The sequence below is a fragment of the Mirounga leonina genome, unplaced genomic scaffold (genome assembly GCF_011800145.1).
Source record: "Mirounga leonina isolate KUSES-001 unplaced genomic scaffold, KU_Mleo_1.0 Mir_94, whole genome shotgun sequence".
NCBI classification, from domain to species: Eukaryota; Metazoa; Chordata; class Mammalia; order Carnivora; family Phocidae; genus Mirounga; species Mirounga leonina.
The window spans coordinates 12,828,247-12,893,632 of NW_023270855.1; the positions used below are offsets into that span (position 1 = coordinate 12,828,247).

A 65,386-nucleotide genomic window follows, 5' to 3' on the forward strand; every position below is an offset into this window, starting at 1 on the left:
ACCTTTTCTCTGTGGGTGACACGGTCTCCCCTCTGAGTTTGTCTATCTGTGTCCTAATCTCCTCTTCTTATAAGACCATCAGTCATTTTGGATGACAGCCCACCCATATGACTTCATTTTACCTTAATCACCTCTTTATTTTTATTATTATTATTTTTTAATCACCTCTTTAAAGGCTCTATCTCCATAACACAGTCACATTCTGAGTTACTAGGGCTTGGGACTTCACCATATGAATTCAGGGGCTGGGGGTGGGTGGACACAATTCAGCGCATAAGAGATGGTAACATCTTTTCTTTTCACAATAACAATAATAATGCAAAGATTACATATGTAAGGTGCCTGGCACTCAGTCATTCCAGTAAAAGGTGATTATTAATACTGTTGGGTTGTTTGATCCTCTACAGGTTCATAAAGTCCCCAAGGCCAGGCACTATGTTCTTGTGCTTCTTTGTGACCTCTGCAGTCCAACACTGTATCATACATGGCCCTCAAAAAATACAGTGCAGTGGTTAAGAGCATGGGCTTATTTTATTTTATTTTATTTTATTTTATTTTATTTTATTTTATTTATTTATTAGAGAGAGAGAGCGCATGAGCAGAGTGAGGGGCAGAAGGAGAAGCAGGCTCTCCGCTGAGCAGGGAGCCCGATGTGGGACTCGATCCCTGCACTCCAGGATCATGACCGGAGCTGAAGGCAGATGCTTAACAGACTGAGTCACCCAGGTGTCCCTAGAGCATTAGTTTCTTCTGCCTGCTGCAACCAATTACTACAAGTTTAGTGGCTTAAACAACATGAATTCATTACCTTTCAGTTGTGGAGGTCGGAAGTCCAAAATCAGTCTTACAAATCAAGGTGTCTGCAGGGCTGTGTTCCTTCTGGGGGCTCTAAGGGAGAATCCGTTTTCTTACTTGGAAAGGCCACCTGCATTCCTTGGTTCATGACACCTTTCCATCTTTAAATCCAGCAACTGCATCACCCCGGGCCTCTGCTCTTGTCATTACATCACCTTCTCTGACTCTGCCGTCTCCCTCCTGTCACATATAAGGACCCTGGTGACTACAGTGGGATTACCCAGGATAAACTTCCATTTCAATGCCAGCTGATTAGCAACCTTAATTCCATCTGCAGCCTTAACACCCTTTTGTCATATAACTTAACATATTCACAGGTTCTAAGGAGTAGGATGTGGACAAAGTTGGGGGGGGTCATTCTTTTGCCTACTGTATTATCCCTCAGAATTGTTGTGAAGGCCAAATGAAATAATATATGTAAAGTGTTTAGGACCATGTTTGGCACAGTGAGTAATCAATAAACGATGTTCTTTACTTCTTAAGACCTCATTCTGTGAAATTACTCATTGAAGGTCATTGTCATTTCGGAACATATGGGCTGGTGTAAATGAGTTACTTTGAAATTTAGGCAGAATTTGTTTTGGTGTAGTGATGTCTGGGATCACAGCATCTTCAAGCAAAAAAAATAAATAAATAAAAGGCTATAAATCATCAAAGCCAACTCTCTAATTTTACCAAAGAGCTCACTGAGGCCTGAAGATATCTCTAAGTGGCAGAATAAGGACTACAAACTAGATTTTGGGTAAGACACAAAAGCTTAATGTGCAATCAGGAAGCAATATTTTAATAGTTATTTTTACTACTTTTCTCTTCCTAATCCAAAAACACTAGAATCTGGATGGCAGTCTAGATCTGTTAGCAGAATCATAATTTCTTGCATTTATATGGCATTGCTCTCCTAGTGAAGTAAAAAAAACCTTCCATAGAACTAAAAATAGACTCTAGGAATAGGGGCCTGGTTGTTCATGGATAGTGACCATTTGTTTTTTGGCCTGTTGGGCAGTATTTCCTTTGGGTTCCACTCTCCAACCCATTCCATGGTAAACACTCCATCCATTGTCTCTAGCCTCTTCTCAAGGATGGCCACATGACCCAGGCTTGACCAGTCAGAGGCTTCCCTGGGATTTTTGCAAGAGCCATTGGAAAAGACAGCTTTCAGAGCACAACCTTGGGGTCACGAGCAGTTGTCTCATTTATTACATAAAAAAAGAGAAGCATACGGGCATCTGGGTGGCTCAGTCAGTTAAGCGTCCGACTCTTGATTTCGGCTCAGGTCATGATCTCAGGGTCCTGGGATGGAGCCCCTCATCTGGCTCCCAGCTCAGTGGGGAGTCTGCTTGTCTCTCTCCCTTTGCCACTTCTCCCACTCGTTCTCCCTCTCTCTGTCAAATAAATAAATAAAATCTTTTTTTTTAAAGATTTTATTTACTTATTTATTTGATAGAGAAAGAGACTGTGAGAGAGGGAACACAAGCAAGGGGAGTGGGAGAGGGAGAAGCAGGCTTCCCGCCGAGCAGGGAGCCCGATGTGTGGCTCAATCCCAGGACCCAGGATCATGACCTGAGCCGAAGGCAGACACTTAACGACTAAGCCACCCAGGTGTCCCATAAATAAATAAAATCTTTTAAAAAAAAAGAGAAGCATAATGAGATCATCTCATTGGCTCAAAAAGCCAAACACCTAGAGACACTTATTCATAAGAGCCAAAATAAATCTTTTTCTTTTTTTGCTTAAACAAATTTCATCTGAATATCTGCAACATGTATCTAAAAGAGTCCTCACTTTTTAATTTTTTTTTTAAGAAAAAAAAAAGAGTTGGGGCACCTGCGTGGCTCAGTCGTTGAGCGTCTGCCTTCGGCTCAGGTCATGATCCCAGGGTCCTGGGATCGAGCACCGCATCAGGCTCCCTGCTCCGCGGGAAGCCTGCTTCTCCCTCTCCCTCTCCCTCTCCCACTCCCCCTGCTTGTGTTCCCTCTCTCGCTATATCTCACTGTCAAATAAATAAAATCTTAAAAAAAAAAAAAAAAGAGTGGGGAGCAGAGGGGTAGAGGGTGAGGAAGAGGAAATCTTAAACAGGTTCCATGCCCAGCACAAAGCCCGATGGGCGGGGCTCCATCTCACACCCCTGAGATCATGACCTGAGCTGAAATCAAGAGTAGGCTGCTTAACTGACTGAGCCATCTAGGTGCTCCTTTAAATTTTTAATTGAAGTATAGTTGACAGGTAATATTATATTAGTTTCAGGTGTACAACATAGTGATTTGACAATTACATATTACAAAATGCTCACTACAAGAAGGGTATTTACCATCTGTCACCATACAAATTATCACATTATTATTGACTATCTTACCTATACTGCACTTATTTATCTCGTCACTGGAAGTTTGTATTTCTTAACCCCCTTCACCTATTTTGCCTATCCCCCACCCCCTCTCTCACTACTACAGCTGTTATCAATGTAAAGCCTTATTTTTTAATTTAGTCTTTAATGGAAAAGATTTAAAAATTGGAAAGTTTCAGTTCTTAGTAAGTGATTTATGAAACAATACCAAAAGAATTTAGGGAACCATTTGTTTTTAAAACTTAAAGTGTGGGGGCACCTGGGTGGCTCAGCCCTTAAGCGTCTGCCTTCAGCTCAGGTCATGATCCCAGGGTCCTGGGATCGAGCCCCGCATTGGGCTTCCTGCTCAGCAGAAGACTGCTTCTCCCTATCCCACTCCCCCTGCTTGTGTTCCCTCTCTCGCTGTCTGTCTCTCTGTCAAATAAATAAATAAATAAATAAAATCTTAAAAAAAACCCAAAACCCCACCAAGGGGCCCTGCCTTTAAAAAAACACAAAAAGGCGCCTGGGTGGCTCAGTCGTTAAGCGTCTGCCTTCGGCTCAGGTCATGGTCCTGGGGTCCTGGGATCGAGTCCCACATCGGGCTCCCTGCTCGGCGGGAAGCCTGCCTCTTCCTCTCCCACTCCCCCTGCTTGTGTTCCTGCTCTAGCTCTCTCTCTGTCAAATAAATAAATAAAATCTTTAAAAAAAAAAAAACCAAGTGTGGTAATCCTTGGGAAATTAAAGAGCTATGCTTTGATGTGACTAAAGTCTCCTAAATTATATAAGCTGGGAATATGAGTGTGCATTCAGTTATTTTAAAAATATTTACTGTGCACTTAGTATATGCCACGTACTTCTAGGACCAGGGAAACAATCAAGTTTCATTCTCCTTCTTTTTACAAGAGTAATTTATGTTCACTGTAGTAACTTAGAAAATACAGACACAAAGAAAATAAACAAAAATTATGTGTAATTCAATCATTCAGAGAGTTACTATTTTGGTGTATACTGACCCAGACTTTTTTCTCTGCACAGGTAATAATAACTATTATTGACTGAGTGCCTCATCCATGCTAAGCATTAGGCTCAGCACTTTCTGTGGGTCATTATTTTCTTTATCCTCATGTTAATTCAATGGAGCAGTGACTTTCATTATCCTGATTTTATAGTTTGAGAAACTGAGACATGACAAAGTTAAGGAACTTGTCCTGGATCATACAACTAGTACATGGCGGTGCTTTGTTGAGTGAGACAGTCTTTTATTATTTGAATATAAAAAAGAAGATCAAAGTCTTCTGTGTCTTGCTTTCTTTGCTCAAAAACATATCTCAAAGATATTGCCATGTGATAAACCTCACTTCATTTTTAAACACTGCAGTGTATTCTAAAACAGGCGAGCTTCAAGTCACTCAACCAAATGGTAATGTGGACATTAGGCTGGTTCTAATTTTTCCACAACTGTGGTGCCCATAGTCCAGGATAATCCTGGTGGTTTCCACAAGCGTCATTTACCAACTAGAAATACATAGCACTTCATAATCTGCCACTCACTGTCCCTACACCATGAGCTCTATCTTCTAGCCACCCTGATCTGCTCACCCTTTCCTGATAAGGCATGACCTTTCACATGGCTGCATCTTTAAACAAAGTGCTTCTTCTATTCTGCCAGGGATTCCCAATCCTCACATGTCACCTGTCCCATTTCCTGATTCCCAGCCTGGTGCTTTATCACCTGGGCTAGCCTCCTGGGACACCTACAAGATAAATAGAGAAAGGCCGTGCCGCTACCGTGCCTAGGGCATTATATTCTCATCATTCTCAGATGTGTTTCTGGGGTGCAAGGCATTTCTTATTCATCTTGGAAACCCCAATGCCTACCAGTATGCCTGGCACACAGGTCAGCAATTGTTTGCTGAATTAACAGAAACTGAATTAGGATGGAACTAGAGGGTATTATGCTAAGCGAAATAAGTCAATCAGGGAAAAACAATTATGATCTCACTCATATGTGGAATTTAAGAAACAAAACAGAGGAACATAGGGGAAGACAGGAAAAAAATAGAACAAAACGAAATCGGAGAGGGAGACAAACCATAAGAGACTCTTAATCATAGGAAACAAACTGAGGGTTGCTGGAGGGGAGAGGGGTTGGGGGATGGGGTAACTGGGGGATGAGGGGATGGGGTAATTGGATGACGGACATTAAGGAGGGCATGTGATGTAATGAGCACTGGGTATTATGTAAGACTGATGAGTGACTGACCACTACCTCTGAAACCAATAATACATTATGTTAATTAATTGAATTTAAATTTTTAAAAAAGGGAACTGAATTATTAACAATAGCAACCACAGCAGTGGTGATAGCTACTTTCTATCGAGCATTTACTCTGCTCTAGACACTATGGTTAATTGCCTTATGTGTGTTGCTTTAGTTAACACACATCTATATAAAGCAGTATGCTTTTTGTCTCCTTTCCTGGATGAAGAAACTGAATCTTTGAGAGGTCAATTAACTTCCCCAAGATCACCCAACTAATAAATAAAAGAACTAGGATTTAAGTGCAGTCCAAGTGCAAAGCCCATGCCCTTGATCATCATACTCGAAGCTTCCTGCAACACTATGACCTGTATCCGTTCTTTAAGCAAATATTGACTGAGCACCTGCCATAAGCTGGCCCTGGACACAGATCAAGACACACACAGTCCTTGTCTTCCAGCAACTGACAATCTAATGAGTCAAATCGAATGTGAGTTAGCAACAGAATCACCTGGAGTGCATGTTGAAAGTGCGGATTTCGGGCGCCTGGGTGGCTCAGTTGGTTAAGCAACTGCCTTCGGCGCAGGTCATGATCCCGGAGTCCTGGGATCGAGTCCCGCATCGGGCTCCCTGCTCGGCCGGGAGCCTGCTTCTCCCTCTGACCCTCCCCCCTCTCATGTGCTTTCTGTCTCTCTCATTCTCTCTGTCTCAAATAAATAAATAAATAAATAATCTTAAAAAAAAAAAAAAAGAAAGTGCGGATTTCCCAGCTCTGGCGATTCTGATTCAAGCCCTCTGGGGTAGAGCCCAGGAATCTGTATTCACTTAAGGTCCCAGGCAGGACTGACTTTCAGCCAGTAGGCACTGGCATGGCCCCACTGGATGTTCAAATATTGATATTATTTCTGAACCAGTTGGTAAACATTCATTGCTCCCAGATGCCCTGAGTGTAGGTGACCAACTGTCCCGGGTTTGCCTGGGAATGTTCCAGTTCCAGCAATGAAAGTCCGACATCTGGGGGAAAGCAGAACAGTTGTTTACCACATCTGAGTGTCCCCTGCCCCTCCAGTTAACCCTGATCTTTCCCAGATCTGCCATGGTTCAGAGATTACGGGGTTAAAGCCCCGCATAGGATGGGCCTCTCTGATCATAAGAGCTGTCAGTTCTGAGTGGAGGTCCTTGCCTTTTCTGGTGTTAAATATTTTGAGTATCACCTCTGGCCCAAGTGGTTCTGATGCAGGTGGCCCGCAGACCACTCTATGAGAAATATTAGTCCAGTTGCCTGATGACAGAGTGGGCATTGAGAAGATCTTTTTAAATGTCATGCTAGAAACATTTATATGATGCTTAGTATGGGCAGGAACCCTAAGAACTCACACTAATTAACTCCTTTAATCCTCCCTACGATACTAAGGAGATACTGTTACTATCCCCATTGTACAGATGCAGTAACTGAGGCCCAAGATCACATAGCTACGGAGGGGGCAGAAGAGGATTTGAATGCAGCTTGGCTCCGGAGTCTGTCCAGCAAGCAAGCCAAGACACATGCTCCCATATGGCAGACCTAGGCTCTAGGTTACAGCCAAAGCCTCGGAAGACTCTGTCCCTCAGCAACACGGCTAGAGCTGCTATCTTGCTCTGAGCCCCCAGGGTCTAGATCTGAGCCAGTGAGACGGGGCAAAGGCTCAGGGCCGAAGGCAGCGTGGAATTCTTCCTGCTGATAATTGCTGCTGGAGGAGCTGTTTTCAGTCCTCACAGAGGCTCTCCTCACATGGCAGCAAACTCTGAATATCAACCATATTTAGGAGCGAGGGCTTGAAGCATATGTCAGAGCCGGAGAGAGGAACCAAGTGACAGCCTTCTTCTGGGAAGGAGTGTGAGTTTTTTACAGGCAAGGCTGCTTTTTTCAGTGAACTTCTCCTCTTCATTTTGGAGTCCACCTGTTACCAGACCAGATGGCCCCCCGCTAGCCTTTTCTTTTACAGGCTTTGAATAAAATGCAACACCCTCTGAGATTCTACCAAATTCCACCCACTGACACTAGGTCCCTCTTTACCCAGGTGCTCTTAAAGTCATAAAATTGGACACCTACACAAGATGACATTCACGGCTGGGAAGAGGAGGCCCAAGTGGGTGCTCAGACTTTCATTGAGCCCTTCGATAACCACTTCATTGGGCGCCCCCGGCGCGCCGAGCAGCAGGCTGGGCTTGCGGGTATGGGGGAGCTGGGCAGCGACGGCCTCTGCCCCTCGTGGAGCTTGCAGTCCAGGGGCCACTGGAATGGGCTCGCTCATTTTCACGGAGAGAGGTGCTCTGAAGGAAAAGGAAGTGTGGCTCGAGGGTGTTTGCCAGAGGAGTGTGACCCTTTGGCCATCGGGAAGGCCTTCACCTAGAGGTAATGCAGGAAAGCTGCGACCAGAAGGAAAAAAGGAGGTGCTGACTCAGAATGGGGGGAGGTAACAGATATTCCGAACACAAGGGTCTGTGTCTGCAAAAAAAGCCTGAAAGCTGGGACAAGGGTGCAAAGCAGCTACAGAGGACGGCGGGCGTGCTGGGACTCGCTGGCCTTCCTGAGACACGTGGCCATTCTCCTGCGGGGACAGCAGCATTCCGAACAGCACAATGGCCCGGTGAGATCTGCATTTTAAAGAGATTCTTTTGACCTATGGCTCATCTGTAGCAGAGGCGGGGCTGGGCCTTGAATTCAAGTCTCTCCGTCTCCCTGCCCAGTATTCTTTCTCACCGCCGCAGATGGTGAGCCCTGGTCTTAGCACGTGTGTCTGAGGAAACTCGTTCCAAGTATGTCCAAACCCTTGACAAACATCTGCATCTTCTGCGTTGTCAGAGTGAAGGAGAGCTCGAAATCCAGGCCCACACCGATGGCCTGAGCAAAACCCCAGCTCCCTCACTTCTAAGCTGTGTAGTCTTGGGAAAGTTAATTAACTCTTTAGGCCTCAGTGTGTGGTCTGTAAAATGAAAATAAAAATCCAGTTCAGATCACCGTAATGACCATTTAAAACGATGATGCATGCAATGTGTTTGACCTAAAATCAATACTCCGTAAATAGGAACTCTTCTAATTGGGGCTCCCTTCTCTGAGGGAGAGTCAACAATTTTCCCCAAAGTTTTCTGTACATGTTCTCTTACGGTCTTCCAAGATGAAAGGCACCACTATGTTTTGTTTTCTCAGAGAGCCTTCTTCAGTCCGGTAAAGCTCATCCCTGCCCTGGCTCGGGGGAGTACCCCAGGCCTGGCCAACCACAGTGCTCCAGCCCCATCAAGGGCTGGGTTATTGATTCACAGAGGGCCAATGATAATCATGGCCTGGGATCCATATACAGATGCTGTGAGCACGACGTCCCTTTCTCAGTTGAGGAAGCTGGCAGCCATGTTAACCAGAGGCCAACACACCCAAGGAGAAATTAGAAAAGCAGATCCGAGAGTCAGATGAACAGAAAGGGAGTTTGGGCAGCACGGAGTTTCTGGGTCTAGGCCCTGAGGTCATGGTTATCACAGCTCTTTTTTTTTTTTTTTTTTAATCAATTCTGTGAACTACCTCAACAGCCCTGCAAGTTTCTCAAGTCACTAAATCCCCATCTTGCTTTAGTGAAGTTGAGAGGAATTTTGACACTTGCAACCAAAAGAGTTCTGACAAGTTGTCTATTTGCCAGGGTCACAGGCAATTCTGAATCATCAACTTAGATGTGTTTTAAAGAGACCTCAAAGATCATCCAGGACAGCAGCTTGAAAAAAAAATAATAACTCTGGTTTGCAGTAGCAAAATCTTCTCTTCAATCTTCAGGAACCCAAATATATAAAACTGATGAAAGAGGAAGTGCTCATGTAGCTGCAAGAATGTGGGGGACCCTCAGCCCTGCTTACCATCTCCTGATTCTGTCCACCTCCCCTGAATCCAGCTGAAAACAATCATCTGGTTCAACTTCCTACATCAGGAGTCACCTTGACCACATCTTTGACACCTGGTCCTCAAGCCTCCACTGAACATGTCCACAGCAGGCAGCTGAAAGAGCCTCAAGGCGGTCCACTTCCTTTTGCAGACTTCTCTAATAGCAACATAGTTCCTCATCTGCCTGCTGGTAACACTCATCCGTGGGTCTGAGTTCTTCGGGGTGAAACAGGCTAATTAAATACACCTTTTCTATGGCAGCCCTTCCTGAAAGACAATTTTCATGTCCCACTTAGTTCCCGGCTTATGCAGCCTTATTCCTTCTGACTGTTCCTCATGGGACCTCATGTCCAGCTGGTAAGATGCCTAAAATAGGCTGACTGCTGTACAAGGTGTGATTTAAGGAGGGACAGAGAGACAGAAGGCTTAGAGAAAGTGTATATTGAAACACACACACACACACAGGTTTATGGCACCCCATTACTTGCCGGGTGGGGCATTCTCCTTGTGTCAGGCACTGCACGGGGCTGTACACACCTTCTCCTTCTCCTTCAGCCCTCACCGCACATCCATGAATTTGGGGAGGACTTTTATCTTAAAAGATGAGGCCCAGAGGAATTAAAGTACCTGGCTCAAGTTCAAGAGCTACTATTTGGTAAGACTGGGATTTGAACTCAGGTCTTACCTGACTCCAAAGCTGTGAGTTTTAGGTGTATTTCTATTAGAAGACATGGCTCTCTTTGCTGTTGGCCATCCAGCCCAGGAAGATGATAGAATGGAGCACTGAAAGGATAGCATAATGCAGATAAATTTTTGCAGGCTTTATTTATATCACTGTGGTCGGGACACAAGGCAGACTCCTTTACAGGTAAGCTTTAGAGGAAATTCTCTTTTTTAATTTGTGTTTTTAATTGAAGCATAACTGACATACAATATCCTGTTAGTTTTGGGTGTGCATCATAATGATTTGATATTTTTATATATAATGAAATGATCCCCATGATAAGTCTAGCCACCATCTGTCACCATATAAAGTTATCACAATATTATGGACTCTATTCCCCATGCTGTACATTATATCCCAGTGACTTGTTTATTTTATAACTAGAATTTTGTATCTTTTAATCCCCTCCACCTATTTCTCCTGTTCTGCAACACCCCTCCCCTCTGGTAAGCAACAGTTTGTTCTCTTTATCTAGGAGTCTCTTTCTGTTGTGTTTTGTTTGCTCATTTGTTTTGTTTTTTAGATTCCACATATGAATGAAATCATACAGTATTTGTCTTTTGGAGACACTTCTGTTTAAACATAACATAGTTATTGCATGTTAGAGATGATTTAATCTGTTATTTGAGCAAGCAATCAAAGAAGATGTGGGGCTCTGGGGTTGGAAGGATAAGGCATGACTGTCTGCGTGACTAAATTGATTGCAGTTAACCCAGCTTCCCTTTTTTTCTCGCCCATAGAGAACTTTTAAGTTCTTTTGCATCACGAACCCCACTTTGGATGCCAGCAGGCTAGAGGAAGAGAATCTGGGGAGCAGAGAGGTGAAGGAACTGGCTTTGCCCACCCTGGAGCTCATGGTTTTACCAGGAAGGGAACTCGGTCTCTGCTCCCTGCTTTCCAGCTTCAAGGTCACATCGGCATTCCATGGCTGTGTCTGACGTTCTCTTAAAATGTGCCTTAGGGACACCTGGCTGGCTCAGTGCCTGGTAGAGCACAGGACTCTTGATCTCGGGGTCATGAGTTCAAGCCCCACATTGGGCGTGGAGATTACTTAAGTTCAAGCCCCACATTGGGTGTAGAGATTACTAAAAATCAACCAATCAATCAATCTTAAAAAATCAAAGCTCAAAAGTTAAAAAAACAAAAACAAACCCCCAATTAAAAAAAAGGACCAGGTGTGAACCCTAACAGTAATAGTAGAACTACTACTCCTGAGGACTTTATTGAGCAATTACTGGGCACAGGCCCACACATCCTCTCACTTAACACTCAACACGCCTACCAAGATTGTACTGCTAAGATCCAATTTTAACAGTCATGGTCATTGAGGTTGGGGGAAACTGGGTAACATATTGAGGTCTCTGCCCAAGCTTGTCCATTTGTTAAAGGCATGGCTGATGTTTGAATTCTGATATTTGACCTAGAGCCAGCTATCTTGATATATGAAGTGAAAAAAGCCAGTTTCAAAACAGGAGAGGACCTTATTCAGCAATGAAAAGGAACAAAGCGTGTTAATGCAACGGCAGGGATGAGTCTCACAATAATCATGTGAGTGAAAGAAGCTAGATACAAATGTACACAGTGTATGGTTCCCTTGACTTGATACATTGAATTGATGAAATTCTAGAAAACGCAGACGGATAGATAGTAACAGAAAGCAAATCAGCAGTGGCTAGTAGCTGGAAGGGGCAGGAGAGAGATTATCAAGGCATAAGTAACCACTCTCTTGATTGCATTGTGGTGATGGTTTCGCAGGTGTATAGAAATGTCAAAACTGTGGGGCGCCTGGCTGGCTCAGTCAGTGGAGTGTGCGATTCTTGCTCTCGGGGTGTTAAGTTTGAGTCCCACACTGGGTGTAGAAATTACTTAAAAACAAAATCTTAGGGGATGCCTGGTGGCTCAGTCGGTTAAGCGTCTGCCTTCGGCTCAGATCATGATCTCAGGGTCCTGGGATCGAGCCCCGCATCGGGCTCCCTGTTCAGCGGGAAGCCTGCATCTCCCTCTCCCTCTGCCCCTTACCCTGATCATGTGCTCTCTCTCTCTCTCAAATAATAAATAAAATCTTTTAAAAAATACTGTATTAGGCATGATTCTGGTATAGTTTTTAAGGGAAAAAATGAAAACATACATATGTATATAGATATATTTATATATGACTTCACATGACTCACGAGGCCCTGTGTGATCTGATGGTCCCTGACTGCCTCCCCAGCATCATTGCTCACTATTGGCCCCTGAGCCCTCCATGTTGGGCACAGAGTCTGACCTTCCTTCCCTCCATCACCCCAAGCACTTGCTCACCTCCTGGCTTTCTTGCTTGTTTTGATTCCCTTTGCCTGGGACACTGTCTCTACTCCTCGCCTTTCCTTGGTTTACTCCTTGATTCTTTAGGCCTCAGCTAGAATGTCCTCTCCTCCCTCAGGCCAAAGCACTTGCCTTTGCCACCTGGTATCACAATAATTGAATTCTATTCTCTGTAGTTACCTTGTAATTTTCCTGAAGGCAAGAGACTGTCTTTGGTTTGTGGAGGTATTCTTAATAGTAGCACCACGCCTGGCACATGGTAGGTATTCACTAGATATGTGATTGAATGAATGACCAAAATGGTATTTTAAAGTCCTAGAGAATAAGAACGTTTATTTACTAACATAGTAGTACTTAAAAGCACATAAGATTGGGGCACCTGGGTGGCTCAGTCATTAAGCGTCTGCCTTCGGCTCGGGTCATGGTCCCAGGGTCCTGGGATCGAGCCCCTCGTCGGGCTCCCTGCTACAGGGGAAGCCTGCTTCTCCCTCTCCCACTCCCCCTGCTTGTGTTCCCTCTCTTGCTGTGTCTCTCGCTGTCAAAATAATAAATAAAATATACTTTTTAAAAAGTACATATGATTGATATTCTCTGATATGCAGGCCAGCATAACACTAGGAATGCATGTCAAGACAGCCTGTCGCAGAGGTTACGAATATCGTATTCAGAGTCAGTCAGACCTGGTTCCTGCAAAGTAACTTTGGGCAAGTTAGTTTCTCTCTCTGAACCTCTGTGTTCTTCTCCGTATAATGGGCAGAGAGATATTCTGCCAGTGTTAGGAAGTTTCACTCAGACCATGCATGGGAAGTGCTTAGTGCAGTGGAGCCCCACACTGTAGGTGCTCAGAGACTGTTAATATTCACTAGCATTGTCACTCAGACCAACTGAGAATCATCTGTCAACCAACACCTCACATTTCTTCTAGTTCTCTTCTACCAAACATTTCTCGTATAGTATCTTAGCTGCCCCTACGGGAACCTTCTTGGGAGGTGACATGCATGTTATTATTACTCATTTTAAGGGGAAGCTGAAACCCAGAGAAGCTAAATGACTTTACCTAAATTACAGATAAGACAAACAGTGGCACCAGGGGTCTGTCGCTTAGCAGTTCAGCACCCCACAGAGGCTACCTGCTGGGTCTTGCCTGCTCCTTAGACATAAAAGTGACTTAAGGCCCCTATCTACTTCTGGAGGCAAGCCCAAGTTTTTCTGGTAGTTCCTGGGACGCCATGTTCTGTCAGCCACCAGGCCGAATTCTGTTCCTACTATTTTATCTCAGTTGCATCTCACCTCAGGCGGCTGATAACCTCTGTCTGCTCAGCTCCAACAGCCCTGCTTCCCTAGGTCCTCCCCGCAACCCCTCCAAAAACTCCCTCACCTAACAGAGGTACATCCCCACCACCACCCCCGCTCCCGTCCCTGCATACACACCATCTCCCCCCACCCCTTTCTTCCTCACACTTGCTTCTCCTCTGGTCCCCAAGACTGCCCTCCCTCTGAGCTGCTCCTTTCCCACAGAAATACTGAAATCTCCCCATCTGATTAGGCAAGACACTTGACCATCACACACACACACACACACACACACACACCACAGATATCATCTGCCTTGAAGCTCAGCGCTCAGCTGAAGAAATGAAGAAAGAACCACCTAACCTGGCTCCCACTTCATTTGCCCCAGAGTTTGGAAGATTTGCTTTGCTTGGCTCAGCACAAAAACCTGTTCGATGGGGTATTCAACTTTATTTTTTTTCCTGATATTTAAAAAGGGACACATTTCACCTAAAACCCTGATTTCGGGCTTCTTTCAAAAACCTGGGGAAGACGTGACAACACAGACCCCCCCCCCCCCCCCAGTCAAACGCGGCAGCAGCAAGCTGCCCCCTCTGCCAGGCGAGACTGTTACTCTTCACCAGAATCCACCAGAATCCTGGGTTTGTGTGACTCAAAGTCTGGCCTCTGGAAGCATTTGAGTTGTAATCCCTTCCCTGGCGATATAACCCAACTGGCAGAAGTTTTACGTCAGTCCTCTTCCTTCCCTTCTGTAAGTGGAAAGACCCAGTATAGAGATATTCATTTTTCCACTGATGTAAATTATACTACCACCCCAAATTAGATAGCAGAAACAGTTACATGCAGTTTGGTTTTAAATACATTTTCCACCCCAATGCAAAAATGTTATACAGCATATTTAGATTCTTTCCCCCTCTCACAGTAAAGGTTTTTTTTTTTTTTTCATGACAACTAAAATTCCCATTATTCAACTGTCTACCATGTGCTTTGAGATTTGGGGACGATTCTAGCTGATTCCAGAATTGTAGCTGAAGATGCATAATTTCTATCTTATGAGTAGCTTGCAGCAACATAGCCCCTTGCATACTTGATTTCATGCTCATTAATTGAATTGCTCTTTAGTTTACCGTTCAAAGCTCAACGCATATTTTCAAAGGTAGCTCCAATTCCTGACTGAGTCCTGACTCCATTTTTACTCCCTCTCCCAATTTGCAAATTAGCGGACCCTCAATTTCTTCCAGTGGTCCTCACCCTGGAGCAGAGACGAACTGGTCCTAACTGTGTAAACGTCCTCACTGCTGACATTGAATAGCCATCTGATTTGTTTTCACTTGAGGAGTGCCCCGCAAACACCATCTGAAAGGGCAAACACTAACGCAGCAGTTCTCAAAGCAGGGTCCCTGGGAACCGGTTGGAAATGCGGGCGGACCCTCAGCTCCAGCCCAGACCTACTGAATCCAAATTTGAATTTTAACGAGACCCCCTGGTGATTCATAAATGAATAAATAAATAATAAACAAGGTCATTTCTTCACTGAAGAGGACAGTGAAGGAAATAAAAGAGTGGGGGATGTGACAATGACTAGGAAGAGGCCACTTTCTGCAGAGCATCTGTTCTCAAAGTTTGTGGTCTCAGGAGCTATTTACACTCTTCAAGATTGTGGAGGACCCTAATGAGCTTACTTTCATGGAAGCTCTCTCTCTCTGCCCTTCTAGAAGTTAAGACAAAGAAATGTTTTAAATATTGTCAATTCATTGAAAAATAGTAAATATTACATACTAACATACGTTTTGTGAGAGTAGCTATACTTTCTAAAACAAAAAGAATTAATGAGCAGAATGGCACATTTTTGCGAATCTTTTTTAAATGTTGCCTTAACAGAAGACAGCTGGATTCTCCTATCTGCTTCTGCAGTCTGTTGCTGTACCACGTGCCTTGTGGTCTCTGGAAAACTCTACTGCACGCTTGGGAGAGAAACAGTGACCATGGCAAATATCCTCTTACTATTGTCGTGAGACTGGTTTTGGCTTTGCATACCCCTGGAAGGGTCGCAGTCCCCAGGCCGCTAGGACTGGTGCGGTGAGGCCAGGGTGGACAAAGGCCTCATAGGGGAGTGGTATGTAAAACACGTTCTCAACAATGAGTCCCCTCACTTGAAACAACAGAGTTTGTGCAGAGAGGATGTCAACGTGACTCCTGGTTCCCAACTTGGTCCTAGTTGCGGGACGATGGATAGGTCCCTTGCCCTCTCTCAGCCTCAGTTTCCTGGTCTGTTTTTTTTTGTTTGTTTGTTTGTTTTTAATATTTTATTTATTTATTTGAGAGAGAGAGAGCATGAGAGGGGGAGGGTCAGAGGGAGAAGCAGACTCCCTGCCGAGCAGGGAGCCCGATGCGGGACTCGATCCCGGGACTCCAGGATCATGACCTGAGCCGAAGGCAGTTGCTTAACCAACTGAGCCACCCAGGCACCCTTCCTGGTCTGTTTTACGAGGAGGAGCGTAATCTCTAATATTCCAGCCCCATCCCCGCTCCCCACCCCCACCCCAAGTGTGTGGGAGGTCCCAGCGGGAACTTCAGAGTAACTCTCTCGTTCGCCCAGCAGAGGGCGATGGAGACCAGCCCTGGCTGGGCACCTTGCACTTCCCCGGCCCTTCACCACCTCCCCACCCAGACATAAGATCCCCTCGTGATCGGGGCGGTTTCCTTGGCACCAGCTGGCACCAGGTATCTCAGGCAACCCAGGGCATCTCCCGGTAGCGGCTGGGAGCCAGAGAGCCGTCCATATTGACCCGCACGTGGGCAGGCTGGGCTGCTCTGGTTCTCCAAGGAAGTCTGCGAAGAACAGAGGGGAAGAACTGGTTTAGGCAAAGACACGTTCCCACCCCCACCCCCACCCGCACTGGACCTTTCGGTGAGGAACCACCCAGGAGCTGTTGACTCCTCGCAGGGAAAACCGGGCGGGGTGGCCGGAAGGGAACAAGACAGAGAGCTGCGCCAGCTCTCCCGGGGGGCTGCCTGCCTGCAGGCGCGGGGCCGTGCTTGCATCAGCGCTGCCAGGGCTGGGGCAGCGGCTGCCAGCGACGTCAGCCGCCTTCCCAGAAGAATTCCACTGCCTGCGGCCAGGGGCCCGGGCGTGTGGGGGCGGGGGCTTTTGGTTTCGGAGGATGACACCACTCGCAAGCTGCGTCTCCGGTTCGCACTCGGTTGTCATGGAGACGGCAGCATCCTGGCAGCCTTGGTGAGGCCAACCTGCCCGAGAAGTGACCCGGACCTACTCGGGAAACCACGGGCTCTACGGTGCTGGCCCAGGGAGATGGGGCCGCAGGTCCTGGCTTCTCCCCTGGGGACGCCCTGCTGGGCCACCTTCCTTATTATGCAGGATTATCAAGACTCAAAGCACTCTCACCCAACCAGCTAAGAAACCCCCGCAGCCCCCGCCAAATCCAAACACAAAGAACAGCCCTAAGACAGGACGTGCCTGGCAAAACAGACTTTTCAATACTCTGAATTCTTGTTGGTTTTTTGTTTTGTTTTGTTTTGTTTTGTTTTATCTTTTTGGAGCCGTTTCTTATGATTCTCTTTAGAATAGTCACTGGTTTCATCCACCTTCGGTGCAGTGTTTGTTTTAAGTCACTTGGACAAGCTTAATATGGGAGCACCTAGCATGTGCATTGAATTGACGCATTTTTTTTTACTGCACGGAGAGAAGGCATTTAGCCTTTAATTATGTGTTAGTAATGATTGAGAAGATCAGGGCAAAAATAATCTTAAAGAAGGAATAAGAAATCTATAATACTAATTTAAATGCAGCTAACATTGATTGACTGCCCACCCAATGTCAGGCACTGGGCTAAATCCTCTACAGTCATTTTACCACATTTGATATTCACGATTCTCTGGGGTGGGTTCCATTGTTTTGATCCACACTTTGCAGACAAAGAAACTGAGGCACAAAGAGGTAAAGTAACTTGTTCATGTCCTACAGCTAGCAGTTTAATACTTAGTAATTAATAGAATCATATCCTGGTCCCTAGTAGGCATTCAATACAATTGCACTCTGCTTTGGAAAGTACAGAAAGAGGGCAGTGCACACAAACATCCCAAGAAAACCTCATTCATTTGTGCTGTTTCCATCTAAGATTTATTATAATATGAAAGCAGGCTAGGGTAGGGTTCCTTTTTTCTCCACGGGGTGGGAAAAAAAAGTCGCTAAGCAAATATTATAAACAAGGTGAGAATATTTTTATAGGACATTTTGGAGTTTAGAAAGCACTTTGCTACCCAGGACCTAACTTCATCTCCGCAACACTCCTGAGTAGTAAGAACTGGTTTATCTTAGCCCCGATTTACAGGCAAATTTTTCTTTCCACAGAAGGCCTTTTAACCACTTTTTAAAAAAGTGGTCTTTAAGGACACAAACCTAAACCACACACAATAGCCCAAAAGTAGAAGCAACCCAAATGTCCATCAACTGATGAATGAATAAATAAAATATGGTATATACACACAAGGGAATATTAGCCTTAAAGAAAAAAAGCCCAAATTCTGACACATGCTACAACACAGATACCTTGAAGACATTATGCTAAGTGAAATAAACCAGTCACAAAAGGACACATTTTGTAGGATTCCACTTTTATGAGGCACCTAGCATAGACAGATTTATAGAGACAGAAAGTAAAATAAATAGAAGTTATCAGAGGCTGGGGGGGGTGGGGGGAGGAGGAGGGAATGGGATTATTGTTTAATGCCTTTACAGTTTCTGTTTGGGAGGGTATGCTAATTCTAGAAATGGATGGTGGTGATAGTTGCCCGACATTGTGAAGGTACTGAAGGCCACCCACTTGTATACTTAAAGATGGTTACGATGATAAATTTTGTTATGTATGACTTTGCCACGATGAAAAAAAAAATGTAAAGGAAACCAACCGCCTCAGTGCTCTCCATTCTTATTCTACTTCGTTTCTTAAGAGGAGATCCTCCTGCTTTCACAGGAGCAGGTTTAACCTAAGACCCATTTCTTGACTTTGCAGGGTTTGCTGCCTCCACTTGAAAGTAAGAAAACGTCACACCTTTAAAAATAGCTCACAATCATGCCTTTTCGATAAATACAGGAGCCTGGTATTCCCCTCAGGTATTCCAGATGAGCAAGATCTGGCAGGGAGGGGGGAGGATTGGGGGTGAGTCACTGGTTTGGCAGGTGAGGTCATCATGGGGTGACCGTCTGCATCGAACAGGCTCCCCACCTCCCACATCTCCCATCTTCTCCCCTCAGGGGCAGCTAAGTCAACAGCCAGCTTAGCTGCAGGTCTAGCTGCTCTGCTGTGATGTTCAGTGGGAAACATTCCTCTTTATGACTCCGTGACTCAACACCCCAGCAGATGGTTCATGAAGGCTCTGGTTACCAAAGCCAGCTCTGAGGTCGAGACCCGGGACTGCCAAGTCATGGTCTATAAGCAAAAGAGGCGAGACATACATCCTTGGGAAGAGAGAGGAGGGAGCTTGTTCTCAGTTGGAATGCTAAATATCTAAGAAATGATGGAATCGTTCTACTTATCTTGATTATCCTGATTAAGACAACCTGAGAGAGTGGCACAGGGAAGAGGACAGTAAATATTTGCTAAATGATTCTTACTTTGGAGGAGTTCAACTACAAGGACAATCCCAATCTACTAGTAAAACATATATATTTTTAGGTTTTACCAACTCTGGTTTTCTCAAAGAGGCACCGGAATTAGAGCTTGATATATTTTTATGGAGTGGACACAGGCTTCATGTGGACAGTCTTGGTATCAATACAAAGAACCATGATGTTTATTATGCAGGTAATTAGGTTATTAATAAGTAGTAATGTGAAGGGACTTTCTTGGACATGTTTGTACACTCATCTAGCAACCATTAGCAGAGCTACCATGCATATAAAATGAAAGAGAGTGAGAAAGAGAAAGTTTTTGATTTATTTGTTTTGCCTTTTTCCTCTTTGGTCTCTATGTTGTTGAGTCAGTCTGATATGGTTTAAGGTACATGAGCCTTAGCATAAGACAAGTCTTGTATTAAGCAGGGATACTAGGTTGCAAGGGACATAAAATGCATTCAAATTAGCTAGAGGGGGAAGAATCCAAATGATGACTTCAGACACAGCTGTATCCAGGTGCCCAAATGATAATGTTAGGGATCTGTTGATCTAGACCTCTGAACTCTGCCTTCATAGGCCCACAAGTTGGCCAAAAATCTTCCAGTAGCTCTGGGCTTACATCTACAGGCCTAAGACCTCATTAGAAAAAAATCTTCCTTCCCAACAAAATTATCTCACAGATTAAGAACCTCACAGACTGAGAAAGAGATAGATGCTGTTTCCATAATAAAAGGTAATGGTTGCTGGGCAGGCAAAAACAATAGGTTTATACTCCCCTGTCATATATGTATACCTGTGGGAGAGAGGGTTTACAATTTAGGTGCCACTTTCCTAGTTTGTCAGTGAGTCAGTCTGGTGGGGTGAAATGTTTGTGCACTGGACTCAACAGTCCCGAGTTGAGGGCACCTGGGTGGCTCAGTTGGTTGAGCGACTGCCTTCGGCTCGGGTCATGATCCTGGAGTCCCGGGATCAAGTCCCACATCGGGCTCCCTGCTCAGCAGGGAGTCTACTTCTCCCTTTGACCCTCCCCCCTCTCATGTGCTCTCTCTCTCTCATTCTCTCTCTCAAATAAATAAATAAAATCTTTAAAAAAAAAAACAAAAAACAGTCCCGAGTTGAAACTCTGGTTTTTCACTAGCTCTCTGGCCTCCAACAATTCACTTAAAAGTAATCAGGCTAATAATAACTACCATGTTTTGAACATGAGACAGTTGCTAGGCATTATGTGTATTATCTTGTGTACTTGACAGCTCTGAAAGGTAGTTATTATTGTCCCATTTTACAGATGAGGAAGCTGAGGTCCAGAGGGAGTAAGTGACCCACCCAAGGTCAGTAAGCTAGTAAGGGTCACTCCAGCCCAAGGCAGTCTGACTCAAAGTGGGCTCTCGGGGTTTCCCTCTCCTTGCCTGCAAAATGGGTATGAGATGGAGGAGGAGAAAGGGGTAGAGGAAGATGAAGAGGAAAGGGAGAAACAACAGTAAAATGCCCATAACAATATTAAGTATGCAGTAGATGTAGTTCTCTTTGTTTCTTCCACTCTCGTTTTCCCTTGCTTCCTTTCTCTTTCTTTTTTTGGTTACTTCATATGGTCCTGATTTTTTCCTTCTTTCCTCCCTCCCTTCTTCCCTCCTTCTCCCTCTTCCCTCCCCTCCCTCCTGCTCTCCCTCCTCCCGTCCTTCTCCCCTTTCCCCTCCACCTTTTTTCTTTCTCTAGCCCCCCCCCCTTTTTTTTAAAGATTTTTATTTATTTATTTGTCAGAGAGAGCGCACAAGCATGGGGAGCGGCAGGCAGAGGGAGAAGCAGGCTCCCCACTGAGCAAGGAGCTGGATGTGGGATCAGGACCAGAGCCGAAGGCAGATGCCTAACTGACTGAGCCACCCAGGTGTCCCTCTCTAGCCTCTTTTTAAAGTCCTGGCCTGGTGCAGGGTGCTATTTATGAATCACAATGGAGGCAGGATAAACACTGGGGCTCTATTCGTTGTTTACAGCACTCATCCTCACAAATATGGCACCCCTAGAGGAACCCACAGCCATGAACCCCAGGGCAGCACTCTGGCTTGCCCAAGATCAAGTTGTAGTTCACCGGGAAGGGGAAAACCAAGGGGGGTGGCACTCCTTCAATACCCACCTCATGCCTCCATGCTGGCTGATCTCTGCTTGAAAACTGCTAATTTGTTTAATCTGAACTCCACTCTGACTGAGGTCGGGCACTTGCAGGAACACCCTCTCTCATTGGTTTTGGCTTCAGCCTTTGCCTGACCTCTCGAGTCCGCCCAGAGGCCCCATGAAAGAGAAAGGAAGTGAGCACCAAGCGAAGACTGCCTTGGGGCTTTGAGATAAGCACCTTTCATTTGGACATGTTGTAACTGGAAATCAAGAGGAGTTGACATTCAGCAGAGAGAGCTGGGTTATACCCAGACCTTGGGCTGCTGGGGGTGGGGGCTGGCTCTCCCAGGTAGATGCCAGGGTGACCCCTAGAATATGGCCTTCCTGAGGAAGGATGGGTGGTAGCTGGGGCAGGGGACTTGGAAAACAGTAAGCCTCTAGCTCCTTAATAACCATTTTATAGAGTTCCTGCCTTGGGGACAGGAAGTTCACACAGGTCGCAGAGTTTCCCCCCAACACCCTCAAAATCTCCACCACTCCCAGACTCCCCCATGACAGCTCACGGAGTGTGTGTGAGTGTATAAGTCGTTCTGTACGTGCTCACAAGCCCTGTTTGGAGTGAGGGCCTTCCCCCATGCCCAAGCCCCTTAGGTCCCTCCACATGGGTTCCCCAACTAGGCGGGCCCTGAAGTGGGGTTCAGGGTCTCCCCTCTTGGGGCACCAGCACTAGCAGCAGAAATTGCCTCCTATTCACCCCTCTCCAACCTAGGGGGAAGGCCCTTGGGCAGGGGAGCCGTGGGCTGAGGAAAGGCGTCTGGTGCGGCTCCCACTTAGTGCCACCTCAACCCAGAGACAGAGCATTTGTAATCCCCACTTTATAGATGAGGAAACTGAGACCCCCAGGTTAGCTAATAGGAACATGCAGTGTCTGCTAACCGAATTAGTTTATTTCATGGACTTCAGTCCCCCCCGCCAAGATAGATGCCCGACACTGGGCACTATGATTTCCTCACCAGTGCTTCTCATACTTTAATGTACACACACATGACCTGGGGAGCTCATTAAAATGCAGATTCTGATTCAGCAGGTTCTGGGAGGGGCCTGAGATCCTGCATTTCCGACAGGACAGGTGACACCACTGCTGTTGCTCTGGGACCACACTCCAAGTAGCAAGGCTCTGTCCTCAGCTGCCTTTCCGATGAGCCTGGGAGAGAGTACACTGAAGCTCAGCACTCAAGCAGTAGCGATGGGAGGTCTAGCACTGCGCTCTCGGAATTGAGATGTGCCCTGAGGGGGCGCCTGGGGGGGCTCAGTCGTTAAGCATCTGCCTTCGGCTCAGGTCATGATCCCAGGGTCCTGGGATCGAGTCCCGCATCGGGCTCCCTGCTCAGCAGGAAGCCTGCTTCTCCCTCCCCCACTCCCCCTGCTTGTGTTCCTTCTCTCGCTGTCTCTCTGTCAAATAAATAAATAAATAAATGAAATCTTAAAAAAAAAAAAGAGTTCTGGTCTAGAGCAGGGTTTGTCAATCAGGCAGGGGCGATGTTTCCCCCCAGGGAATATTTGACACTGGAGACATTTTTGGTTGTCATATCTAAGGGTGTTGCTGCTTGCATCTAATGGGCAGAGGCCAGAGATGCTAAGTATCCTACAATGCATAGGACAGCCCCTCACAACCAAGAATCATCCAGCCTAAAATGGCAATAGAGTCAACATTGCAAAATTCTGGTCTAGAGTCATCTCCACTGTCTCTGAAATTATTTATTTTATTACTCATCTAGTCATCGTTTTGGTCCCCTCTCCTAGAATATGAGTCCCATGAGACCGGCGGTGCCGCCTGCCCCTGGGTCCTAGAACAGTGCCTGCTGTGAGTTACGCATGGCCTTCTGGAATATACATGGAGGATCTCCCTGGCCACCTGAGCCAACCAGGTGGTCTGAATCCATCCATGCAAATTAGCCCAGGCTCCCCAGCCACCAGATGTCAGAGTGCAGTAAGACTGCTCTGCCCTGCAGTCAAGCTGGGACAAGACAGATTGGAAACGTCTCGGCTGGATTGCCCTCCCAGTTGCACACGAATCAATCTACCAGCGGCAGGCATTAACCCAGGGAGCAGAGATAGGCACTGTCTCCGAAGGGCCGTCTGTCTTCTGCCCGCCTGCCCAGCCACACCCTGGCAGGACTCTCACAGATCAAGCTGCTTCGGTGTCCAGGGACTTTATTTACCACCCAGGGCCGGCTCCAGCCCATCTGATCCGCCGCCTTTCCTTAGTTGCTGGGGCCTGATGAAGCCCAGGCCCAGGCTTTCTACGGAGGAGTCATCTTCTCGTGAAGGTTCTCCCTTCACAAGAGGCCGGTGGGTGGGGAGGGTGAGGCCAGAAGAGCAACTTGGGTCCACCCAGGGCGGGCGAGGGAACGGAGCCAGAGCAGATTAACTTCTCTTGTTCAGATAACTCTTTAATCTTCGGTGTAAAGTCTCGAAAGCCACGGTTCTGGGCGCTCTCCTTTCCCACTGGGCAGGCACTCCCGAAGGTGGGGCCCTGTGCCGGTGGGAGTCAGGAGCCCAAGTTTGGCCCCGGAGCTGGGCTGTGTGGCCTCGGGCGAGGGAGGGAAGTGCTCTCGGCCTCAGTTTTCTCTTCCATAAAATGGAGGGAGGGAAGTGGGGGAGTGTGTTGTGCTGATCTTTAAATCTTCTAGCATTTCGCTCTAGTCAAAGAGTCCAGGCTCCTTAGCAGGGGCGAGTGTTACTCCCAGCAGCCTCCTGGGTCCCAGCCCACAATCTACTGCCTTGCCTTGTGTTACAAACACATCTCAAGCTTCAGCTGCAACAGCCCGCCTTCAGGTTCATTAGCGTGCCTGGCAGTTCTTTGGCCATACCCTTCTGCCCTTCCTCGGAATGTTCTGGAATAGGGCTTCACAGCATGCACGGTGGAGCACATGGCACGTGTTGACAGTGTGCCCTGCAGCAAGTTACTTAACTCTCTTTGTGCCTCAGTCTCTTCTGGGAAATGAGAATAACAAAGGTATCTGATTTATAGGGTTATTGTGCTGGTTAAGCGAGGTGGTTTCTGTACGGTTGTTAACGGTGCCAAACACCTAGAAAGCAACAGGGTAAAAAGCTCCAGTCACCATTAGTATCAATTCTAGGAACTGTTCCCACTCATCTCTCAGGAATCAGCTCAGTTGTCACCTCTTTCAGGAAGTCTTCCCTGACTCCCACCTGCCAGCTGAGGTAGCTGCCCCTCCTCTGGGTTCTGACTCACCCTGAACTCACCTTGGTCACCACCCTTATCCCCTGTGTGGTAACGGCCTGTTTACTTGTCTTGCTCCCCTCAATAGACTGTCGCTTCCTTTAGCAGAGGTTGGAAATGGACCACTTGCTGGCCCAAACTACAGGTGTGCTTTAACTGGACTGAAAGGGAATTCGGAGGCATTTTAATGGGAGGCGATTCTTTTAAAAAGTCTATGAGAAAAAATCTAAATAAAGTCTGTTTAGAAAAAAATAGGAGGATTTTGTATAAAAACCTAGATTTCCAGCTTTTCTTGGAGAATTAAAAACTGTGCTAACCCAAGCCGCCATCATCACTGGCACCTGACCCATGTCACCTTCGGCAGGCTCGAGCTGTTGTCTGCTGCAGGCCCAGCCCAGCCCCGTCCAATTAGCTCACACCCTCTGCCCCAGAAATCCAGGGAGATAAGCTATCCTCTTCATCTGGGCACTTTTGGGAGTGAAAGGGGGATGTTATTTATAACCACAAATAAACTGGACAGCCCAGGAAAAACCGGAGCATACACCCCCCACGCCCCACCCCACTCCCACCCACCCCCAACGATAGGGCAAGGGTCTGAGGCATCTTTGGGTCCCACACCACGCACTTCCTGCCACATCAATGTTCAATAAATGGTAACAGCCAGGGGCACCTGGGTGGCTCAGCCCTTAAGCGTCTGCCTTCGGCTCAGGTCATGATCCCAGAGTCCTGGGATCGAGCCCCGCATCGAGCCCCGCATCAAGCCCCGCATCGAGCCCCGCATCGGGCTCCCTGCTTGGCAGGAGGCCTGCTTCTCCCTCTCCCACTCCCCCTGCTTGTGTTCCCTCTCTCGCTGTGTCTCTCTCTGTCAAATAAATAAATAAGATCTTTTTAAAAAAATGGTAAGAGCCAGAACTGGCTTTCTTGACCATTTGTTAGCTGTGTTAGGCAGCCCTCCCAAGCACCCTGTGGCGTAAGGGCTGTTGTCTGCATTTTGCAGTTGAGGACACCGAGGCATGATAAATTAGTAACCTCTCTCCACTGCACAGCTAGGAAGTGGGCAACCAAGGCAGTCTGGGTCTAGAAGATGCCGTGTTGGCCAAATCAAGAAGCAGCTCTTAAGGTCCCTCTCAGCTCTAAAAATCTGTGGTTCTTTGCATTTTTTTTTCTTTCCTGTTAGTTTCTCCTTTCTCCCCTGAGGCTCTCCCTCCTATTGTCATGTCTCTTCTCTGACTCTTCTACTCCACGGGCTCTCCTGCTCTCTCCCTCTGCGTCTCTTCCCCTTGTTTGTGTTCTGTCGCAGCTGTCTCCTGTGCGGGCTCCCCAACGCGGTTTCTGTCCGTATTTCTCACGCCCCTTCTCTGGCTGGACTTTCTCAACGTCTCTCTTCCCATGTCTCTGCTCTCCCTCTCTCTCGCCCTCCTGCTCCTCCTGTTCTTCCTCCCCCTCTTGCTCTCAGACATTCTTACCAACCGTGACTAAACAAACACTTCTGAGGTGGAGGACTATGTTTTCAGTAACTCCCCGTTGGTCGTGGCTGGCGGGAACCGACAAGCCAGACACCGTGCCTTCTGCGCACTTTGCTGAGGACAGAGGACAGGACTGCGGACAGAGGTCCGGGGCCGGAGCTGGGAGGCTTAGACGCCAGTGGACGCACCACTCGCTCCCCACTCCCGGCCTGTGCCTCTGTCCAAGTCGGCAAAGCTGCTGCAAGCCTCTCCACAGACAGCCTGCAGAAAGGGAAGCTGCTCTGGGTTCAGGTCTTCCCTCCCAGCGGACTGACCCGCAAGTGTATCCTTCTGTTCGGCAAGAGCAGGGTGACCAAAGGACACTTGTCACAAAAGCAATCCCGCCAATGACTGTGATCAAAGTATATGAAACCAATGACTTTTGAAGGGAGAAGACAATCTTGGAATATTATTTTGAAGGCAGGGGGAAAAGGCAACGTTTATTTTTTAAAGATTTTATTTATTTATTTGACAGAGAGAGACACAGCGAGAGAGGGAACACAAGCAGGGGGAGTGGGAGAGGGAGAAGTAAGCTTCCCGCCGAGCAGAGAGCCCGATGTGGGGCTTGATTCCAGGACCCTGAGATCATGACCTGAGCTGAAGGCAGACGCTTAACCACTGAGCCACCCAGGCGCCTGGAGGCAACTTTTTCTTAACAAACAAACAAGGAGCAAAGGTATGGGGTGGAAGAAAGAAAGGGGTTCTCCTCGCCTGCAACGTGTGCCAAGAATGAAGGGCAAGGCATGGCAGAGGGGAAAGAGAGAAGAGAAGGGAACTTAAACAAGAGTCAGTCAGTGGCCAGAGGAGGAGAGGTTGAGAGAGGGGGAAGGAAGGGAGAACGGGTGACAGAGATTTTTTAAATTCAAGGTGACCCTTCAGCAGCTTCAGGCTGAGGCAGCCGCCTGGTTGGCTCTGCTCGAATGAACGCGCATTTACTGAGGAAGGAAGGAGGAGGAGACGGGGACAGAGAAAGACCACACAGATGTAGATGCCCAGGCTCCAATCCCAGACTGGACTCTACCCTCTTTTCACCTTGGTTTCCAAATGGGTGTTCTGGCGTGCTGGAGGGGAAGTGTTCAGACACAGCTCGGCGGGTGGCGGTGAGTCAAGGCCCCACCCAGCCTGCTGCCAGCCCCAGGGGTCCTCTGGCCTGCAGGCCTGGCAGCTGCTGGATGTTATTGGGAGAGAACGAGGCAGCAGGGGCACGGCAGGCCATTCGAGTTCACTCCAAGTGACCTGTGGCCACAGGGTCTAGCTCCAGAGCTCTGTTGCTTGGGTGGCTCCATCCATTCTGGCAATTAATGGCGAGCTGGCTGCTGAGTGTGATTTCAGTGTGAACAGTGCAAGGGAAACAGCCTTGCAGAGTGTTATCAGCCGAGCAGCCAAGATCTGTCACGGAATTATTACCCACGCGCCTCTTCAAGTGGAAGCCCTGAGAGGGCAGGAACCCCGTTGCGGACCCCCCTTCAAAACTGCACTGGACATGCAGGCTGGTATACAGTCGGAGCTCAATAATGGAATGAATGAATCTGGATGCCTTCAAATCTCCCTGCTGCACCCCCCCCCACTAGCTATATGACCCTGCTCAGTCCCTTAACCTCTCTAAGCTGCCGCTTCCCCTATCAATACAATGGGATAGTACCAGTAAAAGTATAGACTTTATACTTAGTGAAATAAGGGGGTGGGGGCACCCCGTCAGTAGCTGTCGCTCAGATATGGCAGGCATGCGAACAGAGGAGATCTTTTACACTTTGCGAAATCTGCAGCCTCTGCTGCTAGTAGTTCCAGGTGGGTCATATAGATGTTACTTTTTAGGGAGGCAGTGTGGTGAGGTGGTTAAGAGCTCATGCTCTGGAGGCCCAAAACTTGGCTCCAAAGCCCGCCTCCACCCCTCACGGCCTGTGTGTCGCTGGGCAAGTCTGTTGAACAGAGCTGCCATGAGGCTTCCAAGGTCAATCCCATGCTGTCCCTGGCACGTAGTAGATGCTCAATTTGTGTTAGTCACTAGCACTGGTTTCCACCGCCAAGCCCTACGAGGCAGACAAGACCATCCCCAGGGTGCAAAAGAGGAAACCGGAGCTGGCCAGGTGGAGAGGCGTGTCTGCCAGCAGAACCAGAACTAGACATCTTCTGCCCCCAAGGCCCACCACAGCTGCCAGAAATAAGGCCGAGTTATCATCAGGCCTGCCTCCACCCCTTGCCCCGGTGGAGAAGTGAAACACAAACCACCAGTGTCAGAAAGAAGAGAAGAAGCCAGCTGAGGTGAGGAGAGTCCAGCGGCCCACAAATCCTGCCAAAAGGACGGTCTAGGACAAGGTCAAGTGGAGGGCGGCGAGAGGGTGGGGGCAGTGGGAGGATAGTGTGACAAGAAGGGGACTGGTGGCTGAGTCGGCCAGTGGCAAGGGGTGAAAAGCCGATCCTGAGAATGCGGAAGGAAGCCCTTTTATCAGCGTTAACAAGAACAGAGAGGGAAGTTGTTTGCATCTGGTCAGATACCTCGGCTATGACCTCCTGTCTGGAAGAGAAGGGTCCCTGCAAGCTTTGCTTTCAAAAGTCTCTTGGGAAAAAACACATGGCCCCGATTCTTAGAAGCTGCCCTCACCCCAAGTGCATAAACGTCTCAGCTACTCTTTGACCGGCTCCGAGGGGTGGGCCTTCTGCTTGCTGTACCTTCAGGATCTCAGGAGAGTTGACATTTCCCAGGCTTTCAGCCCATCCATTTTATAGGTGCAAGACTGAGGCTGGAACCTGGCCTCTCCGGTCCTCACTCTGCCATTAGCCAGCTCTGGGATCCTGGTGGCTTCACTTGGCAGGCCTCAGTTTTCCCATCTGCAAAGTGGACATGTTTAGACTACATCTTCCTTTCAGCGCTTCCTCTTCTTTTCCCTCCAGACAGTGTGGAATTAGAAGGCAAAAGTCACCCTGATCAAATGGTGTGGATTAGTAATAACCCAGCACTGAGGTCAGCCTCTGGAAGCAATTTAAGATGGCCCAAGGATCTGAGATTCCAAACCCCGCAGGCAAGCAGAAGTGTTCCCTCCCACACTGGGCCGCCTCCCTTCCTGAGCAATTCTGCTCCCATTCTGTGGGTGAAGCAGCTGTGCCTTCTGCAGAGTTTTGATGCCAAGCACATCATAGGTCTTAGACCAGGCAGGATGCTCCATCTGTACTGAGCACTTACTGAGCACGAGCCAACGGTAACCATGTCTTTCCTCCTCACAACAAGCCTAGGTGAGACACACACACTTCCTCTATGCATTTTATATCCATGGAAGCTGAGGCCCACAGGGGCACCTTACCCAGGTCACATAACTGCAGGCAACAAAGCAGAGGTTCAAACCCAACCCCTGCCGGAGCCATCCCATTGAAATCAACACCAGGTGATTGGGATATGTGTCATTTTCTTCCTCTTTTAATTTAAAACATTTCCCCCCTTGTCAAGAACACAGATTACTTGCATTTTAAAAGGGAGTACTACCAATCAAAGCATTTCCAAATAACACGGTAAGTTGTCTGGAATTTGATTTAAACGAATCCAGTTTGGGGGGAAATATAAACAAAGCAAATGGTGCAGGAATGGGTATTTCTTGAAGCTGGGTCTTGGGTGGGAGGGTCTTTATACTGTTCTCTCCCATTGCAAAAGTGTTTGAAAATGTCCCTGATCCTTTAAAAATATAATTTACATTTAGCATGTGAAGAATAATTAATTCAAGAGAAGCGAAGTGGCCCTGGGAAAGGCCCTGTGCTGGGGGTGGTGGTGGGGCATCACCCACAGCTGAGAGCACTTGAAGGGCGCCTCGAGAAGGCATTCATTACGGCCTCCAGGTTCTGCTCTCCCTGGATCACAAGGGCCCTCTCTGCATCCTAGAGAACAATCTGCCCCCAAACTGCCAGCCAAGTGGCGATGCGTGTTAGGGTTTCTGAAGCCCCACTGTGGTTTTGTGATGGAGTTTGGAACCATACGGGGTTCACGTTCACCCAGTCGGGATATCTGGGGAGTCTCTTATCAACATGCCGGCAAAGGCACAGGGTGTATATGTCCTGGGGCGCCCAGGAAATTGGGGAAGACCAGATCTCTGACTTCCACATGATTGCCAGCTTGTCTGGAGCGGCCCCTCTCCATGGGCCCCCGAAGGCCTAGTACCCTCTGCCCTTGCCTTCAGCCAGTGTGCCATGGGAACCCCACGTGTCCCTCCAGGCACCCCCAAAACAAGGATACCTCCTGTTTGCAACCTTCCTCGCCTGCAACTGCTCCTTCCTCAGACAAGTGGAACTCACCTCTCTATTGGCTTTCATTCTATTAAGCTGTGATTGGGCACTTATTCAATGATTGAGCACCAACTATATGCACTGGGGTGATAGGTGATAGCACATAGCAAGTGCATAGATAGACAGATGAAAGGGGGCATAGATAACATACACAGCATGGAACAGACTTGGTACCTATGCCCCAAGGGCTTCTAATTTCCCAGGGGAGAAAGGCAATCATCAACTATTAATACTATTAATCACTGAATTATGAGTCTGACAAGGGCTTTAGAGAAGTGCGGCAGCTGTGAGGGCACGTAAGGGAGAATGAGGTCTGATGGGGTGGGGGCATGCAGAGGATTCAAAGTAGGCTTCTTGGAGAGAATAGTGTCTCAACTGGGATCTGGAGATTTGAGGCATTCGCTGGTCAAACAGGGAAAAGAGGTTATTCCTGACAGAGGAAACAGCACGTGCAAAGGCCTTCTGGCTTAGTGGAAGGAAGTGAAGGAACATAGTATGGACTCTGTAGTCTTAAGGAGTATGAGTGGGGAGGAGATCATAGAGCTGGATGAGAAGGAGCTAATGGCAGATAGTAAAGGAGCTTGAAGGCCAAGTTAAGGATGATGAGGTACTCATGAGGGTGTGTGTGTGTGTGTGTGTGTGTGTGAACATTGTTCTTTTAAGCCTGAAACGACCACTCTGGTTATGGGGACTTGAATGGCTCAGAGCAGGGCAAATGTGGATGCTGCTGGGCCTGGACTAGCAAGCTCAAATGGCACATTTGTGAGAAGTCGGAGAAAGGACTTTTCAGGGAAGACACAGCCCTCTAGACCCATGTTTAGGAAATGGAACCTGGCTTGAATTTCAGCACCCATGAACTCTGAGCCTGCACCCTTGTTCAGTGAACAGCTTTACAATGGACTTGGATTCTGGGAAATAGAGAAATCAGAATGCTACAGAACATCTGTTGACAAATCTGCCTCCTCCACTTTCAGTATCTTGAATTCTGAGTTCTTGAGTTCCATATTCATTTTTGTAACCCCAGTGCACCATAGGACATGCTCCAAATGTTTGCTGAATGGATCATTCTTTGACCACATTTTTTCCCTTTAGACTTTCTGTCCTCTTGTTCTTTTCTTTTTAATTCATAATGGCTTCCTTTTAATGCACACCTGTTAGGTGTTAGGAAGCGCTGTGTTAGACATTTTGCCTTTTTAGTCTTCCAAATATCTTGTCCTCTGTCCATTCGACAGTGACTGTGGCCATGGTCACACAGCCAAGAAGGTGGGCAGGGAGCAGGTCATACTGTGTGTGAACCTTTCAAGTCCTAAGGGCATGGAGACAGGGTAGGCAGCAGCACCCCTTCTGGTAAATATTCTTGGGTTGAATCTCTAAACTTTGAACCCTAGAATGTCAGAGCCGAAATGGACCATGTGGGGCCTCATATTATAGATGGGTCACCGAGGCGCAGAGAAAGGCTGGAAATTGCTTGAAGTCACTGAGTAAGTCAGAGCCAGAGCAGAACTGGAAACCAGGTCCCCTGACAGGTTTGGAAGAAGTAGATAGATATCAGCAGTGGAGATTAGAAGAGAAAGACCGAGGGGGGAAATAGCTCTCTCGCGATGGTATCTGACGCCGATAGCTATCTGTGAGACTGCCAGGGGTTAGCACAGGACACCGGAGAGTCCTTGGAGACTATCTGAAGGGGAAGAGAAGGGAGAGAAAACAGGACTTCCTCAAGGAATGGGTGGGTCTCTAAACTGGAATCCATCTGGATCCAGCCTGGCCATGAATGTCTCAGACCCGAAGTGCAGTTTCTGGTTCTGGGCCTGGTCAGTCTGGGGACCCCTGGCCGCGAGCCAGGACAGCCTTCACCGCCAGCAGCAAGCCTCTGATGGCCTGCTGTGAGGGCAGAGGAGGAAGGCAGAGAGAAGGCCTGGTTCCCCTTCCCGGGGGCCTCCGCCACAGGCACCGTCTGAGGGGCCCCGCTCCGGTTCTCTGTCGGTGTCTGCTCGGGGTTTTCCTGGTTCTGGGTCTCTATCACAGCTCCTCTTATGTCACATTGCCTCGGGTCCCACTAGCGTTGCCCTGAGCTGGAAAATCCCTCAGAGCCCTAGCCGCCTGTGACCATAAAGGCAGGAAACTGTGACACGGAGGCACGCAGGGTGTGAGGTTTATTCTTGGTGTGTGGTTGGGAAGGGCGGGGCTGAGCAGGGGTGGAGTGGGATGGGATAGTCAGGAGAGAAAAGAGAAATCCAAAAAGAAGGAACCCCAGAGGATTTCAGACTAGTTTTCCTTCCCAGAGTGTCACCTTTGCTTCCGGCTCCCGGGATTGTCTCCCTACCTTGGGACTCCATGGAACCTCTTGGGGGACATCTCAGGATCCAGGGTGCAGCTTCTCAATTCGGGGAGCCCGACCTATGGGGTCCGATTAGTAGTAGCAATGGTAGTAATGCAAGTAAGAGTTGTCGTTAATCAAACTCTTTCTAGATGCCAGGCTTTGTGTACCTAGTACAGTGCCTGACACACAGGGAGCCCTCAATAAATGGCAGCCTTGTTTTAATCCACATGTCCACCTAAGAAGTAGGTATTACTCCCATTTTATAGATGGGATAACTAAGGCCCAAAGAGCATAAGTCATTTTCCCACCGTCATACAGCTATTCATTTGTCTGTGGACTCAACAAATAGGTATCGATCCCTCCCATGTGGTGGCCACTGTCCTAGGTGAGAGGAATAGAAATCCGAGCACAGTTCCTGTTATCAAGTTTATTTGTGTATGTTCTAGTCAAGGGCGAACAAATAAGCAAATCAGCAAGGAAAGCAATTGTAGATGGGGTTAGGAAGCAAGCAAGGCAAGGAAGTATAGATTGTGAGCATGGTGGTGTTTAGCAAAAACGGTAAGGGAAGGCTTTTTTTCAGAGGTGCCATTTGAGCTATGGTGGGATGGGTGGGAAGGAAGCTGGGAAAGGCTGTTCTCAGCAGGACAAACAGGGAGAGCCAAGGCCCTTGGGTGGGAAAGAAACTGGTGGATTTCTAGGAAGTCCAAGGAGGGACTGAGGTGAGCAAGGAGAAGCATGGGAGGAGGGGAGGTGGGGCAGCAGGGCCTGGGTCACAGCAGCCTTCTAGACCACGGGAAAGGGACAGTTTTGTCAGGGGCTGTCAGTAGCAGAGGTTGGATTTTCATCCATAAATTCAGGCCTCCACGGCCAGCCTAGGCTCTGTCCTTGGCCCAGGCCTCAGTCCTGACTCGTCTGGGTCCCTGCTGTCCATGACCCTCTCCACTCGCAGAGGGTCATGGGCCAGGCAGAGCCACTCTCATTTGCCCAGCTCAGAAGCCTCTCAGGCCTGTGGGTTCCCCACTGAACAACAGGAACAAACTCGGGTTATCAGACAATCAGGCCTAAGGAAGCCATTCCAACCCAAGACCCTTCCTTCCTGGCTCCCCGCACCCTTCTGCATCTTCCCCTGCTTCCACTCACCATTCCCTCACGGTAGAGTCAGCATTGGCCTGACCTGCGTTCAAATCCTACCCTCCTCATCAGTGGGACAGTGGGCAAGTGCCTTCATCACCTCTCCAAGCCCCCTTCCCTGCCCTGGGAAGTGGGGTAATACCCGTGTGCTCTCATAGGGACGTGGGTGAACACAAATTAGGACAGGAGGAATATCGGCACATATTGAGAGCCTGCTCTGGGTCAAGCATATGCTCATTGCTTTACAGGCATTAACTCACTTCATCCTTGTATCAACAACATGGGAGAGCTATTGTCAGAGCCAACTCCGTGGGCGTGTGGCCCGTGCAGTCACACAGGGCCACCCCGCACTTCAAAGGGCCCCGCGCTTGGTTTTATACTCAGCCATCGCCATCTTGAAAGTCTTGATTTTTCAATGAGGGGCCCCACATTTTCGTTTTACCCTGGGCCCTACAAATGATGCTGCTGAACCTGATTATGATATATTCATCCAAATATTCAAGAGGTATTTATTAAGCCAGGCACGGTTGAAGACCCTGAGGAGATAGGAGTGAACAAACAGAATTCTCCACCCTCATGGAGTTTACTTGCATCCCCTGCCAGGTGAGAGAAAGGAAGTTCCAAGAAGGTAAGTACTTGCCCAAGGTCACACAGTGAGAAAGCGGGTGCCCAGCTTCCAACTCAGAGCTCATGACTGCAATTCCAGCCCTCCCCACCCCCCTCCCTGACCCCACCACCAGCACCACACCAGCCGCCCCAGCATAGGGCTGGAAAGTGTCTAACGGGATGCCAGGCAAACAAATAGCAGATACTGTTCCAAGAGCTTTAAATGTATTAACTCATTTAGTTAGAACAACCCCATTTTAGAGACAAGGAGATGGAGTCTCAGAGAGTTTCAGTAACTTGCCCAGAGTCACGGTGCTGGTAAAAGGCTGAAATTAAGAACCCAAGTAGACTGGCTTAGAGCCACACTCCTGGCCACGCCAACACATTGCCTTTTGAAGTAATCATTTAGAAAATATGACTTTTATGATTATTTTCATCACCACTGTTTTCATTTTTGTCTCTGGAGGCCCCATGCACACATGAGGCATGACCCAAATCAATTCGTGCAGAATGAAAGGATTAACACAAGAACGAGCAGACTCATTCGACATATGCCCCACCCCCCACAGCACCCCAACCATCCCAAATCTGACACGATTTATCACCTTGACACCCAGCTTCTCTGTCTTGCCTTGAGCCAGTGATGAAATCTCTCAGTGCTCAGGATGTAGAACACAGGGTCGCGTCTTCCAGTAAACAGGCGGGGGCTTGCAGGGAGGGGGTGCCGCGGGGAGGAGTTCACAGCGATGGTTATCACTGAGTAGAAGCTTTCCTTTTCCTCCCGACGTGATGACGTGATGACGGGGCTCTTGAGGCAGAGGTTCCCTCCCTCTAAAGGCTGTCGCTGTTCAGAGGGTCTCCTCTCCCATGCGTGGGCTGATTTGAGGACCGTATCTGTCGGGCAGGCTGTAAGCACCGGGTGGGTTCTAGGACTCCGGAGGTGACCCCTGCCCAGGCTGGACATTATGCTCACTGATGCCTGACATCCCCTGTCATTCATTCATTATTCAGCAAAGAGTTATTGCGTGCCTACGATGTGTCAGGTACTTTTCTAGGACCTGGGAAATAAAACACAAAAATCCCTGCCCTCGGGGGGCTAATATTCTTGTCCAAGATATTGCCACTGGAAATTCTTTCGAATGGATGACAGACGTTAGGAATTTTACCTTGTTGGGTGCTGGATATTTTTTCACTCTTATAAATATTATCACGTTTTGTCAGGACACAGTTAAGGCACTTTTTAATTGTTTCAGGTGGGAGAGTAGAACTGGCCCCTGTTACTCCATTTTGTCCAGAATCAGTTTTTCTTTAATGAGAAAGGCTCTAGGCCTGGGAGAGGTAAGACTTGAAAGCCCATAAGTTATTTATACCTTCATGGGAATGACTTTCTAAGATCCTTCTGAAGCACTGTAGTAACAGGAAGTGAAGAACTGGAAGACACTAGCGTAGAATGTAGGACCCAGAAGAAAAATCCAAAAATGCTCATGGAGGGGCGCCTAGGTGGCTCAGTTGATGAAGTGGCTGCCTTCAGCTCAGGTCATGATCCCAGAGTCCTGGGATTGAGCCCCATGTGGGGCTTTCTGTTCAGCGGGGAGTCTCCTTCTCCCTCTCCCTCTGCCCCTGTCCCACTCTCCGCCCCCAAACCCCCCTCACCGGCTTGTGCCCTCTCTTAAATAAATAAAATCTTTTTTAAGGATTTTATTAAAAAGATTTTATTTATTTATTTGAGAGAGAGAGAAGAGAGGGAGAGCACAAAGGGAGAGTGAGAGGGAGAAGCTGACTCCCCGCTGAGCAGAGAGCCCGACGTGGGACTCTATCCCAGGGTCCTGGGATTATGACCTGAGCCGAAGGCAGACACTTAACCGACTGAGCCACTCAGGTGCCCCTCAAATAAATTAAATCTTTTTTTAAAAAATGCTCATGGGGCCATTATTTCATTTGAATTCATCACCATCTTGCAAGTCTGCTGCTAGGTCAAGGGCTTCTTTCCATTTTATAGATGAGGGATGAGCCTTGGATTGTTTAGATGACTGGCTCAAAGCTAGGCACATGGTTAAGACCCAGGGCTATGACTTCTCCCCTAGAGTTCCTTCCAACAAACCTTGGGTCAGGGGTCACCATCCAGAGAGGGAGAACAAAGGGCACCTACGGTCCCCAGCACTTGCACCGACTTGGTTAGTTCACACACGGCTGGCCTTGCCCCTTCTGCTTCAGGTTTTTCTGAGAAACAGCCTCGGGGCCAAAGCCAGTACAGTTCCTTGTCCTGGCAGCAGCAGCTACAGGTTAGGAAGACTGAGCAATCTGACAGGAATGTAGATGCCATGAGAGCAGGGACTGCATCCGTTTCAGTGACCCCGGGGCCCCAGTGCCTAGCACAGCTCCTGACTCCTAGTAGGTTGTCAAAGAATATTTGTTGGACAACAAAGCACGAAGGAAGGGATTTGGGGGTTACGCAGACAATAATGAACACCTGTCTCAGTTACTTCAGCTACCAAGTAGAGCGATGATCCCTGACTTATAATGCTGCTTTTCAATTTTGTTGATGTATTTTATGCTCCATGATGGCGGGGGCTTATGTCTGTTTTATTTAAGTACTGCTCTATCCCCAGCATCTAAAACAGTACCCGCCACACAGTAGTAGGTCCTTAAGAGCTACGAATTGGGGGCGCCTGGGTGGCTCAGTCGTTAAGCGTCTGCCTTCAGCTCAGGTCATGATCCCCGGGTCCTGGGATCGAGTCCCACATCGGGCTCCCTGCTTGGCGGGAGGCCTGCTTCTCCCTCTCCCACTCCACCTGCTTGTGTTCCTGCTCTCGCTGTTTCTCTCTCTGTCAAATAAATAAATAAAATCTTTAAAAAAAAAAAAAAAGAAGAACTACGAGTTGGGTGAAGGGATAAGAGGGAAACATCTAGGCTTCAGTGAAATGTGTACCTAATAGGTCCCAACATAGCCCTCTGGTTAAGAGCAAGGAATTTGAAGTCATTCCCGAGTTTTACTCCGGCTCTGTCACTTATTAGCTATATGACCTCCAAAAAATCTGAACCTCAGTTTTCCCCAGGACATGTGATGAGGGGAGTCATCTTCTCTGCATGAGGTGTTCTGAGGATTAATTAAGAGACGTTCTGTGTATAGAGTGCTTAGCATAGTACCAGGAACAAAGAAAATGCTCCAAAGTTATTTAAGAGTTCAGGTGTCTAAGAGTGAGGGTGCATTTTTTTAAGGGCCATTTTTCTCCAAAAGAACTTTTATCCCTGAGACTCCCCAAAAAGACCCCAGAGGTTGTTCTCCTGAAAGATGAGGCTGCCTGGAAAATGAATTTTCTTCAAATCTCCTGTTGGCAACTTGGAAACCCCTTGAGCCCGCAGGGCAGCACCCCGTCCTGCCTCGCACCAGCTCGATCCTGATGCAGCCGGATTCGCCGTGGGGGCACCAGCCTCTGCCCAGCGTCCTGGTCTACAGCAGCCCTTTGAAATTGGGATGTGCCTTTTCTTGTCTGGTTGGCCTGGCCTCAAAGCTAATAAGCAGCGCGTTGCCACACCAGGGTGAAGTGGGTGCTCGAGAGATCACCAGGGGAGATAGTGAGTGAAATCTAGTCCCCCAGCGAAGGCGGCCAGCAGATAAAGTGACCTCCTTGGGCTCTGCCATTCCCACTGTGGCTCATCCACCCTCATCCATGGATCTAGTCCAACTCACAGGTCGGAGTTCTGGGCTTCCTGTCCTCAGCTTGTGAAGCCTGTGGGTGTCATAAATATTTGTCAATTTTTGCCTTAGAAACGTTGGTCATTATCAAGGAATATCGCATGGCTTTGAAAAGAACAGCCAATGAAGCTGACCTTGCTGTAGACTGCAAGGCGGGGGGCGGGGAAGGGGGGAGCCATCCAAAGGGTGATTAGACAAGCCTCTAACACCAGAGGCTGAGATGACTCAGAAGGTAGGAAGGGTGCAGGCCATAGAGAATGCTCTCAATTCATGAAAGCAATTATTCTGTTGATTTAAGAAGGAGATTCCAGGGGCACCTGGGTGGCTCAGTTGGTTGAGCACCTGACTCTTGCTTTCAGCTCAGGTCATCATCTCAGGGTCCTGAGATGAGCCCCACATTGGGCACGGCACTCAGTGCAGAGTTTGCTTGTCCCTCTCAGTTCCCCCACTCGCGCTCTCTCTCACTCTCAAATAAATAAATAAATAAAATCTTCCAAAAAAGAAGGAGATTCCGGACCTAAGTGTCCCTATTTCCTTGTGACATTCAGAAGTCCAACTCATGTTTGAGGCTCATTCACACCTCACTTCTTTGGGAATCTTTCTGGAGTGTAAGTTTCCTAGGCCTCACTACTTCTCGGTGCTTTCCTCCCCATCTGCTCTTCTCCACTGCCAGCTCCCCTAAAACACAGGTGTATGTGTGTGTCTTTAGCTAGCTGGTGTGCTTTCACTCATTCATTCAAAAATAGGCAGTACGGGCCAATGGTTAGGAGTGCACCTGGGAGCCAGAGGGCTAGACATCGCTCTGACAGTTGCTAGCCTACCCACTTCCAGGTAAGTGGTAATTTACCCACTTACTCTCTCAGCCTCAACCCTCTCATCTCTAAAATGGGCATACGGTACCAACCTCATAAGGCTGGGTGACAGTCAGCTAAATGAATACCCACAAAGCATTAGAAGAGTGCCTGGCATATAGTAAGCTCTCAATAAATAAGATACACATTGTTCTTATTCTCTAATAGCCGAGGCCAAAAGGAGAAATGTGGGACGATGAATCTGGGAGTATAACTCATGTAAGCCCAGGAAAAGCAGAAGTGCAGCCAGCCCTTGGGACAACGGAAGGGCTTTCCCTTGCTCTGTCTATCTCTCTTTGTCTTTCTGTCTCTCCCATCTTGTCTTTGCCTGTCAGCTTCATTCCCACAAACCAGCCCCTTCTATGGGGCAGGAAACATGGCCACCAAAGCATCCTATTTCTTTAGAGAGAACCTGAATTTTCTTCCCTAGATCCAAGGCTTCTACCCTGCCTCCAAAATCGCAGGGGAAGACTCCGATTGGTCCAGCTTGGATCATGTGTTTATTCCCTGGGTCAATCAACTATGGGGGGAGCGGGAGGGAGAGATGGAGTTGCATAGCACAGATGTGGCCACCAGGGGGCCTTTACCCAGGTATCAGGACCCCCTCTCCTCCCCCACCCCCATGAGGGAAACCCCCACTTCAGCCCCTGAGAATATCTGATGCTGTCTTCTTACCACACGTCACACTTTATTGTGTACTGGCCTAAACAAATGTCATGTCCCCAAGCAGACTACAAGCTCCCTAAGAACAAAAATGATGTTGGATACTATTTTCATTCTTCTCTCTTCCCTCTCACCCTGCTCGTCACACACAGGGTGGCAACATCAAGCACACTGCTAGTCACATGGTCATGGAATGTCCCAGATAAGGAAAGAGATTGAAGAACTAAAACACAGAGACAGCAATTTGCCCAAGGTCACACAGCTCCAACTAGACTCCAGGTCTCCTGCCCTGTGATTTCTGATAGATTTCCCTCTCTCCTAGGGTTAAGGCTCCAGTCCTCATCCCCACAAGAAAATCTCCACCTACCCCAGTCACTTGCTGCCTCCGCGGGCTTATCTCTATGTTCTATCCATCTTCAAGGTGCTTATTATTTTATTATTTGTATAGTTGCCCTCACTGACCCCCTCTCCTCTCATTAGAGATAAAGGGATTTGTGACTCTGCCTTCCAGCCAGGGTGGCTTGCTTTCTGAAGTTTGCCTCGCCCCCCTCACCTTCTAGGCTTTCCCACTTGTGGCTTCCTCCGCCTGGAACACTGCATTGGTTTGCTGGGGCTGCTGTAACAGAGGACCACAGATTAGCAGAAATTTGTTCTCAAGTTGTGGGGGCCAGAAAGTGCAGAATCAAGGTGTCGTTGGCAGGGGTGGTTCCTTCTGAGGGCTTCGAGGGAGACTCTGCTCCTGGCCTCTCCCCCAGCCTCTGGTGAATTGCTGGCCACCTTTGGCGTTCCTTGGCTAATAGATGCAGCCCTCTGATCTCTGCCTTCGTCCTCACATGGCCTCCTCCCTGTATCATGTCTGTCTTGGCATCCAAATTGCCCCTTTGTATAAGGACACCTTATTGGATGAAGGCCCATCCTAATGACCTCAAGCAAGGTTGACTTGCTTACCTCTGTAAAGACCCTATTTCCAAATAAGGTCATACTCTGAGATACCGGGGTGTTAGAACTCCAACATCTTTTTCAGGGAGGGGGGACACAGTTCAACCCATAACAAGCACCATTCTCACCCTCTTCCTCACTCCAACTTCCCCCAGACAACTCCTCCTTATCTGTTCTATCTCAGGCGAGCCTTCTCTGACACCAGGCCCTGATGCCTTCTCTTGCATACTCTTCCTTCATATTTTTCGTGGATTGTTGGTATCTGCTTATGTAATTATCTGGAGAGTACCTGTGTCCGCCCCTCAGACTCTCCACGAAGACAGAAACATGACTGTTCCGTGCACTGCTACACCCCCAAAGCCCAGAATCTGGGCTATCAGTAAAGGGTATCAGCAAATATCTGTGGCCTGGATGAATGGTCTAGTGAGAGAGGTTAGTCCTTGCGAATCACAAAAATGATGAGGTCAGAGCCTCAGAGGCAGAGAGAAAGAATTTGCTCCATGAGCCACCAAGGGCCAAAACCCCACCCGCACACACCCTTCCCACCTTTGACTAATGGTCGTCGCCTCTCCCTCCCCCAGTTACACTGGGAGAATCCATGTCAGCAGAGCTGTGCAAACCTCAGGGAAGCTGGGGGTGAGTCAGAAGGGATGGTAAAGTGAACGGCTCTGAAACCCAAGCCCTGGCACTGAGCTGGGCGTGGGGGCAGGTTCATGGAAGGTAACGGTGCTTGCTTTAAGATTCCGGGGGCCCTCGGCAGCAGCATCTTCAGGAAAGCATTCTAGTTGGTAAGGGGCCAAGAATGCCCCAAGCTCCAGGTTGCTGGGGGTGCTGTGCCACCCCAGCCTGCAGAGGGTGGCAGGGTGGACTTCCTTGTGTACACCCCTTCCCCAGCGGCCATTCTGGGCTCACCTGTGTAGCAGATGCAGATACAATCTTTGTGGCCTCCACGTTCTCTCGTTCTCTCATGTAGGGGAGGGACACCTTCATCCTGCTCCATTGAAGCAACTCGACCTACCCCCCAGCATAAGAATTCCAGCCCCCATGCTTCCCAGGACCCCCTGGGAGCATGCCCTAGGCAGTAGAATCCCAAAGGGAGAAAAGAAGCCCTCCCAAAACCCAGCCCAGGACCACGGCCAAGCTGGAAAAAGTGACTTGCCGGCCAGTCACCACGTTTTTCCCCAGTGAAAGGCTGACTCATTGCAACAGGCCTGGGCTGGCTCAGGCTCGAGCCGGTGGCTTGGAACATGCCTGGACAGTGAGCGCCTTGTCTGAAGGGCTGGTCCATGGGAAGCCACGGGTCAGGGGAGACCAGGCCACTGCCCCGGGAAACACCCGAACGCGGCCTCAGGAGCCCCTAGAGAAGCAGGGTGGCGGGGCCTTCCTCACCGCCCCTCCTAAACTCTTGGAGGGTGGCATAGTACCTACGCGCTGGGGAAGGTCTGGAGAGGTCCTAAGACCCCAGGGGGAATTAAACCCTAATATCCTGAGGCATAAATGTCATGGTGCTCCCTCCCCATAGGAAATTCAAACAGAAAACAACACTAAACAAAATAAATGTAGAAAAACCCAATAAGGTCTTGATTGGCTTCATGAGATTATCTCAATGGTTTTTTCGGAAATATCAAAAAGAAATTATTTTCCAGTGTTGGGGGGCCATGGAAGGGAGCCAGGGCTGCTTTCCCAGGGCCCTTAGTGCACCTGCCTTTTGGGTAATTCGGCGCCAGGCACAGAGAGCAGCTTGTCCCTGGTGGATGCCCCAGAACCTCTTCACTCCTCAGGACATCGTCCGTGTTGTCATCCAAGGCTCTTTGGCAAGGACTTTTGAGTCATATGTTGGCTTAAATCCTGGCTGTGCCATCTGCCTGCCATGTGACCTTGGGTAAGTCATTTGATCTCACTGAGTCTCAATTTCTGTACATGCAAAATGGAAATTACACAACGTAGTGCCCTAGTACAGTACTTAGCACAGAGTCTCGGGTATATGCTAGGTGTCTCCCAGCTTCTCCCTTTGTCCCCTACAAAGCTTCTCTCAGGAAAGAATGTCATCAGTCATTCACACTTTAACGTGAATAAGCTCCTACCAGTGCCCTTCGTTCTTTCCATTCATTTATTCCACAAATGCTTGGGTACATGCCATGTGCCCGATTTGAGCCAGGTGCTATTTAATCTACGTACAGATTTTTCTTTTCATCCTCACAACGGTGTCTACAAGATCGCTAATATCCCCATTTAGTGGTGGAGGATACTGAGTTTCAGGAAGGTGAAAGAATGTTCCCAAAGTCACCCAGAAGAGCCTGGGTTCACTTGTTCATGCAGGAAACATGGGCTGAATTTTTGCTCTCTTTCAGGAGAGGTGCTAGGGACACAGCAGTGAAGGAGTTGGACCCCTATCTTAAGACTCTGGCCACTGTGTGCATTTGTACCTTTTGTCATCGCTCTAATTGTGAAAGTCCCGTTCAAAGCTTGTGCACGTGGGCAGGGAGAGCCTCTCCCTTCCTTCCAATTGACTGTCCGAGGGAGTTGCCTTCTTCCTACTGTGCGGAGCTGATCCTACCCAAGGCTGAGCTGACAAGCCAAAAAAACCTCCTGCCTTTTCTTTCCACATCATTCTGGGGCTCTGCTGAGTGCGGATTTCCAAGACTACCTCAGAAGAATTCCATTATTCCATTCTTGTCCTTTTTTTTTCTTTTGCACTTCATGATATATATTACAGAAACGACACATGTTCATTATTTAAAAAAAGAAAAAGAAAATACAGAAAAGCGAAAATTCTCAAATAATCACTCTAAGTCCTGCTAAGATGGTTAAAATTTTGTTATATTGTCTGCCAGACCTTTCTCTTATGCAATTCCTTTTTTTTTTTTAAGATTTTATTTATTTATTTGACAGAGAGAGACACAGCGAGAGAGGGAACACAAGCAGGGGGAGTGGGAGAGAGAGAAGCGGGCTTCCCGCGGAGCAGGGAGCCTGATGCAGGGCTCGATCCCAGGACTCTGGAATCATGACCTGAGCCAAAGGCAGATGCCCAGCGACGGAGCCGCCCAGGCGCCCCTCTCTTATGCAATTCTAATACAATTAATAATGATAAGAATAATGGTGATTTTCACTAATTTTCACTAACTCCGACACAGAACTTCCTCTGGGCCAGATACTATTCTAAGCATTTTAGACATTTTAACTAAATTAATCCTTACAGCAACTCAGTGAGCTGATAATTATTGTCCTCATTTTACAGGAGTGGAAATTGAGGAAGAGAAAGAGAAAACTTAAAAGTATAGATGCTATTCTTTATTTTAAAAATGGGATCATTCTGAAGATACTGTTTTGTGACCTACTTTTCCCCCCTTAACAAGAAATAAATAATAACTAATACACTTTCCCCACATACTTTTTCATGACTATGTAGTATTCCAGCATTTACACATACCATAAATTACTCAGTTACTCAACCAGTCTTCCGTAGGTCATTTTTCTGATTGTTATTATTATTTTTTTATTATGACACAGAGATGTTCATCCTTGTAGCTAAATCTTTGAAAACCTGATTCACAACTCCCTTAGAATAACTCCTAGAAGTAGAATCTCTTGGTCTGAAGATGTACACGTTCCAAGGCTTCCAACATCTCTTGCAAACTACTTCCTAGACAGGCAACTCTGCTGGGTTGCTAAAGGAATACGAACTGTCACAGCCCCATGCAGACAGCTTTGGTAATACCCATCATAATGACAGATGCTCATACTACGGACCAGCAATCCCACTTCTGGGAGTTTACCCTGAAAGTATTGTTGTACATATGCAAAATGATGCATGTATAAAATTAGTCATTGCAGCCCTGTTGATAATCGCCGAAGATCAGAAATAACCCAAATGTCCATCATAAGGAACTGGTCAAATAAATGATAGTATATACAATAATATACTATACAGTTGTGAAAAAGAATTAAAAGCCTTTCTATGTATTCATGGGGATAGCTGCCAAGATATAGTAATTGAAAAATAAGTGCAAAATGGTGTGCATAGCATGTTATTTTTGTATGAGAGAAGACTACAAATGATAGCGAACGTTCCTATTTGCACACATAAATATAAATAAGCTCTAAAATAAGTTAAAACAGTGCCTAGCAGCCTACTCACGGGTGACTTTGGTGAGGAGAGGGACTGGATGAAAGAGGATGAGTCAGGACAGGAGAAAAATTTTTTTCACTGATCATTTCTCATGCTTTTAGATTTTGAAACCATTCTGTACTTGTTCTCAGAAAATTAGTCTTTAAAAATCGCCTTCCAGGAGACGGCAAGTGAAATGCATGCATTTTTGGTAACCGTGAACTTCTGGTGACTGTACAGTTTGAAATACTTTTTTTAATCGAATTTTATAAAAAAATAAAAATAAACAAAAATTGGCTTCCAGTATGGTTAAATTGTTTTGGGTGTGATAATGCTATTGTAATTTTTAAAGATTGCTTACCTTTTAGAGATATATATTAAAATATTTATAAATGAAATTATATGATGTCCAGATTTGCTTCTAAATAATATATGAGCAGGGGAAGCAGATCAGTACATATATTACAGATGACACTGAGCATGAGTTGATGATTATCAAACCCAAGCAACTGGTACAAAGAGGGTTTATTATGCTATGCTGGGTATTTTTTAAAAAATAATTTATATCGGTGAGATTCACATAAAATTAACCTTTTTTATTTTTTTCTTTTTTTAAAGCAATACGGGGCTTGAACTCACAACCTTGAGATTAAGACCTGAGGTGAGGGTATCCGGATGACTCAGTCAGTTAAGCATCTGCCTTCGGCCAAGGTCATGATCCCAGAGTCCTGGGATTGAGCCCCCGCATCAGGCTCTCAGGTCAGCAGGGCGTCTGCTTCTCCCTCCCACTCTACCTCTGTGCTCTCTCTCTTTCAAATAAAAAAAAAAAAGAAAAGAAAGAAGACCTGAGCCAAGACGGAGAGTGGGACGTTTAACTGACCAAGCCACCCAGGTGCCCCAAAATTAACCATTTTATTATTTTTTTAAGATTTTATTTATTTATTTGACAGAGAGAGAGCCAGAGAGCACAAGTGGGACAACAGCAGAGGGAGAGGGAGAAGCAGGCTTCTCGCTGAGCAGGGAGCCTGATGTGGGGTTTGATCCCAGGACTCTGGGATCATGACCTGAGCCCAAAGGCAGCCTCTTGACCAACTGAGCCCCCCAGGCATCCCAAAATTAACCATTTTAAAGTGAACAATTCGGAGCCACTGAGGACATTCATAAACTTATGCAACTACCACCTCTATCTGGTTCTAAAATAGTTCCATCACTTCAAACTGAAACCATTGTACCCATTCAGTACTTTCCCCCCATTTCTTCCTCCCTGCAACCCCTGGAGACCACAAATCTGTGTTCGGTCAGTGTGTTATTCTCAAGATTTCATATAAATGGAATCATCCACTGTGCAACTTTTTGTGTCCGGCTTCTTTTACTGAGTGTAATGTTTTCAAGGTTCATCCATACTGTAAAATATATCAGCACTACATTCCTTTTTAGTCTAATATATATATGTGTCTGTGTATATATACACACAGCACATTTTGTGTATCCATTCATCCACTGATGAACACTTGAGCTGTTTCCATCTTTTGGCTATTGTGAATATGCATGCCTGTGTACTTGCTGGAGTACTTGCTTTCAACTCTTTGGGGTATATACCTAGGTGTGGTAGGGTTCTATGGTAACTCTATTTTTAACTTTTTGAGGAGCCACTTAAGTGTTCCCAAGCAGCTGGACCATTCTACATTCCCACTGGCAACGTATGAAGATTCCAATTTCTCCACATCCTCGACAACACTTGTTATTTTCCGTTTTGTTTTTTCTTCATTACAGCCATCCTAGTGGGTGTGAAGTGATATCTCACTGTGGTTTTGATTTGCATTTCCCTGATGACTAATGATGTTGAGCATCTTTTCATGTGCTTCTTGGCCATTTGTCTATCTTCTTTAGAGGAATGTCTATTCGAGTCCTCTGCCTATTTTTAAATTGGGTCATTTTTCTTTTTGTTGTTTCTGTCTACTTTTATATATGTTTTAAATTCTCCATAGTAAGAAGAAGATACAAAAATATTAGATATTGTATTTAAAACTTTAAGAAACACTTTTTTTTTAATTTTCTGGAGAGTACTTTTCCCTCCTCCTCCCACCCCCCTACTTGAATTCCCCAGAGACCCTTGCATAATCCCAATCTCCATGTGCCATTCATAACGCGACTTCAAAAAAAGCATTTGCCCTTCAAACAAATAAATAAGCATGTTTCTTCCCTTTCTCCTTCTCAAAGGTGGGTGGGAGACACAGAGAGCAGGGCTGTCTTTGGAGGAACAGACGCTGACTGTCCCCATCACTTTGGCCTCAGTCTGAGGCTGACCCCACTACCTACCAGCCTGGTGATTCATTCCCTGATGTCCCACCTCAGTGTCTTTACTAAGATTCCTCCGGGAAGGGAGGGTCCCATCTATACCAGAAGAAACCTTCTGGGCCCCAGTCCAGCCACATCATAAGACTGGATGGCCCAGCCTCGAGACAAGCATGTCAGTGGCTTCCATAGCCAGTGGGAGAGGCTTCACCCGGCTCATGTTCCGCTGTGGTAGTCGGGCCAAACAGATGGCTTGGGATAAACAGGGGGGGGGGGGGGGTGCTGGGTTGAGGGGGTGGAGGTGGCTTTGAGTGGCCTCAGCCTCCCTCAGGATCCTGGAGAAAGAGGCAGGGAATGTGAAGGCCATGCCTGAGGAAGGGTATGCTACAGTTTAGTGCCTTCCAAACGTGTGTGGGATGTTTTAGCAGTAGAACTCTTGTTCAAACAAATCATTACAAGACATAAGACAGAGGAAAAAGGAAAAAGGAAGCTGCTCCAGTTGAAGAGGCAGTGAGAAGCCCAGAGCCTCCCCGCCCTCCATGCCACGTGGCACCTCTGGGAATTCTGGGTCTCAGAAGAACACGCTGATCCTGTTAACACAGAGTCGTTATATGAGAGCGCTTGGGAACTCAACACATTTTGTCTCTTTGAGCCTTGCAATGGGCTCTAGAGGCCTGAGGAGAAACCCGGCAGCAAGGCAAGCTCCCACCTGAGATACTCGGCCCATGCCCCCAAGCAAAATGGCTTCTCACTTACCCGTCCTCAGCCAAGGGCTGGGGACATGGACCAGGGTTCGGGTGGGCTGAAGGAAGCTGAGAGAGACAGCAGCTACAGTGGCCAGGTCTCCGCGCCTGCCAGGTTCCCTTCCAGCAAGAGAGCATGGAACTCAGTGTCTGCCTCCCTTCCTCCCTCCAGCAGAGTTGCTTTGACCTGAGTGGTCCACATGCAGCTCCTCCCTCAGGCCCCTCTACCTGTCCCTCTCCTAACCTGAAGAGAGATGTGAGTACCCCTAGTCCCACCCCAGAAAATATGACATAGAATTTCCTCAAACCCAGATTCTGGTTCTCAGCACAGTCTCTAGGGCCTCCCCATGTGACCCCAAATGCCTGTGGGGTTAGTTCTTTAATTAGAGAATGGGCCCATTTTTTGCTGCAGGATGGTGTGTGGGGGCATTTGTAAGGCAACAAAGAGGTGGGCAAATAACTTCACTCTGAGTGTCAGTTATCTCATTTGCCCACTGGGGAGCATAGTACCTACTCCATAGGGCTATTTTGAGGATTAAATGAGCTCATGCATGTCCAAGCCCAACAGCAGCTCGGTTTAGAAGCAGTTCCATACCAGAGAAAGGGCATGACGCTGTCTTTAAATGATGTGTCACCTCAGATGAGGCATTTCCTCTCTTTGAGCTCCAGTTGTGTCATCTGTAAAATGGGCATATTAATATCTGTTATCTATCACAGTTGCTAGAGGAAATAGAGATAATTCACACAAAGTGCTTAATACAGTGCATGGCACAGGGAAAGTGTTCAAAATATGGTAGTAACAGCTATAATTATTACCACTTTTACTTTTATTATTTTTACTATCATTTAGCTAGAAGGGCAATGTGATTTCGTAGCTAAGCACATAGACTTTGGAGCCAAACTGCCTAGGTTTGAATTCACTTCACCACTAGAGCTGTGTGACCTTATGCAAGTTACTTAACCTCTCTGTGCTTATGTTTTTTAAAACCATATGAGGGGATTAATAATTGTATATCTATCTCATGGAGTTGCTGCAAGAATTAAATTATTGTATGGGAGCACTTTGAAGAGTGCCTGGCAAATTGTAAGTGCCTCGAATGGGTTTGCCTTTAACAGTAGTGATAGTTCTGTTGCTATTATTATTATTATTATTATCATCATCATCATCATTATTATTAACAACCAAACTCTGAAAGCCTTCACCTTGGATCCGATTAAGAGCCACAGTGCGACATGTTCACCATCCCACTAATGGTTTAGCAACTCGGAAGCTGTGTGACTTTGGGCAAATTACCTCCCCTCTCTGAGCCCGCTTTTATTTCTCTCCAAAACGCGAGTTATACTACTACCCATAATGGTGCTTCTAGGTTGTTAGGCTTCATTAACGAGCGATGACCCATGGGAAGCTTCTAGCTTGTAGTTAATTAGGCCCTTGTCCCAATGCCCTGCCTAAATCCAGCTCCTTACCCCACCCCTGCGGGAGAGCGCTTGGATTCCTTCCTGCTGGGCGCGAGGGGTGGGGGGCGGGGGCTGCCCGGCGCCCGCTGCCAGGCCCTATTCTGGGGGCCGAGCGATCCCGTGGCCGTGCCAAGCTTCCCCGGGGATCAGGTTTCTGCTGACGCGGTGCCAGGCACGTCTGCTTCCAGGAACCGGCAGCCGCATTTAGCCGCGGGCCGCACATGAAAGGGCTGCAGTCGGAAACGTGACGTTGTGTCAACAGGCGAGGCAGGTCAGCGCTGGGTGAGACCATCCCGGCAGGCCCGGAGGGTCACGCCCTGTCTGAAGGCGGCCGGATCCCCAGCCTCGGCTCCCCTACCTCAAAGCCAACACTTCACCCCCTCACACTCACACACACCCCTTTTAAACAGAGGTCCTCTTTGTCCCGAATGGGCGAAGGGCTGGGGCGCAAGCCCCTCCTCGCATCTCCCTGGGAGCCACTTGGAACCTGCTGCAAGTGGGCTAGAAGGAAAGGCAAGGGCAAAGGGGGCAGCGGGGCAGCGGCTCCCTTGAGGGGTGTGTGACCCCGCAGACCCCAGGAGGGCGACTCTGGGTCGACTGTTAGGTGTCTGAACGCTCACGTGTTTTTTTTAGTTCAGGTTGCTCCAACCACTTCCTTCAGTCTCCAAGGCGACTCCTTGAGTTATGGCCCAGGAAAGAGAGAGGGGCATGCAAAGGGCGTTTGGCCCTGATTTCAACCCCATGCTCTATCCCCGGGAGCAACTGACTTGTTTAGTTTTTTACCAAAAAAGCCTAGCCAGAAAAGCCTAGCCATTCATGGAGGCATTTCAAGGGACTTAGCAGGCAGGAGACCTGGAGGCCCTAAAGAGCTGGGAGAAGGAGGGACTTCCAGAATTTGCCATCTGCCTGCGACAGGACTTGTGACAGGGCTCAGAATCTTTATTTTACCTAGTCAAGACCAGGTGTGGAAGGGAGATGACAGGCCATCGGTTCATCTCCAGACTCCTGGTGCAGGGCTCCCGTCCATGATTCCATGCTGCCCCAGCGGATCACTGTGTCTTTGAGAGCATGCGTCCTGCATCTCACACAGCCAGGCAATGCTCACTCACCTGCTGGCTCATCAGGGGACAGGGAAGGCGACGTTGGAAGCAAACTCATGATGGGCAGGGGGCGCCTTTGCCTGGCTGAGAACTCCCTGGGGGCAGGTTCCCTGCTTAGGCTCCAGATGACCAAAGGGTTCTGGAAGGCTCAAGATACTTGGAGATTGGAAGCACGGCAAGCCAGGCACTGGCCATCAGGACATCCCTGACAGGGAGAAGGAGAGAGGCAAAAATCCTCGACCGGGTCAGGTCATTTCCCACTTCTTTTCACATGGAATTTTTTTTTTTCGTAAGAGCACTTGACTAAGGAACACCAATATTCATTCACACACAAACACACCCAGTGAGAGGAAATCCAGGAAGGATGTAGAAAATAATTATGGAATGTTGCCCTCAGCAGCAATAAGACAGGATATGGCAAATCCATTAGACTTTGCTAGACTCAAAAAAGTTAGACTGGCTTGGCAGAGGTGCTATCCCCAGCACCAATTATTGCATAATAATCCATTAAATCTTTTCTCCATGTGCCTACCGTTCCAGCAAGCTCCCCAGACCCTACGGCCTAACAATTCCATAATTTGATTTTCTGTCAAGTTCTAAGGACCATGACAAAAGCAGGCCAGGGCGGGGTGGGGGGTGGCAGGGACAATGTACTTTTTGCCTAACTCTGGAAGGAGGCACAGGGTGACCATGAACCTTTAGCAAGTGTTAAAAAAACAAACAAACAAATATTTACCTACAAAATTGACCAAGTTTATTCATTTATTCTGTCTGACTGAATACAAGGCACATAAAAAGCTGAATGAAATGTCGCCAAGATTAACTAGTTGTTGTCTCCAGGCAAGAAGGGGAGAGCAGGAGATAGCTGTTTTCACACGACTGGGGTATTTTTAAAAAACGCAAAAGACCGGGCACCTGGGTGGCTCAGTTGTTAAGCGTCTGCCTTCGGCTCAGGTCATGATCCCAGGGATCTGGGATCGAGTCCCACATCGGGCTCCCTGCTCGGCGGGAAGCCTGCTTCTCCCTCTCCCACTCCCCCTGCTTGTGTTCCTGCTCTCGCTATCTCTCTGTCAAATAAATAAAATCTTAAAAAAAAAAAAAAATGCAGAAGACCACCTTTCTCTTCCACAGGAAAAGGATTATTTTATTAAGTATTTTAAAACAACTACTTAACATTGACTCATAGATAAAAATATTTACAATTTCACACCTTCAGGAAGGCTCCAAAATATAAACACTGTACCTCTCCCTAGAGAAAAAAATTCTTCTCTTCAAAAACAGGAATACATTCATTTTTCTCACTTTGTAGATCAAGTAATTATACAAATAAACATCTGAAACATTTCCTGTTTAATATACTTATATAATATATATTTATAACAGTTTTACAAATAAAGGCAATGACTTTATACCAAAATAAAAACAGGAAAAGAAAAAGTTAAAACACCATCGGCGATCAAGCATAGTGCATTTTGAAAAGCTGGTGCAGGGCTAGCTGGACAAGTCAGAAAACAAGTACTCTGGACCAAAAATAAAACTTCTTTGAAGGAGACAGAATCCTTTTTAGCAATAAGGACACTCCCTATGCCGTCGGGCGAGGGGCATTAGCCTGCAGAAAGGATCTTGCTGTGCCAAGAGCTGGTTAGGCCTGTAAGCTAAGCTTGGTTAAAAGGAGTTTTAGGATAGAACTGAAAACCGAGTCTAGCTCTGCTTGTTGAAGGTAGCAGTTTGTTACTTGGCTTTACGCATTTTGGGGGTGAGTGGAACTTAGGCACCTGCATCTCTCAGACCCTGCTTTGGTTCCCGGGACAGCAAGATTGTTTTCTAGGTGAGACTTAGAAACAGGTGCCATTGGGCCCAGGGATGTCTCCCTCATTCCTGGCAGCTCAGCTTTACCAGGGGGCCCTTTTCAGTTCCTTATTAAGGTAATCACTACAAAAGCCTGAGTAGGAACTACATTCTCTTTATTCATCAGAGGCAGGGGGTGGGGAGCAGACCTGTAGCAATCTCCCCAAACCACTACCATGCTATGCCAGTGTCTGCTACCTCACCACTTAGCAGAAAGCTCAGTGTGGCTGCCCTCTCCCCGTGCGGTGAGTCACGGCAACAATAAAAGGGAGAAGGGTGGGGTCATAAGAGCTGGCTGGGAACAGCGCTCTGGAAAGCCCTCTTTTGAAAAAAGTACCTTTTTCTCAAAGCCACAGACCCGGCTCCCAAAATGAAGACTGACTCACAGACTAAGACTTTGAAGCTTTTGAAAATCCAGCTGATTTGTCTGTATCTGAGGGGGCTATTCTCTGGGTGGGGGAAAGCCCAGAGATCTGCTACAATCCCCCCTAAATCTCCTGACGTCAGGCAATCCTTCATATCTTCCCTACGCCAGAAGGAGCTTTCATGTCCTATACCAACACACCATAATGCGTGTGCGCGCACACACACGCACCCCAAATCTTCTCTCCGTGCCTCAGGTTATCTCAGCATACACACTAGAGCAATCTTGCTGCAGTCACACTTTCTTTTTTTTGGGGGGGGAGTAGGGAGGAAGGAAAGCAGAGCAGCAGGGTCCCCTAGTCTTTGGTTTCTAAGTTTAAAGGGGGGATCTGCTTCAAAGCTTGGAGCAGGGCAGAAGAGTCGATGGCCGGATGTGCTGGCAAGGGAGAAGGGAGTCTCTGGGGCATGAGCAAGGGGGCTGAGATCTTGTCTGGGTTCATGAAGCTGGTGAGGGCTGCTGCGGAGGCGTTGAGGCCCGGGTATAACACGGGGACGGAGGTGGGATACCAGCACTTCTCCAGCATGGGCAAGTAGGCAGTTGCTGACGGCGGGATCAGATAGAAAGGCAGACAGAAGGGAGGTTGGTGTGGGTGTGGGCCCAGGAATGGGGAGCTGATCAGGTCACTGCCAGTGAAGTGGCCTTCATCATCGGAGAGCTGCATTCTGCTCTTTTTTGTTGGGGGTTCTTCCGATTCTTGCTTAATAACACCGATCCTTTCTCCCATGGTGAACCTGCGTCCATGATCGCTTTTGAAATACTGCTGCTCACCACGCAAGTCACCCTTCTCGGATTCTCCTCCATAGCCACTGTCTGTGTCCGTGTCACTGCCACTCTGCTCCCCACTCGAGTGCGCGAAAGTCCGCTGGATGACCGGCACACAGTTTTTCCCAGGGCCTTCAGAGCCTTTGGCCAGGGAGCTGGGCTTCTCCTTGAAGTCCATGGCTTTGGGAGCTGGGTCTGACGGTTTCCTGGAGGTACCCCCCTGTAGCAGCTCTGAGACCACACAGTGAAGGTGGGTGACTAGCTGCGAAGACTTCAGGTCCCGAGTGTTCTCATGCTTGGCCAGGTACTGAAGCACCTCCCGGGCACACGTCTGGAAACCTGAGCAGAACATCTCTTGACCTGCTTCAACATTTCTCCCCGACAGCTCACCTGGATCGACACAGATCCAAAGGAAGACGTTTCAGAAGGCCCTGTGGTTCACCTGGGTACCTACACCTCAAAGACTGGAAGCTTTCCTCTCTCTGTTATTAGCACTCACTGATTCGTGTTCCTAACTCCAAAAGTAATATGATCAGAAAAAATTTGGGTTATACTGAAAAGTACAAATAATAGAACAAAAATAATCCATTATCCTACCACTCAGAGGTAAAATATGAGTTGTAAGGGTTGCATAATATCCCATCACAGAAACAGAACATAATTAATAGTGATGGGACTATTTTTCCTCTTGTTGAATCGATAGCTTGTTCCTGAGTTTTCATTATACATGACACAGCAGTGAACATCCTCGTATGTTTATAACTAGAGTCAATTTATAGAACATCAGTCTTACCAGAGCAAGATCGGACAGAGACCAGTCATAGAATGAGATAAAGAATGAGGAAACGATGTCACCCAAGTAAGCTTATTTTCGATTAAAAAAGTTGCAGTTGTGCTGCAATCTTTAAATTTCAAAGCTATTTCTAAGCCTTTTCCATGTATTCTATCCACAAGCCCCGAAAAATCAGGTACGATCATCTTCCTATTTTCAATGAAGAAACTGGCAGAAGCACCTGCTAGGTTTTTGTGACTCTCATCATACTAGTCTTGGAAAGAAGGGCAAGAAGAATGGAATGAGGGAGTGGGTAGAAGAATTTCTTCCCGGTCTGTACAGTATTATTTGGAAGGGGTGAAACTAGAAGGTTACAAGCTGACTGTGATTCTCTGGAAGTTGGTAGAAACTAATGATGAAACTTCAGTGGTTTCATTAGATTGTGCAACTCACCAAGATACCTAGTGGCTATTCAGGGAACCACATGAAATGCAGGAAAAGCTCCTGCTGTCATCCTTCCAGGGTCATACCACACACAGAGTGATAAGGAAGTAGAGAAACAGGAAAACACTGGGGCATACCCATGATTTATTCTCCAATGAAAGCGGACTAAGAAGACCAACTGTAAAACACCCACGATACAAATTATAGGTGCCTTGGCATTTTAAACAGGAGGGGGAAAATGTCCCAGAACCCAGAAACCCTTAAACCAAAATGCCACGGAAATATTTTACCACTTGACTAATACGTATTCATGCCAGGTGGCATACAGCAGCATTCCGAATGAAAAGTCTGACCTTTTAGGAAAGATAAAATGACATCTCCCCCAACGAATGTGCATAAGCAATTTGTTGTAGAAATGTTCCTTATACCAGATGTTGAGCCCACAGGCTATTTGTGCTACAACTCTTAGGTGATGATAACCAGACTCGGGCACTCACCAGCTTGTAAACCGCTCTGCAGGGCAATGATTTTCTGCTGCTGCTGGTCAATTAGGTTTGTTAGTGCTTTCACATGCTTCAAAGTAAGTTCCAGAACCACTGCTTTTTCCAAGTGACCCAAAGTCTGGAATAAAAAGAGCCTTAGTCAACAGTGAGCTCAGAGAAGTCCCACCTCTGGGACACTTATTAGCAATGGGAAATATCTCTAAAGGAAAGAAAAATATGAAATAGCCTTTCCTGGTTGACTACATTTAGTTTTAAGTTTGGAGATGATGTTTTTAAAAAGTGTGTGCATGTATACATACATGCACACACTTCTGATTAAAGAATAAAAAATGAGCGTCACTTATCTTTGGAGGCATTTGGGAAGAGGCAGCTACATCAGGAGAAAGCTCTGACAGATAAATTTCTCCAGCAGCCGCAGCTGACCTTAACTCAGGGGAATCCGGAGATAACATTTCTCTGCAGTGGTGTCAACCTGAGGAGGGACTTCTACTGTGTCTGGCAGCCAAGAGGCTTCCCCTAGCTTCTTTCCTGACACCCTTTCATAACTTTCAGCTCATCCAGGCTTTTTACTTCCTCCTCAAATACTATTTTTTTTTTCCTTTCCCAACCAAAGGCTGCCAAAGCCAGTAAGCTGTTGGCTACCGCCAAGAAAGGACAGGACATAAAAATCACGCACCCAAACAAGTCCTCTTTATTTTTAAAAAGGGGGAGGACGACAGAAAGGGAGTAAATAAAATCTGCGTGTTCCTTGGTTTACCCAAGTCAGCAAAACTAAAGAACCCTGAAAATCACCAGAAAGGAAAGGCTTAAACTCTTGAAAACGAAGTCTAGTTGGTGTTGGAGCCAACGTGGAGAAGTCCAAGCGGTTCTCACCTCATTTGCATGAGGCTGCCAGAAAAATCCCCGGGCTGGGTAAGGGTACCCCAAAACTGCCACCCGCAAGCAAGCTCTTGAGCCGCGCATCTGGTCTGCAGTTCCCCGTGGGGCCTGCAGGCGGCGAATGACCCCCGCCCGCTCTCTGGGCAGAAGAGCTGGCTTGGAGAGGGGCCAGATTCTCACTTACTGTAAGTTTGAGATGTTCGGGTAGGAGATCCTTCAGCTGGGCGATGCACTCGTTAATCCGGTCACGTCTCTTTTTCTCGATGAGCCGGTGCGGCAGTTTGTAGGTCTCCTGCAAGGCACACGGGGAGGCGGTGGGCACCAGAGGAAGCGGGTAAGAAGCCCCTCTCCTCCCCCACCCCGCGGCGCGGTAAGAGTTGGGGCCGCGGAGTCACACCCTGAACCACTTTCTGCCCCTTCTAGTCCAAGCCATTTCATAGAAGCACCGAGCCCACACCTTGCATAGCCCGGCCAAGCTCAAAGTGAGAAAACTTTTCTTGGAAACAGCGCGCGCCAGGGTCTGGGGTCCCGAGGGGCGCGGTGTTCTTACCTTGCTATCCTCGCTCCGCTTTATTCCCCGCCTCGATTTGTACACTTGGTACATGTGGGCAAAATCCATCCTGCAGGGAGAGGGGCCAGGTAGGGTCATGACTTTGCGTGCGCATAGGCTGCAGGAGCCCTAGTAAAAGCCCCCCGGATGCGGCCAGAGCTGCTCCGAGTCGAGAGCCGCGCAGAACGCAGGGCTGGAGCCGAGGCTTGAAGGGGCCGGGGAGTGCCAACTTACCCAGGTAGGTCTCCGGGTTCTAGTCCTGGAGCTTTGGGCAGGCAGGCGGGGGGCGGTTGCGCGCTGGGGATCCGCTCCATGGCGCGGCGAGCCGGGGCCACTGTGCACTCCTGTCTGCAGTAGCGGAACGTCGGGGTGAGGACTGTCCTGCAAGGGGCTTCCGGGGGGCAGGGGGTGTCTCTCTCAGCAAGGGTTCCTCTGAGTCTGAGCTCCCTGAAATCCGCTTGGGCTGCCGGGCGCTGCGGCTTTGAGGTGCTGCTTCAGTTGGGGGCGTGCATGGTGTCCCCGCGGCCTCTGGCTCCGGCTCTGCGCACAGACTGGCGGCGTGTGCTCCCTGCGCCGTCTGCGCGGTGCGAGCCAAGTGAATGAGAAGTGGGGCGGGCGGGGAGGCGGGAGGGAGCTCGGAGAGGGGGGGGCCGGCTAGGGTGGCGGGGGGTGGGGGGTGCGAGCTGAGGAGTAATGGAGAGGCTGCGGGCTGGGTTAAATGGGAGCGAGTGGGTGGGTTGGAGCTACGTGTTCTACCCTGTGACTCCAGGCACGTCTGGCCGCTGCCAGGGAGGGAAGGAGCGACCTGCCCGCCCTCCCCCGGCTTCATCACATGAGTCTCACGTGTTGGACAACGCTCCCGCGGCTGCGAGGGAGCCCCCACCCCCAGCCTCAGCCCCCAGGTGTCTGCGGCTGCGGCTGCCTTTCCCCGAAGAGGGGGTGGCAGCACGGCCTGGGTCCTGCCCAACCGGGTGGGGGGCGCGGAAGCTGGAAGGGGCCGGGGAGCCGCTGGGCCCGGGTGGTGGGGGGGGTGGTAACGTGGGCGAACCTGCCCCAGGGAAATGAAGTAAGTTCCCGTCTCCTGGGAGGGAACGGGGGAGGACGGATCCGCCCGCGTCTGACTCAAGCCGGGAGAGGAATATCCCCTCGCTCGCTCCAGCCCAACCCTCTTCCTCCTCCCCCTCCCGGCCGGCTCCGAGGAACCGGCGCGCAGCGGAGGGAGTCGCCCGGTCCCCCTGCCCTCCCCAGAGGCTGGTGTTTCTTTCCGTCCCGGCTTCCCCGCCCCCACCCCTCAGCCGGGTGTCCAGGAATTGCCCGCCGTGGGGAGGGGCCGAGGGGCGGGGCGGATGTCACCCCATGGGAAGCGGGCTGGCAGCCAAGCGCAGGGGCAGCCGAGGCCGCCGCCGAGCACGCTGCGCGCACCTGACCGCCGAGCGTGTGCGCCACGGCCCCCTCGCTCCCCGGGAGCTCCGCTCCTGGGTACAGCCTGCGGGCCGGCGGGCACCCTCTTGCGCACCCCCCTGGGTGTCCCAGTGCCCACCTCCACCCCACTTCGGCTAGTGCGGCACAGAAAGATACCGGGCGCGATGCCCTGCGTTCCCTCCCTCCCCTGCCCCCTCCGGAGCAGAGGCTCCGGGTCGCCTCCCCTCCGGCTGCAACGTTACACAACTGCGGCGGCGACGCCTGCCCTGCAGCAGCACGGGGCGTGACGCTTCACGTGGCCAGAGCTCGGGCCACAGGGCCGCCGCATGCGAGTCCCTCTGCGCCGCCCGTGGGACCCAGACCCCGGGGACGCGGTGTGCCCGCCGGGTGGGCCATCTCCCTGCCTGCCAGGAACTTGGGCGGCGCTGTTGGCGGTCTGCACCCGGAGCGGGAGGGAAGAGAGACTAGAAAAAACTATCTGTCCATCACATTGAAATCTTAGCACTCATTCAGTCGATGCACATTTGTTGAGGCCCCTCCTGTGTGCCGGGCGTTGTGACCGTTGCTAGAGATACTGTGGGGAATCAGACAGATTCTGCCCTTGAATTTACAGGAACCTCTGGAAAGAGGACAAATTGGGCAATGAGGGGAAGGCAGCCCTGGGAAAATTATATAGGTGCCACTGGCTGCCAGAAAAAGGATAAGTTTGTTTTGTTTTGTTTCAAAATTTATTTAATTCGGACCAAGATGCGTGGGAAGAGAAGGAGGAAGAAGCTAACCCACTGCCCTGAGCTTGGGGCAGAAAGGCCTCCCACAAGCAGCCCCAGATCTCCGCAAAGCGCGCCTGGGGAGGGGGAGGGGAGGGCGGGGGTACCTACCTCCCCCGGCAAAGTCCGGGCTCTGTGACCTTCTAACTCAGCCTGGAGCAGGGAAAACAGCTGAAACTCCAAGCCCGCGGTGTGAGCCGCGCTGATGCAGTCAGAGGAGGGAGCCAGTGGAAATTCATGACTAAAATAAGGCCTGGCTGGGGATTTCACTGACCTCTGCGCTGCCCTGCCCTGCAAGTTCGGGGAGTTGAGAGATGACTGTAAGCCGTTCCCACCGCGCCTCGGGTCAGTTACCCCGCTGCTGAGTGGCCTGGCGGTGGGAAGGATTGAAAACAAGAACAAAAACGGGGTCGCTGCGGGGACTGGGTGAAGCTTGGCCTCGGGCAGAGTTTGGGGGTGTCAGTCTTAATTGGCAGTGTCCTTGACAACCTAGAGAACTGGGATTCACACTTTGACCAAACTGGGAGTGGATTTCCTTCAGGTCGCTTTGGAGAGCTCCCACTTCCTGTTTATGTTTCACAAGCGTCGAACTCATTAGCAAGTGTGAGAAATGCCTCCTTTTCTAACTGCTAACTGGCTGACCTCTCTTGGGGGCTCGGGGATCCTTCCCTCCCAGAATGTACTTTTGCTGGTTTCTGTTCTCAGCCATCTCTAGGGAGGGAATGACTGCCCCACAGCTTCCTGCCGGGAGGTGGGCAGCAGAACCATCGGGGAAGGAGGGGACCGGCCTGCTCCGGGTTTGTGCTTTCAATCTAGGGCGACCTGCTTCATTGTGCGACTTTAATAAGGGTGAAGGATTGTCATGACTGCACCAAAACCACAGTTCTACCAGGAAAGAAGCGCTGGGGGAGGAAGGAACACCTGTCCCTGAACCATCATACACCTCGCTCCCCCCATGCCAGACATGAACCCGAACATTTCAGCTCCCATGGCACAATGTCGTTCTTAGAATGTTTTGATGTTATCAATACTTTTTGTCCTTACCTGTGCTACAGTTGGAAATAACAAAATATATGCATTTCCTACTTTTTTTTTTTTTTAAGATTTTATTTATTTATCTGAGAGAGAGAGAACACCTGAGAGGGGATAGGGTCAGAGGACGAAGCAGACTCCCTGCCAAGCAGGAAGCCCGATGCGGGACTCGATCCAGGGACTCGATCCAGGGACTCCAGGATCATGACCTGAGCCGAAGGCAGTTGCTTAACCAACTGAGCCACCCAGGCGCCCTGCATTTCCTACTTTTTGTTCCAAATGTATTCTTAAGCTTCAAGAAATAAAAGAAAAAGAAAAAGGAAGAAAGGGAAGAAAGGAAAAGTCTCCACTGTACAAAAGTTCTATCCTATCCAGATTTTATATATTTTATACCATTTCCAGATTTTATATATTTTAAACCATTTAGTCTGTTTTTCTTTTCTCAATAGCTTGTGATTATTTTTTCATCAATTTAAACAGAATAATTCCTTCCCAACCTGCATCTTTCCACCCTGAAGAATCTTAAAATTTCACTCTGTCATCTTTTGTAGATACTTGTTTAATGCTGTTTTATTTTTTAGACTCTGCAAAAACTTTGTCTATGTTAATTCATTTAGTCCTCCCCACCACCTTATAAGGCAGGTATTAGCTCATTTTTATATTCATTTAACACATATTTATTGAGAACCACTATGTGCCAGGCACTGAAGTAGGTCCTAGGAATATATGTGTCCTCTTAAGGAAATTGAGGCTCAGGGAGGTTAAATAACCTGCCTCAGGTATAATAGCCTGAGATTAGATCTGGAACTAGACCCTAGGTTTGTTTGGCTCCGAAGCTTGTACTCTTAATCATTATACTCTTGGCTGCCTGGTAGGGTTGTATGAGTTATGCACTGTTCAACTCCAGGGGGAGCCATTCACATCACAGTCTGTGTGAGAGCACCCTCTCCAGTTGTGCATTGTAGCACTGAGCAGCTGCACTGGGTAATTCTGACATTTTGTAGCCCTCCCCTCTGTTTTGTCCTTTTAAGTGTAGAGAGAACATAATTTTGTACAGGGAAGGACCAGATTTTCCTTTTCTTTTCCTACTGAGACTCAGCATTTTGAAGGTCTGATGCTGTGTGTTGGGGAGAGTCTATCCTGTTACCTGGCCCCTTCCTGTGTAGGAAGTTAGAGCTCACTTTCTTTCTTGCTCAGATAACATCATTTTTTGCCTATTTATGGATCCTCGGGAAATTTTTTTTATCACATTTCACATATCACATTTTTATGTATCAATAAACACATACAAACACATACACTTTAAGTACATTAAGCATAGGGCAGCCAAGTCCTGATGGGGCTACGGCAATAAGCCGCCACTACCCTCTCTCTCTTACTACTGAGTAACCATTGCTCACTTAAAGAAAAACTTAAAACTATTTAGGAAGAAGCCAGCTCAATGTATTTCGGATGCCTGGGTGGCTCAGTTGGTTAAGTGTCTGCCTTCAGCTCATGTCGTAATCTCAGTGTCCTGGGATGGAGCCTCGAATGGGCTCCCTTGCGTGGGCTCCTTGCTCAGCAGGGAGTCTGCTCCTCCCTCTCTCTCTGCCCCTCCCCCGCTTGTGCTGGAGTGCCATGCGCACTCTCTCTCTCAAATAAAATCGTTAAAAAATTTTTATAAAACAGTATCTCCTTGATATGTGAATTCTGATATTTTCTAGTTTAGTCTAGTCAATTTTATTTAAAAAATATTTTGGTGTTGGGGTTCCTGGGTGGCTCAGTTGGTTGGGTGGCTGACCCTGGATTTTGGCTCAGGTCATAATCCCTTGGGATCAAGCCCCGGGATGGGGTCTGGGCTCAGTGGGGAGTCTGCCTGAGGATTCTCATTCTCCCTCTCCTTCTGCCCCTTCCCCTGCTTGTGTGCTCACATGCTCTCCTCTCTCAAATAAATAAGTAAAAATCTTAAAATAATATATTCTGGTCTTTACTTGATAAATTGATTTTACAACCCACCAATAAATCCTGACCTACAATTTGAAAATGTGTTCTCTCCACTAGAGAGTGTTGTAATTTTAGCTTGTCCCCATCAGAAAGAAATCAATAGCATTTGTACACTTGAAGATCTTTAAAATCACTTATAAAAATGTTAAATAAGACTGTTGGTTCTGGTTGAATTTGGTGTTATTAATGTCTCCATTCAGGATATCCTTGCCTTATGCTCAAATGTAGAAGTAAAAATATTCAGAGTTTCATCAATACATATAATGTTATATGCTGGTGAAATGTAGTTCCTTAATTCAGCTGCAGATGTTTTCTTCTACTGCTACATCTCTGAGAGAGTTTATCATAAAGGATATTGAAGTTGTCAAATGCTTTTTCTGCATCAAATGAGACACTCATATGGTTTTTCTTTCATTTTGTTACTATCATGAATTATAATCTGTTAAATGTTAAACCAGGGGCGCCTGGGTGGCTCAGTTGTTAAGTGCCTGCCTTCGGCTCAGGTCATGATCCCAGGGTCTTGGGATCGAGCCCCGCATGGGGCTCCCTGCTCCGCGAGAAGCTTGCTTCTCCCTCTCACCACTCCCCTTGCTTGTGTTCCCTCTCTTGCTGTCTGTCTCTCTGTCAAATAAATAAATAAAATCTTAAAAAAAAAAAAGTTAAACCAACCTTGAATTCCTGAAATAAGCCAATCTTGATCAATGTATTATCCTTATTTTTATTGCTAAATTTGATTTGCTAGTATTTGTGAGGGATTTTGTGTCTGATTGTGAAGGGTATACATCTGTAGTTTTTCTTATAATCTTTGTCAGGTTTTGTTGTCACAGTAATGCTGGCCTCATAACACAAGTTGGGAAATTTTTCTTCTTTTTTCTGGAAGAGCTTATGTAGTATTTGATACTATTTCTTTCTTTCCTTTTTTTTTTTTTAAAGATTTTATTTATTTATTTGAGAGAGAGAGAATGAGAGACAGAGAGCACGAGAGGGAAGAGGGTCAGAAAGAGAAGCAGACCCCCTGCCGAGTCGCTTAACCAACTGAGCCACCCAGGCGCCCTGGTACTATTTCTTTCTTAAATAGTAGGAAATGTTGCCTGGGCCTGGAATTTTCTTTAGGGGAAGGTTTTTTTACTATGTATACATTTTCTTTAATAGATGCCAGATATTTAGAATTTTTATTCTTGGGAATAAAGAAGCGCCTGGTGGTTCAGTCGGTTAAGCATCTGCCTTCGGCTCAGGTCATGATCCCCAGATCCTGGGATGGAGCCCTGCTCCAGATCAGCAGGGAGTACTCTTCTTCCTCTCCCTCTGTCCCCTCCCCTCTGCTCGTGCTCTCTCTCTCTCTCTCAAATAAATAAATAAAATCTTTAAAAAAAATAAAAATAATAAAATTCTTATTTTGTTCTCAGTTTTGGTAATTTTTGTTTTTTAAGGAATTTGTCTATTTCATTGAGATTTGTTAATATATTGGTAAAAAGTTTTATCCCTTTAATGTCTATATAATCTAAAGTGATAAATACTTTCTACACTTTTAAAAATTTTTTGTTAATTTGTGTTTTCTTTTTTTTCTTGATCATCTTGCTAAGAGTTGTATTAATTGTATTAATCTTTGCAAATACCCCAATTTTTATTTTGTTTTGATTTTCTCAATTATTCATTTTAAAGTTGATCAATTTTCTCTCTTATTTTTCTTATTCCCTTTCTTCTAGCTATTTTGGATTTAATTTGTTTTGAGTTTTCTAGTTTCTTGTGATGTAAGGTAATATCACTGATTTTAAACCTTTCTTCTTATAAGTATTTAAAGCTAAATTTTAAGTATTTATAAGTCATTTCATTATAAGTATTTAAAGCTAAAATTCTTCCTCTAAGCACTGCTTTCACAGGGTATTTGTATTTTATTTATCATTCAGGTCAAAATATGTCCTAATAGTTATTGTCAGTTTTCTTTGATTCATGGGTTACTTCAAAGGGTATTGTTTAATTCCCAAATATTTGCAAATTTTCCAGGAAACCTTTTTCTTTTTCTTTTGAAATAATTATAGAATCATAGAAAGTTACAAAAATAATACAGAGAAGTTCCATGTACTCTTCACTCAGTTTCCCCCAATGGTACCATTTTATGTGAATATAATACAATATTAAAACAAGGAAATAAGGGGCGCCTGGCTCAGGCAGTTAAGCGTCTGCCTTTGGTTCAGGTCATGATCCCAGGGTCCTGGACAGTTTTCAGATTTTCGCCCATTTTACATGCACTCACTTGTATGTGTGTCTGTATGTGTATAGTTCTATGCAATTTTATCGCATGTGTAGATTACTATAACTACTGTCACCATCAAGATGCAAAACTGTCCTATCACCACAAAGTCCTCTCATGCCACCCCTTTATCCCTTTATAATCATACCAATTCCTTTCACCTCTCCTATCCCTAATGTCTGGCAACCACTAATCTGTTCTCCATCTCTGTAATACTATCATTTTAAGAATGTTATATAAATGGAATCATATAGTTTGTAACCTTTTAAGATTGAAAAATTTTTTCCACTCAGCATAATCTCTTGAGATCCATCCAAGTGGTCATGTGTATCAACAGTAAGTTTCAATGAGTGGTGTTCCATGATGTCGCTGTGCCATGATTTGTTTGCCCATTCACCCACTGAAGGGCAATGGAGCTGTTCCAATTTTTTGTGATTATAAAACTACTATGAACATTTTTCTACATGTCTTGTGTGGACATGTTTTCTTCTCTGAGACAATGGGCCATATAATAATGTATGTTTATAAAGAAACTGACCAACTGTTTGCTGGAGAGGCTATCCCATTTTACCTTTACAATTGCAACGTATGAAAGATCTAGTTTCTCTTTATCTCTACCCACATTTGCTATTGTCACTATTTTTTTTTTAAGATTTTTATTTATTTATTTGTCATAGAGAGAGAGTACAAACAGGGGAGTGGCAGGCAGAGGGAGAAGAAGACTCCCGGCTAAACAGAGAGCCCCATGCAGGACTCTATCCCAGGACCCTGGGATCATGACTTGAGCCAAAGGCAGACATTTAACTGCCTGAGCATCCCTGCTATTGTCACTATTTTTAACTTTAGCTTGTCCAAATAGGTGTGTAATTCCAGGTATCTTTTTATGTTGGTTTCTAATTTATTATTATTTGGTCAGAAGATACACTCTATTAGATTTTCATTCTTTGACGTTTATTAAGATGTCTTTCATTACCCAGCATATAGTCTATCTTGACGAATGTTCCCTGTGGGTTTGAAAGCATGTAAATTCTGTAGTTGGGTGCAGTATTTTATTAAGTTGGTATTTTATCAAGTTGGTTACAGTGCTGTTCAAATATATCTCTCTACTGATTTTTTCCCTATCTGCATCCTAAAATTACTGAGACAGGAGTATCAAAATCTTTCCAAGTATGAGTGAAGCGTTGTCCATTTCTGTCATTTTTCTTTATGCATTTTGGAACTCTATTCTTAGTTGCAAGTACATTTAGGATTGACATATCTTCTTGATGATTTTTTTCTTTTTTCTCTTATCATTAAATTTTTTTCTTTCCTTATAGGATTTTTCTTTCTCTTTCCTTTCTTTCTTTTCTTTTCTTTCTTTCTTTCTTTCTTTCTTTCTTTCTTTCTTTCTTTCTTTCTTTCTTTCTT

General features: G+C 47.4%; 1 protein-coding gene and 1 long non-coding RNA gene across 5 annotated transcripts; both read right to left on the reverse strand.

Annotated features, from left to right (window-relative positions):
* Nucleotides 1–22,901: 22,901 nt before the first annotated feature.
* LOC118005268 lies at nucleotides 22,902–41,960 on the reverse strand. Of its 3 annotated transcripts, XR_004677796.1 has the most exons (4): nucleotides 41,551–41,960; nucleotides 35,094–35,394; nucleotides 28,833–28,991; nucleotides 22,902–24,502 (listed from the first exon to the last, which is right to left on the reverse strand). It is a non-coding gene; the product is annotated as an uncharacterized LOC118005268 (long non-coding RNA). The 3 variants fall into 3 exon arrangements; XR_004677797.1 differs by lacking the exons at nucleotides 22,902–24,502; nucleotides 28,833–28,991; nucleotides 35,094–35,394 and adding exons at nucleotides 36,364–36,789; nucleotides 38,180–38,219; XR_004677795.1 differs by lacking the exons at nucleotides 22,902–24,502; nucleotides 28,833–28,991; nucleotides 35,094–35,394 and adding exons at nucleotides 37,346–38,219; nucleotides 40,253–40,315.
* Nucleotides 41,961–51,459: 9,499 nt separating this feature from the next.
* Nucleotides 51,460–59,114, reverse strand: BHLHE40 (basic helix-loop-helix family member e40). Of its 2 annotated transcripts, XM_034996412.1 has the most exons (6): nucleotides 58,825–59,114; nucleotides 56,759–57,101; nucleotides 56,525–56,594; nucleotides 56,159–56,266; nucleotides 55,090–55,213; nucleotides 51,460–53,766 (listed from the first exon to the last, which is right to left on the reverse strand). In XM_034996412.1, the coding sequence occupies exons 2-6, from the start codon at nucleotides 56,836–56,838 to the stop codon at nucleotides 52,910–52,912; spliced, it is 1,239 nt and encodes a 412-aa protein (XP_034852303.1). In that variant the 5' UTR covers nucleotides 56,839–57,101; nucleotides 58,825–59,114; the 3' UTR covers nucleotides 51,460–52,909. The 2 variants fall into 2 exon arrangements, with proteins under 2 accessions (XP_034852303.1, XP_034852302.1); XM_034996411.1 differs by lacking the exon at nucleotides 58,825–59,114 and having other exon boundaries at nucleotides 56,759–57,157.
* Nucleotides 59,115–65,386: the final 6,272 nt, after the last annotated feature.

Coding starts and splice junctions, on each gene's coding strand:
- BHLHE40 (XM_034996412.1), bottom strand. CDS start 56,838: ATGGAGCGGATCCCCAGCGCGCAACCGCCCCCCGCCTGCCTGCCCAAA. Junction 56,595..56,758: donor GAACCCGGAGACCTACCTGG/GTAAGTTGGCAC, acceptor CTCTCCCTGCAG/GATGGATTTTGCCCACATGT. Junction 56,267..56,524: donor AGCGGAGCGAGGATAGCAAG/GTAAGAACACCG, acceptor TGTGCCTTGCAG/GAGACCTACAAACTGCCGCA.